Raw genomic sequence first — 72,089 nt, 5'->3', positions numbered from 1 at the left:
TTGCTTTCAAACTCATCAAATACACAATCCAACAACTCCAAAACACTCTGGTGGACAAGTTGTGACCTGCACATTCACCACGCTATGAGATAATAATGGAACAGAGTTGTTTCCGAGGAAAATGCAGAGCCTGCTTGCCAAAAAAACAGCCCCAGACAGGAAAAACGCATCAGCAGTTTTGCATGAATTTACCTCAAAAACAACTCCGCCGATGGGCTAATTTGCCAAAATGTTGAACTATCCCTTTAACTTCACAGTTTACTTGAGTATTCCCAGTTTGTGCTACTTCATCGTTCCACGTCATTTACATTTAATTCCACTACATTTCAGAAATAAATATTGTACTTTCTACTCCACTGCAGCTTCCATGCAAGATACTGTAAAGTCTGTAACACTTCACTGAAGCACACACTCGCACTGTGCTGGCTTCTCTTTCGTCTCCAAAAGCCAGCTCCCCTCTCCGTTGTGATTGTATAATTTGCCAACGGTGATGCAGTATACATCATTGCTGCTTTGTTGAGCTGCATTCTTGTCACATTACACCTTATAGTCTATTCGTGTGATGCTGTCAACTAATCGAGGGAGATACGGCAAAGATATGCAGATTGTCTTGACCCATTTTCTTTCCTCACAACCAGATATTTTCATTTGACAACAGAAGAGCATCGGTTCAAACTGAACTTTTCTAAACCAGGATCCTCAGCGAGTCAAGTAGATCCAGACGGAGAAAGTTATTCTGTAAACGGCTCAATGGAAATCAGGATGAGTGTTCTACAAGGGAAAGATGAGACTTGTGCAGCTGCCAGTAGGCCTACTTAATTAGACTCTAATGCACTGTAGCCACTGGAGCTGTTGCATTCCTCACAGTGTGTGGTTACAGCAAAACTGCCTGAGCTACACGCTGAGGATGAAAGTTCCTCCCTCATTCGGTAGCGCAGTGATAAGTGACGAGTTTGATTAATTACATCATGACAATATAGACCCAACCTTCCACTGCACCACATCAAGGAAGGATGAGAAGGCGCCAATGTGTGTGCTCGTTGCTATCTAATCACCGTCATCCTGTAGCTTACCCCTCCATGACAGCAGAGGAAATGGGGACAAGGGGAGGCCCACAGCTTAATGAAAACATTTAGTCTGTCTCGAACTGATAGCTGCTGTTGTTTATATGGAGGAGTGCAGCCAGCTTCAACAGAAAGACGCTGAGTGAGACTGTTTACCTTTGGGGAATCTCGGAAATTGTCCAAGCGGACAAAGCAGGATTTTAAAGAATGTTGCCTGAGTACGAAGCAGATTAGAGTCGGGGAACCAAGCCTAATTGTTACTACATGGATTGGGGCTTTTATCAGGATCATCTTGTTCTTTACATGTTTACGTGGACGTTCAGGGGAAGGTCAGAGAAAGTTGTGCAATTTAAGGAATATGAATTTGTTTTTCAATACATTTACAGGTCGAATTGATATTTGTTCCCCTGCTTCGTTTTACAGACCAACACTTTAGTCAGCTCTTACCTAACAATACACGTTTATTTCCTCCACAAAGGAGGCTACATTTTCATGACTGAGTTAGTTAGTAAGTAAATTAAAACAACAAAATGTGCACAGAATTGGCAAAGATAAGCACTATACAAATGTCATGCACATTAAGTCACATTTTCACTTCTCTAGTGTTTTGTAGATTCAGCATTAATCCACACTTTGACAATGCAGTGAAATATTTTAGATTCCTGTTTTCTGTTTCCTTCCCCATTCAGCCTTCCCCACGTTCATTCATTCATGCAGAGTTTCAAATCACTGATCCTGGTCGGGTTCATGGTGGCAACAGACCAGCAGAGCAGTGCAAACCTCTGTTTCCCTGCCAGCTTCATTCCGGTCCTTCAAAGACCTGACAATAGGAAATATAAGGATAGCACTGCCCTACAAAGGCAAAGTGCAGTATCTGCATATTTTCTTTTTTCTTTTTCTTTTTTCGACCAATCAAAAGTGTGGCATATTCTCTTCAATCTGGTAGAATTTGATATTGGTACTGCTAAAATGTACAGTTATTGGGCTTTTTATTTTGCTGTCCATCCAAAAAAGCACTGTGAAACCAAGGCAAATTGCAGAATCTGCAAAGAGTACTGTACTCCCTACATTCTATCATTTACTCTATCATTCCATTGGAGTAAAGCAAAGTGCAGTATCTGCACCAAAACCAAGGCAAAGTGCAGTATCTGCCATAAAACGGTCAAAATTGGTCAGAAAGACAAACTACTAAATACATTTAATTCAGTCCACCTTTATCTGATCAATTATAGACTTGGTAGTTATTCATAATTTAATGCTTAAACTTGACAATGAAAAACACAAAAAGCTGTTTTTCTCAGTTTGGCACTTTTACAGATACTGCACTTTGCCTTTGTACGGCAGAATAGGGATAAAACAATAAATGAGTGAATTCCACCTGTTGTTCCCACCTGCACCTCATCTGTAATTAAACCAGCAGATATGTCAGACCTTTCCAGCACTCAGACCGATCCCCCGGTTCTGCCTCGGCTTGCCCTAGACCACTTCTCCTCATCTCTGCCCCGGCAAACCCAACAGCCTTCTTTCCCTGACCCTCAAGTTTCATCTGTCTTCCTGGTTGGTGAGCCCTTGTTTCTGCGACATTGAGAGCCCAGTGCCTAAAACACCTCATCACTGTGAGTGCTCCTGGAAGCTATCCTATACTCTGCTAGTTCGATCCCCCGGTCTGTCCACAACCTTCCAACTGCCTGCTCTGTTTTGGTCAGCAACAATTAGTCAAAACCTTAGCCTTGGTGGTAATAAATCTGAGATATAAGTGTTTATTTGATGCATTCAAAGTCAGCATGACTTTTTTTTGTTATCAACCTGAAAACTAACATGGAGCCAATAGGGATATAAGCACTGGAGTGATGTGATTGAATCTCATGGGAGTGTTTCCTATTGGTATGGAAAGGTAGCATTATCCTTCATGTTGAGTCCCTTTGAGGACATAACATGACCTGTTGTTTATGAGATTGGGGCATGGGCTCACCTCTACTTGTGCTTGTGTATTAAAAAATACTACCCACAAAAAGTTAGAGATGTTTGGCTTTTGGATTAAATTTCAGAATGCACCTAAAATGCACTATAACCTTTACAGGTGAACAAAATTTAACCTTCTCTAAACTTTTGAATGTACATGTCCAATTGTTCAGTGTTTCAATACTGAATAACATGCTGTTCTCTAACAAGGTGATTAACCACAAAAATCACAAGCACCATCTGATTTAGTGGTTCAGTTGTCACTGAACCACTAAATGTTCTGGTTCAATGACAATTTGTATACAGTCCTCTTCTCTCTACATCATGTTCACATTTTGACATCATGAGACTAAGACAACAATTTGATCAAATTAAAATTATAAAGAAATGACCATTGCATCCTATTACTTAAAAGGCCTGCTTTCATGATAGAATATCACTGTAGCATGAACTTTTTATAGGGATATTCGGTAACCCTTTCTTTTACAGTCCCCTAATTACTGTGTATTTACTGTGTAATTACAAGGTAAAAGAAAGAAATTACAAGGTAACTAACACTGGTAAAATGATGGTAACTACAGAGTAAATACTAACTAATTGCCTTGAAATATCTCAACTATTACTAAAGAACAACACTGCATTAATGGGTAATTACTACTGTCATTATGAAGGTAACTACAGTAAAATAAAAACGCAATTACAATGTAAAAGGAGAGAAATTACATCCCATTTACCTGGTAGTATAATCCAATATCTCACCTGTCCATCGTGTTACTAAGTTATTGAGCTGTTTTGGCTGGTAATAACTTTGCTCAATCATTTATCATGCCTGATTTTATTTAGTACTTACCTGGCAAATATGCCATCAGAGTCGTCTTGTTAATTAAACCTTCTGTAGTGTTACCAGGTAAAACCTGTATATTTACCAAGCAAATAAGATGAAAGTGTGCTGTAAAAGAAAGCGTGGCTTCTTTCCACAGTATTACCAGTTTATTACTATGTAATTAAGCCAAGACTGTTCAGTTTTACACATTTTCGTTTCTCAACATTACATGTATTTTCTGTAGCATTACTAGGTAAAAACACATCTATTTACCAAGTAAAATAAGATGAAAGTGTGTGCTGTTTAAGAAAGCGTGGCTTCTTACCAGTTTATTACTATGTAATTAAACCAAGACTGTTCAGTTTTACACATTTTCGTTTCACAACATTACCATGTATTTTCTATAGTGTTACCAGGTAAAACACATCTATTTTACCAAGCAAATAAGATGAAAGTGTGCTGTAAAAGAAAGCGTGGCTTCTTTCAACAGTATTACCAGTTTATTACTATGTAATTAAACAAGACTGTTCAGTTTTACGTATTTTCGTTTCTCAACATTACCATGTATTTTTCTGTAGCATTACTAGGTAAAACACATCTATTTACCAAGTAAATAAGATGAAAGTGTGCTGTAAAAGAAAGCGTGGCTTCTTACCAGTTTATTACTATGTAATTAAACCAAGACTGTTCAGTTTTACATATTTTCGTTTCTCAACTTTACCATGTATTTTCTGTAGCATTATTACTAGGTGAAAACACATCTATTTACCAAGTAAATAAGATTGAAACTGTGCTGTAAAAGAAAGCGTGGCTTCTTTCCACAGTATTACCAGTTTATTACTATGTAATTAAACCAAGACTGTTCAGTTTTACACATTTTCGTTTCTCAACATTACCATGTATTTTCTGTAGTATTACTAGGAAAAACACATCTATTTACCAAGTAAATAAGATGAAAGTGTGCTGTAAAAGAAAGCGTGGCTTCTTTCCACAGTATTACCAGTTTATTACTATGTAATTAAACCAAGACTGTTCAGTTTTACACATTTTCGTTTCTCAACATTACCATGTCAGTTCGGATCATTTTCGGTACAGTAAGAGAACCAAATGCAAAACATAAATTTGATTGTTTATTAGGAATTTTTCTAAACCAAATGTACATGTTTTAGTCAAATGTAATTATTTTACTCACCTACTAATGTTATGTTGTACATTGTCCCTGAAAACAAATAAACTTATTAAACAAAACTAAACCATTATACAAAATATTAAAGAAGAGAGAAAAGAATAGGCCTAGGCCTACTGTTCTAAAGTGCTGCCTAATAAGTTAAATAAATTATTCTCAAATTAACAAAATACGGTATATAAAATAAGCCTTACAATGAATTAAATATTCACAATATAAACAAAATATATATAAAACATGATTTAAAAAAAAAACTTCTCACACAACTTTTGACGGACCCGACCATAGGGCAATGTGGGCAAAATGCCACAACGGCTGCCTGACGATGCTCTTGGCACATTTGCAGCAGATCCACAGGTGCTGGAGCCCGTGCGCAACACGGCCAGAGAGAGTGAGAGAGGAAAGAGAGAGAGACGGACAGACAGAGGGACAGGCAGACAGACAAACACAGAGAGAGGAGCCACCGCCCCCGCCCCTTCTACAAGCAGGAAGGCATGCTGGTGTAGACTACTCTGAGGAGAAAATAAAAGGACAACATTGCTTTAGATAAAATAAAAAACAGATTTATTATTGACTGAGACGGTTCCTATCATTGTAATGGCAAGAACACATGCTTGAGCTTTACACATGTCCTAAGATTTTCAGCCAACTATGATTATAGAAATATTATTAGCCTACCTTTTGCAGCAGGTAACGCGCACGCACACACACACACACAACACACACACACAACACACACACACACACACACACACACACACACACACACACACACACACACACACACCTGTTGCTGTGCTGTCTCATAGACTGTAAAAAGAATGGACGTAGCGTCCGTGACGTCACCCATTGGTTTTGGGGAGTCGTTTTTGTGACTCAAATATGGCGGCCTGGACAGCGCCATGTTGGATTGGCCGGCCGAGAACCCGCCCACTGGCCTCGAAGCAGCCTGTCTCCGGAGCTGCTCGGACCTGTCACTCAACGTTTCCGCGCCCTAATTGGTCAGAGTTTTAACCTTATAACAGTAAAACGGTAGAGTTAAAAAAAAATTCACCCCCCTCAGAGTGTGTGTGCGGGGGTAGAAACTATCGATTGAGACGAAAAAAACGTTCTGACACCAGGCTTTTAACATGTTTACTGAGGATGTAAAGTCGGCGATTTTAACATGGGGCTCTATGGGGAATGCTCCCTTCTGACACCAGCCCCCAGAGGAATTCGAGGGGATTGCAGTTTTTTGAACGCGGAAGTGAGCTTCACTTCTCAGACCGACAACTGCCCCCTTGTGCTGTCTCTGTTCCTCTGTTTTTGTACTCTGCTGCCTGGTTGTTCTTTTGGGCTCAAGCGAACATGGACGGCCGTCACGGCCCAATCCGACCAGACGCGCTGGTTCGTGCCGAGGGAAAAAGACCTATAATACATCCTTGAAAAAAACCCGCCTGATGTCGTCGCTACAATTCAAATAGTTACCTTGGTTACCTGGCTGTTAGCCAATAAAACACGGAGGAGGAGTCTCCGCTTCCACAACACTTCTCTCTGATTGGTCGTGGCGTCGTGCCTGTGTTGCATTCACTGTGACTGGGAAATTACAGAACTACCATCTCACTTCTGTTTAACTCCGTCTGAGAAAACATCCGGGGCTGAATAAGAAATGTTCGGGGCTAGAGCCAGGAATGCCCAGGCCAGGCGACGCCACTACATGTATTTGTATTGAACCGTTTCGGTACGGGGCGTTCGGTTCGGTACAACGCTGAGCACGGGTGAGAAGTTGTGTGTGTTTACAGTCCGACTGCAGCTACATGTGCAGCCCGTTTGCGTCGTGGCTAATGCTACCGCTAGCAAGAAAACAGAGGCTTGAGGACCCCCCTGCTTGTAGGCACAGTCTGCCTGTCCCTTTGTCTGTCTGTCCGTCTCTCTCTCTCTCTCTCTCTCTCTCTCTGGCTGTGTTGCAAAAGTTGTGTGAGAATTTTTTTTTTAATCATGTTTTATATATTTTGTTTATTTGTGAATATTTTATTCATTGTAAGGCTTAAATTATTACCGTATTTTGTTAATTTGAGAATAATTTATTTGACTTATTAGGCAGCACTTTAGGCCTATTCTTTTCTCTTTTTTTATATTTTGTATAATGGTTTAATAAGTTTATTTGTATCAGGGACAATGTACAACATAACATTAGTCGGTGAGTAAAATAATTACATTTGACCAAAACCTGTACATTTGGTTGAGGAAAAATTCCTAATAAACAACAATCAAATTTGCATTTGGTTATCTTACTGTACCGAAAATTAACCGAACCGAGACCTCAAAACCGAGGTACGTATTGAACTGTGATTTTTGTGTATTGTTACTGAAAAGTCTTGGTTTAATTTACACAGTAAGAAACTGGTTAATACTATGGAAAGAAGCCACACTTTCTCTCTTACAGCACAGTTTCATCTTATTTACTTGGAAAATAGTCATGTTTTACCTGGTAAACACTATAGAAAATACATGGTAATGTTGAGGATGGAAAATGTGTAAAACTGAAGAGTCTTGGTTCAATTACACAGTAAGAAACTGGTAATACTGTGGAAAGAGGCCACACTTTCTTTTACAGCACACTTTCATCTTAATTACTTGGAAAATAGTCATGTTTTTACCTGGTAACACTACAGAAAATACATGGTAATGTTGAGAATGGAAAATATGTAAAACTGAACAGTACTGGTTTAATTACATAGTAAGAAACTGGTAATACTGTGGAAAGAGGCCACACTTTCTTTTACAGCACAGTTTCATCTTATTTACTTGGTAAATAGATGTGTTTTTACCTAGTAATGCTACAGAAAATACATGGTAAAGTTGAGAAAAAAAAATATGTAAAACTGAACAGTCTTGGTTTAATTACATAGTAATAAACTGGTAAGAAGCCACGCTTTCTTTTACAGCACACTTTCATCTTATTTACTTGGTAAATAGATGTGTTTTACCTAGTAATGCCACAGAAAATACATTGGTAATGTTGAGAAACGAAAATATGTAAAACTGAACAGTCTTGGTTTAATTACATAGTAATAAACTGGTAATACTGTGGAAAGAAAGCCACGCTTTCTTTTACAGCACAGTTTTCATCTTATTTGCTTGGTAAATAGATGTGTTTTTACCTGGTAACACTATAGAAAATACCATGGTAATGTTGTGAAACGAAAATTTGTAAAAACTGAACAGTCTTGGTTTAATTACATAGTAATAAACTGGTTAAGAAGCCACGCTTTCTTTTACAGCACACTTTCATCTTATTTATTTGGTAAATAGATGTGTTTTTACCTAGTAATGCTACAGAAAATACATGGTAATGTTGAGAAACGAAAATGTGTAAAACTGAACAGTCTTGGCTTAATTACATAGTAATAAACTGGTAATACTGTGGAAAGAAGCACGCTTTCTTTTACAGCACACTTTCATCTTATTTGCTTGGTTAAATAGATGTGTTATTAACCTGGTAACACTATAGAAAATACATGGTAATGTTGTGAAACGAAAATGTGTTAAAACTGAACAGTCTTGGTTTAATTACATAGTAATAAACTGGTAAGAAGCCACGCTTTCTTTTACAGCCACACTTTCATCTTATTTTACTTGGTAAATAGATGTGTTTTACCTAGTAATGCTACAGAAAATTACCTGGTAATGTTGAGAAACGAAAATGTGTAAAACTGAACAGTCTTGGCTTAATTACATAGTAATAAACTGGTAATACTGTGGAAAGAAGCCACGCTTTTCTTTTACAGCACACTTTCATCTTATTTGCTTGGTAAATATACAGGTTTTACCTGGTAACACTACAGTAAGGTTTAATTAACAAGACGACTCTGATGGCATATTTGCCAGGTAAGTACTAATAAAATCAGGCTTGATGATAAATGATTGAGCAAAGTTATTACCAGCCAAAACAGCTCAATAACTTAGTAACACGATGGACAGGTGAGATATTGGATTATACTACCAGGTAAATGGGATGTAATTTCTCTCCTTTTACATTGTAATTGCGTTTTTATTTTACTGTAGTTACCTTCATAATGACGGTAGTAATTACCCATTAATGCAGTGTTGTTCTTTAGTAATAGTTGAGATATTTCAAGGCAATTAGTTAGTATTTACTCTGTAGTTACCATCATTTTTACCAGTGTTAGTTACCTTGTAATTTCTTTCTATTACCTTGTAATTACACAGTAAATACACAGTAATTAGGGGACTGTAAAAGAAAGGGTTACCGGATATGGTATTCTTGTCAAAAAACCCTAACGTTTTGTGAGTAGTGTATATTTAATTGCTAGTTTCCCATCTCTTTATAGCTTTTCTTTTGCAAACTAGGAGTGAACTGCAGACTCTTTCTTGGCGCTTTAAGATCTCTGTTGGATCAGTTTGTGCTACTTCAGTTCATCTGGGTCTGTGACGCAACTGGCTGGCTGTGATCACCGCCATTTAACATTAATTGTACCTTGTCCCAATGTTTATGAAACACGTCACTACAATCAAGCAACACTTATGACCTAATGTCCAAACCCAAAGTATCTGCGTAATCTGCTGGTGGATTCCCACTGGTTAAAGCACTAGTGAGGATTTGCACATGGGAACATTTGCTCTGGGTTATGTCAGTGCTTTGGTCATTTTATGGAAATGATGCTCTTGCCTAAACCAAAAAATGTTTATCCCACTGAACCAAAAAACAAACAAACAAACACGCTTCAATCCAAAGCAGCTAGTGTTCACCACAGTAAAGACAAGTAAAGTAAACAAAAAAAAGAGGCTGTCTCATTACCAGAGCAGCATGACGTAACAGGGAATTTTGCCTGACTGTCTGACCTCTTCCCAGCACTCTTTCTCTGCTTCCTCTTTATCTCATCATTTTCTGACCCCCCAAATCATTTTCTGACCCCCTCCCACAAACTCCTCTTTATACCCTGTGACTTCCCAGCAGGGGCCTCCTTAGGGATGACAGCGTGGACAGGTGCAGATATCTGAGAATCGAGCTGTGGCTTCTCCCCCTGGCTCGTCGTCCTATTGCTTGCATGGCTGTATGCAAAGCTTTTGTAAATACCTGGGGAAACACCCAGGGGACTTCTGTTTATGAGACGTGAAACTTTAATGTGGGGTGTTTTTTTTGTTTGTTTGTTGTTTGTCGTACTTTAACCCTTGATTGTTGACACTTATTTAAAATTGAATGTGAGACAAAGTTGTGGAAATATAGATAGTTATGTCTAATTCACTGAGAAATACCTGTTAAGTCAGGAAGTCAGGGCACAGAGTCACAGTAAAGTTGTGGAGTGGAAAAAGCTTGGTCTCCTCAGGTCTAATGGCTGCTGCAGGTCAGAGTGAGCTAATGTGACCCTGTATATAGAGAAGACCAGTAAGGAAAGAAGAGGACATGTTACTGAGAGGTGTTTGGTCGGTAAGAAGTAATTTGACCCGGATTCTTTTGTCAGAGGAGGATTGGTTGACTGAGAGGGACAGTAGGTGATCAAACATGCAGCAGAGGGCTTATTATTTTTTAGGAGGATGGTGTTGGTACAGTAGTGGAGCCTCATGCACAGGGCCGTTGTATAGGGGAGAAAGGTGATGATAATTCTAGGGGCCCAGCGCCCAGTAGTCTAATCTTTGTATGACTGAATTATTAGACCCTGACTAATACTTATAGTAATGCTGCAGTAGCATCAAAACAGAGTAGGCTAAATAAAAAAGTATAATACATAGTCTAAGAAAAAAAGTGGAAAAGTCAGGGGCCCACTTTAGTATTCTTTCAGGGGGCCCAGAATTCCTAGCAACGGCCCTGCTCGTGCATACAGTACAGTGATCAGTAAAAGATAAACTGTATTCTAAGTGCTGGTTCACCAAATATTAAAAAAGGGAAGTAGAAATATTACACTAATGAACCTGCTGATAAACTTACTGATAAAATAGAAGTGAGAAAACAAGATATTGCCTTGCCTATGCACACAATCATTGTACTATACTTTCATCTGAACATGCATCCATGCTTTTTTTTTTTTTTTTAATCTGTCAACTGGCAGCTTTATACTGTGTCTGTGAATCTATATCCAGCTTGAAGTGCTTCCACGAAACAGCTAATGCCCATCAGCCAGAATGTGTTTGGCAGCTGACGCTGGAGAGTTTGATGACAGGTGTGTTGTAACAGGGGCACAGACACCGCTGAGAGTGAGAATAGAATGATAAGCCGTGACAGGGCTTTTTTTTACGTATGTGTGTACTTTTGTGTATGTGTGTGATGCTAAATATTTTGTATGAATGCAGTGTTGTGGGTGCATGTTGTGAAGAGTGTGTAGCCTATAGTGCAACCCACACTGAAAAGGGTCTGACGTGTTTCACTCCTACAGATCCACATGCTGTGTGATTTTTGCAATCAATGCGTGTTGTGTGTTTGTGTCCATGGAAACATGCATACACCCACTGTGTGCTATAACAGTCATACTTCCTGTGCCCTTGGATTTGACACCAGAGGTTTGGGGATTTAACTCTTTGCTAAATATGTCTCCTGGAAGCCGGAAGAGGTCAGCAGCTCAACTGACACCAACTGTATCAGCAGCAGTTCCACTGTAAGAGGCAAAATCACCTGCAAACCTGCTGTTTGTGCCCAATCAGGAGTATTTAAACATGTCCAAAAAATGTCACTCACAAATGTAATTGTTGGTTTGCTATAGACGGGTTTCTATGCAACGTCCGCACAGATATGCGCGTACAGCCAGGGGACAGAAAGCGGGACACTTCTCATTGTTTACAAGTGGAGTCAAGCAGCAAAGGAGTTGTTGTGCTGTTAACTACACAAACCAGCAAAAGGATGGATGGAAATTATCCCGAGGGATCTCATCCGTTTGCCAAAAGAAGATTATGACTCCAGGCCATTAAAAGGGCAGACTGGGGTCCCGAAGGACCTAAAGGGGGCGAGAGTCTGTGCAGCACCCGTGTCATTAATCTGAAAATAATATAAATAAAAGTTTTCCACATAAATAAATACTATGCACATTAAGTGGCCTTTGTGTACACACTGGGCTTCTCTATGAGATAACTGTAAATGTCAGGCCATTTGGACAAATCTGAAATCCATTCATCACTGGGAATGGGTCTGGTAATTTAATAACGGGGGACCGTGCATTTGCTGTTGCAGCTCCAAAACTATGGAATGATCTCCCTCAAAACATTAGACTGGCCTCTTCTCTTCCTAAAACCCACCTCTTCTCCTTGGCCTTTGTTCCCTAGTATGACGTTGGCTTGATTGACTTGATTTGATTAGATTTTATAGATTAGATATTGTAGACATCCAAAACAACCATCACAACCTACTAAGTTGAGTGAAATTCATGGACATTTCAGCAAGTATTTTTCTGATTTGTGATGCAATGAAAGACAAAGAGGTTTTTCGATGAAATGACATTTTCTTTTGCAATTGAGTCAGGGAGAATTTACAACCAATACGGCATCTACACTGATATCAGTTCACTCCGAAGCAGTCTTTTGCCCCCTGGTTGTATTGTTTGGACACAAGAAACCTGTCTATATACTGACATGAAATTGTGTAACATTCCCAGAGGATGCTTTTGTGACTTTATCTATCAACATCCATTTGATAAACTGGCACAATCTCAGTCCAGGTTAATGATTCCAGAAGAATGTATCCTAATAGATTTGGTGCTCTACCCCTCTCTGCCAGGTGAATAGGGCCACCAGCAGGTTGGCATAGTACGTATTTGATTGAATTTCAATACTCTTGATAACCTGCAGACTATGTAGCAACACCAATCTACCAAATAGCTGCATCCTTTAGAGAATACAGTCTATGGCTGTGGTCTGTGGGAGTCAAAAGGCTAAACCCAAATGAGACAAATCTTAACCAATTAAAGATCTGCCAACAAGCAATACAGGGTGGTTTGTCTGTTTTTTTTGTGTGTGTGTTTTTATGTTTTGTTTTGTTTTTTTCGCCCAAAACTGTATAGGTTTTAAGACCCTTTTTATTGTTTTTACCAGTTGTATGATTTGCTCTCCATTAACCCAGTGCTTCCATTTAAAAGTGTAGGTGTAATGTTTTCTGGTTCTCTGACAACATCGTTTGCTTTAATTACCAAACATGCAATTTATCTTGGGAGAAAACATATCCACATTTAATGTTTTTATTTTAAGAGTCTCCAAAACAGACAGCCAGAGTCACTGTTGTGCAGGCTCCTCAATTGGATACAGCCCTAGAATTGGTTGATATTATGCATAATGTGTTTGCTGCAACAAAAACCTTTACAATGGAGTTGATGAAACCAATGTGATGTGTGTATCTCCATTCATTAGTGGAAAATCACTGTATGCATATTCTACTGAGGGCATCACTTAGAATGAACTGTCCATAATTTGTTTTTCAGCTATTTCTTTGTCTTGGGTCAAGAAGACAAAACATGTTTCCCCCCCAGTGAAGTTTGTCATTCAGCAAGTGCTGCTGGAATGTTCAACACACTTCTGTTAATTGGAGAAAAGGGAAAGAGTTGGCTTGTTTGTGGAGCCGACTGCTCAGGACATTTGCTAACAAGACGGACTGCGGAGTGGAGCTCTGCTATCACATGAGGAAATGTCTGCTCAGGTTGTTCACCACTGAGAGGGGCAGAGCACTAAGGAGTCTTCCTGCGATTGTGAGAAACCACTGACTTGAAGTGTGTATGCTTTTCTTTGCGTGTAGTGGCAAAGATGGATGTGTTTCTCCACCCAAATGTCACCCATACCATGGTAAAGGGTGTAGTCCACTGGCAGCTTCAGGAAAAACAACACATTAAGAAAAGCAAAACATACAAGTTTTTTGTTCAAATGTTTCTGCAGTCTGGTTTCCTCACTGTCACAGTAGATGTCCTGATTGACCTGTCAACAGCACTACACAGTATTAGAGGGGACAATATCACTTTCTGAAGCCTCTTTAACATGGCCTATATTTGGCTGTAATTTGCAGGCTCTTGAGGTTGAAATCCATGTAGTTTTACGAGTTATTCCCTCAGTTGTCATACAACAATGTCATTAGTTTTCAAATTTGCATAATAGGTCTACCTGTGAGTAGTGGCCGTTACAGGGGACCGGGCAGGGTGAGCATTGGCCGTTTGCATGTAAAGGGACAGGGACTGAAACCAGCCGTTCTGAACAGGGCTATTTTGAGCGGATGAAAAGAGCTGTGATGTTTGATCGTTAGGGTATTTTGACCTTTTGTCTTTAAGACACCTGGGAACTATTTAAATCTGTGGAAAGGGGGCATAATATGTATCCTTTATGCAGTTGCCTCTTCAGTCAGAAAAACTTTATTGACTAGCCTATATATTAAATTGCAGTTGTTGTCTTGAAACTCTATAGCCTACCCACCACAGAGCCATATGGCAAAAATAATTGAAGGAAATAGCTCTCAGTAAATTATCAGCTGATTGGAAATGGCATGATCAATTTGTTCCATCCTGGTTGTTATCTTCAGTTAGTCATATGAGTCATGCTGATGAATGCTGAAGCTCTGCACTAAACTAGAAGATAGGCCTACACAAGTACAGGGGGCAGTATTTGAGTGGAGTTCTTATGTGTTAAGAGATGTTATTTGTTAAGAGCAAAGCATAAGCAGCAAGTATTAAGAGTAAAGAATACATTGGGTGTCATTAAGATACTCATTACAACTCTACAAAGTAGGAGCTCAAAGCCGATATTTTTCACAGCTCATACCAATCTGATTGCAAGTTGCGTGCTCTATTCCAGTGGTTCCCAAACGGTGTGCCGCGGCACACTGGTGTGCCGTGAGGCAAGTCCAGGTGTGCCGTGGGATTTTGTGACAACCATACATTATTATTGCAATATACAACTAAACAAAAAATAATTATTTTTAATTTACTATCAGTACTTTGTATGCGCTCATTTCATAATACAGAGGCAAACTCTATACCTAAATACAATTCTTTAAAAAAAATCCTCAAAGAGAACCCCATATTTCGCACAATATGTTTCAATGCTGATCAATCTGTAGGACCATGGACGGTTATTGTGACCTGTCTGGTTTAAATGGTTGTATTGCTGCTTTGATGAAGCCTAATTTGATAAAGTTTCAAATTAATCTTTGAAATATTTCGTTAATAAATATGATTTTGTGAGTAATGTAGACTAGTTGTCTTTGTCACATTTTATTTGGCATTATTAAATAATTATGCACATTTACAGATATTTTACATGATATAAGTGATAACACGTGTTATGAAGGCTATTTTGAACAATAGGTGTGCCTTGAGATTTTTACTTGTCCTTTGGTGTGCCTTGGCCACAAAAGGTTTGGGAACCACTGCTCTATTCAATACTATTAACAACCTGGTTAATCCTCCACAAACAACTGTAGCTGCTTCATCTCCAGCTGACTGAAAAATTCCTTACTTTTTTCATCAATAAAATGAATACTAAACCAACTTTTATAGGATAGCGTATTTTTAACTATTTCCCGATCTTGTTTAATTAGCCTATCTTAACATTTTATGTGCCCCGCATGAGCATTTGTATTTATTTATAAATTCATTTGTATTTTACCTTTGTATAGCCTATGAATTCTTTTGTAGCCTAGGCCTGTGCATATTCTCATTTGTCCAGGTCATAGTATTTCAAAAGGGTTAAATCGAAAGCAACTGGACAAATAACTAAGTCCAGTTGCTTTGAAATGTTTGTAGCCTACTTTTACTGTCTTTGTGGGCACAGTGCCACTGACTGGATTTTTTGAAAGATTGTGGGTTGTGACCTTAGAGGGAGGGGGGTTTGCATGGGGTTTTTCCTTCCTCTTTTGTTCTCTTTTCTTTGGTGTTGTATCTGTAAAGCACTTTGTGCATTTGCTTGAAAAGTGCTATATAAATAAAATGATGATTATTATTATTAAAGGCAAGATATCCTACATCATGCACAGCTGGATATGTGTATAAGATGAAGACCAGGAACTTTCAATCTTGTTTTAACTGGGCATATAAGATGCATGCAGTAGGCCTAGCTACTAGTGCTCAAATTTCTGTGAAGCAACAAGGCAGATGCAGTTGTAGGTTACCAATCACCTAAGACAACATAGCTTTCTAGATGAAAGTCAACCCAGTAAGACCCACAGTTGCAGAAATACAACTTTGTTTTCTCCGTTTGTTCAACCCCATTAACATAACCATTAGGTCCTATTGTTCAGTCTCTGAATGCTATTGGATCGTAGCCTATTTGTGTATGGGCCCATAGGAGGCCCACCCTCAAGTCAAGAAGTCACACAACCTCCAAATCTTTGGTCAAGCAACATCACTCTGATTTACTGGACTGGATTCATCAGATTGAAGTAAGTAAAATGCCTTGATTATTTTTTTGTGTGTGATTATGGCAGTGTGTAATGTGTAGGCTAGTCATTGTGATAGACATCCACCAAATTGTATTTAGAGTTTGTTTTATAATTGTTGTACTGTTACAGCATTGGCTGAGTAGGCTATGGTAGTCAAAATAGCCATGTTGGAATCTTTGTTATTCAATGGAAATTTAAAAGACAAGTAGGCCTAACAGATAGGCTAAGTAGGCAAACAACAGCCACACTAGCCTATTAAGTTGAACAGTTGCACTGGGGACAAAGGATCTCTGAAACGCGTGGGCCCCCTTGGCATTCCCATAAAACAGGTCGAGTGTCTTATTTTCCCTCATCCACACACTGAACAAAACCAGTCAGGTGAGAGGAAAGGGTAATATTGTTAAAATCCTCCGCAATGAAAGCGTTGGGTGCTGGGTCTGGTCTGTATCCTAGCGACAGCGTCATGGATGACGCCACTTCCGCTGCTGCCCGCGGTGGGGTGTAAACAATAATGGCGACGATGTGCGAGAACTTTCGTGGGACTGCCAGAAGTTCAGTATCCTGACAGCAGATCTCCTTCACCGTAATATGCCCAGGACGACACAATCTATTGTTTACGAACAGGATAGATAGAATAATCCTCTACCTCTGCTCTTACCCGGTCGCGTTGGCTTCCCTGTCCGCACGAGCAATGGAGGAGTTGGGTAAGTTCACACATGAGTCAGGCACGGTGTCATTCAGCCACGTCTCGGTGAAGCAAATGAAACTACACTCCCTGTAGGGTCTCTGGTTCCTCGTCAGTGTCAGCAGCTCGTCACACTTGTTGAGTAGCGAGCGAGTTTACGTTTCCAATAAGGATTGTAGGCAGGAAAGGCTTATACCTCCACCTCCTAGCCGTTAGCTTAACGTATCTGCCTGCTCTGCAGCCTCGGGGCGGCTTCCTCAGCTCAGCACATAAAAACATAAAAGCACGAAAGTGATTTAACGGCAACGAAATGTCGTTGCTACAGCCTCCGGACAACACAGAAATAAATAAGCAGTATTAAATAGATCTATATAAAAGTACAAAAATAAATACATCTGTGTAGTATGCTCAAACAAACAAACAAAAGTTACAAACAAGAGCGAGCGGCGGCTCATTTTCTCATCAATTCAAAGTCAAAGCATTTCTTGGGGTTGCTAGGAGAATGCATTGTTCTGGAACAGGTGTGAATGTTCATAGGTAGGGGGCTGCATGCATTCCTTTCAGGATGGTAATTAAAGCGGTCAACAGGTTGACCAGACAGTATTGTGTGACTAGTGAAATATGTGTGAATAGGCTATTTTAGTGGAATGTAAACACTTTCTATTGGAATTGGTTTTCTTCTTTTTGTGCAGGTTAACTAGAATCTAATGAGCTTTTGTGCTTTGTATACATTTGTTTTAATTGTTTTTTTGTTTTTTTTTCCATTTCAGAAATGTCACCAGCAAGGAGAGATCCTCGATACGATGTGCAGGATGTGATTGCTTTTGTCCACGATGGAGAGAGCGATGTGGACTTAGATGACACTGATGCAAGTGATGAAGAGTCAGATGATGCCTGTGGACAAGAAAATCAACAACTCACTTATTGCCCGACCAGTGTGGACATGGCCCTGCAAACAGCGAAGTCCGAACTAATGGAACACACCATGCTCCATGACAGGTATCGATGGGAAAAAAAAGATTTTATCAGTCCAAACACTGATTTTCATGGTCCAGCTCTCACAGAAGAATTAATTTCCCCCCGCACACCACTGGAATACTTCCGGAAGTTTGTGTCCAAAGAAATGATTCAAGCTCTGACAACAAACACAAATGAGTACAGCATTCAAAGACATGGGACATCTGTAAACACTAATCCAAAGGAAATTGAGAAAATTCTGGGCATGTACCTGAAGATGGGCCTCGTACAAATGCCTGGAACCGCTATGTATTGGGAGACGGACACACGGCACCCCCCTGTTGCTGATGTGATGTCACGCAACAGATTCCAGGCTCTGTCCAGGACATTACATTTTGTAAACAACTTGACTGTGTCGGAGACTGAAAAGAAGGACAAACTCTGGAAACTCAGACCATGGCTTGATTCATTCAGAGAGAAATGCCTGCAGGTGGTACCAGAAGAGCACAACTCTGTGGATGAGATCCTGATTCCTTTCAAGGGGAGACTCAGCGGAATCAAGCAATATATGCATGGCAAGCCACGCCCATGGGGGTTCAAAATATGGGTGAGAACTGGAATCTCTGGCATGATGTTTGACTTTGATGTGTCTCAAGGGAGCAACAAAAGAAAACCAGTCAAATCTGAGCTTGGATTTGCAGGGGATGTTGTGATGAAGCTTGCCTCCACACTTCCAGAAGGTCTGAACTACAAGATCTATGCAGATGACTACTTCACCTCCGTTCCATTGGTAGAGAAGCTTCTTGACCGTGGAATCTATTATGTGGGAACAGCCAGGCAGAAACATCTACCCAACTGTGGCCTTGAAGGGGAGGCAAGCTTCAAGAAGAAGGGTTTAGGATGCCTTGACTACAGAGTGGAGGGGAACCACAACATCTGTGCTGTCAGATTGTATGGCAAGAGTGTGGTCACACTTGTGTCATCCTTCGCTGGACCAGAAACCGTGGAGGTGGTTGAACACTGGGATAAAGCCACCAGAACCATTACAGTTGAAAAGCCTTACATTCTGGATATCTACAACAAACACATAGGAGGTGCAGCTTTGTTGGACTCGCTTACAGCCAAATACAAGATGCCCCTGAAATCCTACCGCTGGTACATGCACGTCTTCTGGCACACCATCACCCTCGCCGTGGTCAACGCCTGGCTCCTCTACAAGCGGGATTGCCAAGCTCTCAAAATGTCAAAGGAGGAGATACTGAACCTGAGACAGTTCCAGGCACGGCTAGCGTCCTCTCTCATTTTGGTAAGAATTTACTTCTGCTATTTGCCATTTGTCATTTTTTTAACCTTTTAAATGTTTGTAATATCTCTGAATTGTATCCTAATGTATTTTTGACATGGATATGAATTAATATATTGATTCTCTTCTGATCAGGTGGGCACAGCATCTTTCCCCAGCCCAGTGACAGCAGGTCCTTTGACTGCTCAGAAGAGACCATCCTCAGGTGACGGGAGTGGAAACGGTGCCCCGCCCAAGAGAGCACGTGTACACCCCCCAGTGGATGTATGCAAGGACCAAATTGGACATTTCCCAAAGAAGACAAAGAGAGGACGTTGCAGACATTGCAGTAAAGGGTACACCAACACACAATGCAGCAAGTGTGATATTCGCCTTTGCTTTTCAGAAGACAAGAACTGTTTCTGGGACTATCACTGCAACTGAACGTCAAAGTTAAAGTTAAAGTTACAGGGTTAAGGGCAATGACAATCCTTTCATGTCTTCAATTAACATTCCAGTAAAGCAAGGAATTAGTGATATAAGCATTGTATCTAAAAGTAACAAAAAAGCCCACCTTTTCTAGAGATGTATGTAGTTTTTTTTAAATTTATGTTAGTTACAGTGCACATGTCTGTGAGCTCCAAGCACTTGAACCAGACAGTAATGTCAACAGTTGTGACCGAGAAGACCTCTGCAGCATTTCACAAGAAATTAAAGCCAGGATTAAGGAAGACCAGAAATTATAAACAAACATTGGCTTCCTCCTGCTCCTTTTCGAGCATTCTTTGTTTATGACTTAAATACGGGACTTGTTTTTTAGGACAGAATAATGTATACTTATTTTTATATGACTTTAATGTTCGAAATAAAGACTAATCAATCAGACACTATCCACTGCTGCCGTTATGTTTTGTCTTCCTCTGTTATTTATCATCCTGTGACCCACTGTCTGACCCACCGCTTGGAAACCATTGTCATAATATGAGAAGCTTGTATTATACCATGGTCTGGGTGAATACTCGATTCTGATTGGCTGCGGGGTGTCCATTAAAAAGTGATAATGGACACCCATAAAGATGTTCCGGTCAAATTGCCTGATTACGTTCTAAATATTACTGCACTGGCTCAAACGCTTGTTGGTAACCACGGCAACGGACACGCGGACCAAAACAACTTTTTTTCCAGCGCGTAACATTTAAAGGGATAGTTCAACATTTTGGCAAATTGGCCCATTGCCATAATTGCTATAGTCATAGCAGTAGGTTCGTTACCTTTAATTGTAGGTGTAAGCTATTTTTAGTACAGCGGAGCGCAGCAGCAGGCTGCTCAGAGCTACGCTATGGAGGCTAAGGGAATTTCTTGGTTTCCCTCATTAAACTCATCAAATACAAAATCCCAAAACTCCACAGCGCTTTTGTAGACAAGTTGTGACCTGCACAACCACCACGCTATGAGATAATGACGGAACGATACGAAACGGAGCCGTTTTCGAGGTAAATTCATACAAAACCGCTGATGCGCGTTGCGTTCAGGGACAGTTTTTCAGCAAGCAGTCTCCGTATTTACCCTGTATTTACCTCGAAAACGGCTCTGTTTCGTATCGTTCCGTCATTATCTCATAGCGTGGTGGTTGTGCAGGTCACAACTTGTCTACAAAAGCGCTGTGGAGTTTTGGGATGTTGAATTTGATGAGTTTAATGAGGGAAACCAAGAAATTCCCTTAGCCTCCATAGCGTAGCTCTGAGCAGCCAGCTGCTGCGCTCCGCCGTACTGAAAATAGCTTACACCTACAATTAAAGGTAATGAACCTACTGCTATGACTATAGCGATTATGGCAATGGGCCAATTTGCCAAAATGTTGAACTATCCCTTTAAGCCGTCACCTCACTCTTCACTGATCAACTACCAAGCTGTGGCAGAGGCAACACGCTGCGGTCACAGCGGGTCCCTCTTTTTTTTTTCTTTTATCGCAGATGAGAGTTATTAAATAGTCTGCTCAGCCGCTTAAAGACGTATGATTTTAACGGTAAAAAACAACATTAAAGTACAAGTAATTGATTTAATATGTATTTATCTCATAAGTGACCATGGTATAAGCGGGATAATGCCCTTTGAGGTGTCCGATTATCAGAGATTAATGGACTTCGCGGAAGCCTCTGCGTCGTCCATTAATTTCTGATAATGGACACCTCGTTGGGCATTATCCCTTACTTATATCATTGTAGTCAAGAAACAATAAAATAAATGAAGAAAAATAATGTTTACCCCTGACCTCATGATTGTTTTAAAACCCAGGTTTTACATCATTGGTGTGCGGTGACTTTCACAGAGAAAGACCTCCACCCCACAACCAGAAAATCACTAGTTCAATGTGTGATTAAGTTGTTTGATAAACCATCCACACTAAAAGACACAATTTCATTGTGTGCTTCCTGTCTTTCCTCCTAAGCCCAGAGTCTCTCTCCTACATCTTGCTTTCCTCTGCCTGGACATCTTCAGGATAATTTTCTGGTTGAATAAAAACTACATGAAATTGATTGCATACTTTCATATTGCCATTATTGGTAACCGTCTTATTCGCGTTGGGCTGAAGAATGACTCTTAGCCGTGGTATAATGAGAATATACCACAGCCTGTCGTGATATATTGCTTAAATATTTAAACTGAATGAATTAAGTCTTAACACACCAGACTAATATCAGGACTTGTAAGAGTCAACTCAAACCCTGACCCAGAAGAAGGCGTTACTTGCTGCTCCACAGTTCACCTTAACTGAGACTGGCCACATGTATGTTGACTTCTATGGCCAGTCTAGATGAAAAATGATCCATTGGTTCCGTTACTTGTTTTTGCTTTGTTTTCGTTTACTGAGCTAACGCACCACTATCTGAGAAAGGACCATTGTTGAAGTAAGCACAGTTTCCACACATCTGCACATGTGCAGTAATGCATGCATATCTTAACTGACCTGAGAACAGTTATTCTATGCTGACCACAACTAGAACGAGCACACTCGTCTGTAGCTACGGTAACCAGCTGTAGGCCATCACCCGCCAGAAACCCAAATACTGACTGGGGTGCCATTTAGCTCAGTGGCCCTCTCTCTGCCTCCTCATTTCCTGTCTCGCTCAACAGGCCTTTCAATTAAAGGCAAAAAAGCACCCAAAATATACTTTAAAAAAGAGAGAAAGAAATCGCAGGACTGTCAGACAGAGAGTAGCACACTCCGGTCAACAGGGGCAGGACTGGGGCGGTGCGTGGCGCAGCGGTTAAAGCGGCCGCCCCATGTAGAGGCTACAGTCCTCAACGCAGGCGTCCCCGGTTCGAATCCCGCGTCGGGCAGACCTTTCCTGCATGTCATTCTCCCTCTCTCTGCCTCCCCCTTTCCTGTCTATCTCACTATGTGCTGTCAAATAAAGGCAAAAAGGCCAAAAAAGGGGCGGTGCGTGGCGCAGTGGGTAGAGCGGCCGCCCCATGTAGAGGCTACAGTCCTCGCCGCAGGCGTCCCCGGTTCGAATCCCGCGTCGGGCAGACCTTTCCTGCGTGTCATTCCCCCTCTCTCTGCCTCCCCATTTCCTGTCTATCTCTACTGTCATCACTATCAAATAAAGGCAAAAAGCCGAAAAATATACTTAAAAAAAAAAAAAAAAGGCCAAAAAAATATACTTTAAAAAAAAAAAAAAAAAAACAGGGGCAGCACTCACAAGCAGCAATATGAGATCCTGTACGAGACAGATGGCTGTGTAAATCAGATGTAAGGAGAGATATTGCCGTACGCCACTAGCTTATATGTCATTGACGGACGTGACAACTTATTTAGTGTGTTGAATTGCCTTTTCCTTCTCCTACATCTAGACTACATCTTCCTTTGGTTTAATCTCCTGCACACCCCCAGATAAGACTTCTCTGTAAACACAGGATGGACTGTTTACAAAAACTCCTCTCCCTCGTTTGCCCTTTGCCCATAATTGAATGCAATTAAGGAAGTGATATTGAATTCATGCTGACTTCAGCAAAAGACAAAATAAAATAATTTCAGTGTTGCTTAATACCTCAGACAAGAAGTTGGACCGAGGCGCTTTGGAAACAAACTTATATTATGCTTACCATCTGTGACTAAAAGCGTCGACAAACAATGATCCATTTTTTATCTGTTAATGACCAGAACTGTGGAGTTACAAGAAAAAAATGTATCTAGCGCCAATTTTGTTGTAAACTTTTAAAAATAGACAAATATCACAGAAAATAGACGTTCAGTTGTCAACGACTCAAGATAACCTATTATATCCCTGTGTTGACTTTTGAAGTGCATTGTGGACTCTTTTTTTTTTTTTTACTTTATAAAGCCCTATAATACTTCTTACTGCCAAAGCAGCTTTGATCCTAAGTCAGTTTGAAACATTTAATTTAGTTTAGGAATAAATGTAATTATGAGAACACATCTGTATGAGTCTGAGGTTGACAAATGTACAAACTATGACATAAGCAATACTGGTTATTAGATTACAACAAGTATAAGGCTTGTCATACATTGAAATTCATTTCTGTTCCTGGAGTTGATGGTTTGACACAGCAACCCCAACACCACACTAATCAGTGGACAGAGGCCCGCTGAAATGATCCCGATGGTCCAACAGATGAAACTACAACATCTGAATCTCAGCAGTTACAGCTCCATGGCAACTCTACAGTATACCATGAAGACTATGTAGATTGCAAGCTCAAAAAAAGGTAATGGTAACATTTACCTTTGGATTTTCCTTTCAACGTTTGTCAGATATGGAATATCAGCCCAATGAAAGCATTGCACTGACTGTATCTTTTCGAGCCTCTGAATGTTAGACGACATCAAAACTTGATACTGTTGGCAGAAATAAAACTCTGTATCTGACGCAGAGTTCTTGTCCCGTTTGTTCCAGCACTGCAGCATGAATGACTCATCAGGATGACTAACGCGACCTGTGAGCCCACTTCAAGTGACAGTCAACTCATAGAAAAATAGAATTTGCTCTCACACTTCTACATTATGGAAAAAAGGCAACAGCAAACACCCACGATTTCAAGTGCTCAACACACAGGTTTTGATGGGTTTCAGGAATAGTCCAGCCACCTCCACTCGCTGCTCATGCACATTGAATGCCCATGTGCATAAAGAGAGTCAGACCACTTGATTTTTGGTCTTTGACATGAGCAATCAACATGGCATGATTGGTAAACATTGACTTGTGTTGATTTTAATGCTTGGTAGCAGTTGACGTGTCTCTCGCTCCAAGCATCGGTATCCAAGACATGATGCATATTAGACCATTAATATTTTGACAAGAGGGATAATGAGCTGGATGTCATTATCATGGAACAGTTCAACTGTTTTGATACCGCTCCCTTCTGAAACATTGCTTCTCCAGTGGCTTACTAATGCTGTGTTTTATGAATATTTTCATACATTTGCAACTTATAATCACAGACTTAGTCATCATAATTGTCTCCACTTTCATAGCATTTTACAAAACAGACAGTGGTCTTCACAAACAGTAGAAAATTAAACACACTAAAGCAATAAGGACAAGGTTGAGGGAAAAAAAACTAAATTAGAAAGGATATGACAAAGCACAGGCCATAAAACTAAAATCTAATAAGTCAAGGGCACGGTAACAAATTTAGCCTGACTGAACCTCTCATGCAAGTTGTTTTAAGATTGACGAGCCCTAATGGGAAAGGCCAGATCATTTGTCTTTAATCTCCATCCAGAAAACTAATAAAAACTCTGCCAGAGGACCTGAGGCTACAGTCAGGCTCATCTGGAGTTTAACCATCTGCCTCCTCATATTACACTGCTGTTTAACTTAAAAAGGAAGTTCTTTGACTACATAGCTGGCCCAGGGCACTGAGGAATTAAGCAGCTGCTTTGAGCTTCTTTGCCATCAGGGGGCACCAAAAGAGGCCGACGTTTAGTGTATTTAAAGGGGAACTATGCAGTCAGTTGCTTTTTCGCTGTTTTGGTCGCTTCTCTTCTCTATGGAGCGCCCCCTACAGTTTCGGAGTGCATATTTTCACTGATGTAAAAACTCATTGCTAATCTTCCTCCATTTTTTTCCCGGCCATGTGCATTTGTTTTTAGTGAAGCCGGCGAGGAGTCAAGCGATGTCTACTGAGGTGGGTAACATTACCAAGAGATTACATATTACCAGGTGAGTTTGTGTCATAGTGCCGTAAAGCAGTCCATGTGTCTCATGAGACGAGATCTGGGACACCGGGTCACCGGCTGATCATGCAACGTTGGTTTTTTCAGCCAAGAGACACTAAGTGCAAGGCAGAGAGCCTCCATTCTCCCCCTAACAAGTCATTTAACCATCACAATTACTCAGAATCTTAAATTAAGGTGCAGTTATTGCATAGTGCCTCTTTAATGTTTCCATATTTTGATTTGGAAAAACATTCATTTGTTATAGTAGCAGTCCTCTAGCTGAAGTTAAACTACCACACAAATCACAACATTCCCATGCTATCTTCTGGTAAAAGTCGTCTGTAGGCTGTATGAAGCTAATCCCAACATAAATCGTGCACAAGGTCTTTCCTCACTATTGTTTCATTGTGTTGACTCAAACATATTTTAATTGTTTCTGACCTCTTGTGTGAAGCTAGTAGAAGCTATAAACACACAAATTCATGATTGGCACATTCAGTAGATGGAGGAATAGCAGAATTCATCTAGATCACTTTTTTAGAGCATTTATTTTCTGTAATGACAACAAAATAATTTTTTTTATACATCTTGGCTTATTATTATTAAAATTATTTTATTTTTCTTTACTGTAACATACAGTCACCCATGTCCGTGGAGCAGCAAGACAAACCAAAGGAGGAAACAAAGGACTGAAAAATGCTAGACTGCTCCCTAATAGTTGGGTGATAATTCTTGTTATAGGCCACCTCTTTTTCATCCACACATTCAAATATAGCTAATAAGAAAAATATTTACGATAGTAGGTTAATGTTGACAAATGCAAATCAGACAATGCTAATACAAATCGAGGTCAAGGCAACAGAATGGGACACAAAACAAAGAGCCTATTCATGCCTTTTTCTGTCACAAATGATGCTAATGATAAGATTTCTAGTCAGCTTCATTGTTTGTGTCACAATCTGTTTCCTGCGTCTGTGATTATGATATAGTGGTACTCTTGATTTGACGGCCACAATATTTAATCTGAAAAATGATGTGCTCGATGTGGGTCTCCCACTCGCACATCATGCAGTCTCATGGTTATTTATATAGATTGTTGTAGATACTTAGGTTAATTTGGGTTATAGTGTATTTGTCTGCATGAAAACACCTTAATGCTGTTTTTATTTTCTTAATTTATGCATGAGTTTTAATTTGACCAAAGTTTGGGTGTGCTATGTATCACCATGATGTCAGTAAATAGATATTACACAGTACAACTGCCTTTGATCCATCCTTGTGTAGTATATTTGTCAGTGTGTGGCCCCATTTAGCAGGATTTCATGTTGCCCCTGTTCTACAAGTCATTTTAATCACCACCTGGTGCACTGCCTATTTTACCCATACTATGTCACCCAGTCTGCATGTGCCCAGCTGGCGTGTTCTAAATTTAAGTTACACGAGAAAACAAAAATGATAATCAGGAATGAGAACAGCACCGAGGACCCACTGCTATTTGAAGCTCTGTCACAGTTTTACAGTAGAACAGTGGAAACAAAAGAATGGATAAATCTGGCTTTCAGAAAAAGTTTCACATAATTAATTGATGTCCGTTCTCTTCCAGCACTCCATAAATCCGAAATGATGGCCTTTCTCCCCGCGCCCTCTCAAGGTCCTGTGTCAGAGGAAATCAAAGAATTATGAGCTGAACTAGAAATCAAACACAAACTTTCTGGCTCTCTTCTGAAATATTTATTGATCATGAGTTTTTACTCTGTCCAGCTGCCATCAAGTACATGGTCTGAGTGTGATCATTTCCATCAATACAAGCTGCCTCATATATCTATATATCTATATATCTTCCATTCAGATGACTGGATACAACCTTGTATCCCTAGCATCACCAGGAAGGTGTGGATCAGCAGGTCTCATCACATTATCTTCAAGGGGACATTTTTTTTTTTACAATCTGGACCTTATTTCTATACGATAATTTACTCACCCAGATAATTTTGGTGTCATTACAAGTCGTTCCGACCAAATTAGCTCTAGCCGAGAGCCGTGTATATCCATATAATGCGAGTCTAAGGACAGCGGAATGCAGCCTCTAAATAACACTTTATCTGCCGCGAAACTCACCAGTATTTTGTTATGATATACGCTAGTGCTGCTCATGTTGTTCAGAAACACGCAGAAACGAACCATAGCATTAGCAGTAGCAACTTTCAGGTAAACAAGCTGCGCGCGCAGCGGTCAGAGATGACATCATCCAGGTCAGAGGTCAGTAGGTCAACCTAGAGACCTCGGATGTTGATAACAGCTAACCCCGGACTCAGAGGGGAATAGCACTAGCGTATCATAACAAAATATTGGTGAAATGAACGAGTTTTGCAGCAGATGTGTTATTGCATTCTGCTGCCCTGTAGACTTTATATGGATATACGCGGCTCTCGGCTGGATCTAATTTCGTCAGAATGACTTGTAATGACACCAAAGTTATCTGGGTGAGTAAATTATCATATTTTATGATAGAAATAAGGTCCAGATTATAAAAAAAAACGGCAATTCCCCTTTAAAATTAAAAATATTTATGTGATCTTTTGCTCTTGAATTCTACAGTTCTATTCACTGAAGAATTTTCACAGGACCAGATTAAGTCCTCTGTGGTTTTGAATAGTGAGATTAATGTGTGATAGGGAAATAAATCTTTTAATTCATCTACAACATCTAAACAGATCCACTGTAAGCACCAGATACAAAAGACATACCTGTAGACAAAGGAGATCATTATGTCTGAAGAATTATTTATCTGAAATATTTATGACCGTGTCCTTGAATAACATTATGTCCATGGGCGTTGTCTCTGTCTTCAGTATCTGTTTGCCTCGTCTGCACCTCTCCTTCATCGGTGCCGACAAAAAAAAAAAAAAAAAAAAGGTCCCAGAGGTCCGTCTTAGACTGAATTCACAGTCAAAGGTGAAGTCACTGTCTCTTTATGAATCCTCTTTTGGTTTTTCCCTCCAGTTGCTCATTGTTCTCTGGCATGAGGTGGAGTTTATATGGAAGTGTTGTGATGCTGCCCATGTACTTGATCAAGGCCAGACAGACTGAAACATTATAAACAATAAAGAAATCAGTATGCAAGATAGTGTGCAGGCGTCTCACTGGCTTCAAGTTACTTATTCAGGTGTCTACTATTGAAAATCTGAACTATACAAAAGCTCTTGAAATATGAAAACACTTTGGCTGTGAAATGTGGGTGCGGTGAGTGAAGATGAGAACATTATGTGTCCTGAAGGTGCTTGGTAGGACGAGCAGGAAGGATAAGGTGGAGCTACATCAAACCAAGAGATACAGAGAGAAGGGAATGTTTCACTGAGGTCAAGATTAGTCAGAGCCAAAACCTCTGCTGGTTGTGTCACATAGAAAACAGTCAAGCTATTGTAAAAATCTAAATTGTCTAAACCATGTAGCATTTATTGCATCGGCAAAAAACAAAAAACAACAAAAAAAACCCCAGATCCCTTCTGATATCAACTGTCATGGGGTTAATCCATGTTTTTTCTAAGTGGGCTTCCTGTTCCAGTGAAACCACAAGTGGTACAAGCCGGAGGGGGCTGGAGTGTACTGTGTGGGCCAGCACATAGTGATGGTGCTGGTGGTGATTCATAAATACTCTTTTAGGCTCCTGAATGGTTTGCATGTTCTTGCTCTTCGTTCTCCAGCTTCCTCCCACAGTCCTAACACAATGCACACCAAGGTTGACCTGTGATTCTAAATGGCCCATATTAAGTAATGTGATTTATCTCTATATGTCGACCCTGTGATAGACTGGCGACCTGCGTACCCTGCCATTAGCCTATATGTCAGCTGGGATCGGCTCCAGCCCCCTGCAACCATGCACAGATAATAAGCAGTTGGATGGATTAATGGAAAACTGAGAATAGCACAGTGCTATATATATATATATATATATATATATATATTTTTTTTTTTTTTTTTTTTTTTCTTGTCAAGCATAATTATATTACCTAATAACTATGAAGTATTGTAACTGGGAATATTATAAGACTTTAACTCATACTATTATTCTTTAAACATTAATATTCACTCAAACTATTATTATTATTATTATTATTATTATTATCATTATTATTATTATTATTATCATTTTACATTAAATCTAAACCTGCCTTGTTGATTAGGTGTGTTTGTGTTAAAATTCCCCTGAAATGTGTTATACCAGGGAAAGTGGGTCAGTGTTAATCCGGCTAATGCTGTGGATGTGTGTAACAGCACACAGATGTGGGAAATGCATCCGTGCCACAGCTGCAACATGCACCAAAGTTATGTGTTCATGTAAAAAAAAAAAAAAAAAAGAAGAGACGGTGGAGAAAATCGCTGACAGAGGGATAGCAGGCCATTTGTTAGGGTCATCTTTCTCGTACAGGAATTCCCACTCGACGGGACATTAAGCGTCTTCCTGTGAGAGAGGTATTGCATAACGTACAGTCTGTGTCCAGACTCCAGACCAGCTCTGAGCGTCTGTATTCACTCAACAACTTTCTGCATCTTTCCATTTTACCTTGAAACCAGTCCATAAAAAAAAAGAATTAGTCACCAGTCAAAGATGTAGGCTGCTCATCGCGGTTAATGGTTCTCACATTTCTCATCCCGTGTCTCGCAGCTCTCATTTTTATTTTCTGGCGAAGCATAAAAGCAGTGACAGAGTGGTAGTGACTTAGACTCTAATGATTTCCCCTAATCTTCTGTCTCGAGACTCGCAATGTCAACACACTCACCATTTCTACATCTGCCCCGTCTATGATGTAAGGACTAATGACAACCAGTGAAGAACAAAATGTGTTGTGGATTAAGGCTGATTAAATACATGGTGTTAGTTCAAATACTTAAAGTTTCAACTGAATATATGTTGTGACACCCAGTATCAAAATTCAGCGTCAAGGACAACATCCAGTGCCAATGTCGATTTGTTGTAGAACACATGACGACAGCTGACGTTGATATTTTGTTGATCTCGCCTTGTTGTGTTGTTAAGTAACCAAAATCCAACATCTGCCAAGCATCCTGTGCCAACAACATCTTAACACATAACGCACTGACCTTCTAGTCATGAGCAAAAAGCCCCGCGCCTGCTGAACAACCACAACGCTAATGAGGGCTGGGTTTTAACATCAACTCCATTTTCATTTCCAACCAGAATTGAACAATGACAGAGCCTAGCGTCTTTCTGATGTCACGCTGACGTCTGCTGTCTGCTGGGTGTGTACCCACAGCGTGAACTCCCTCATCCATTGCCTGACCCATTCCCCCCCCCCACCCCCGTCTATCTTGTCTGAACCACGACTGTCAGACGACCCGTCTTCCTTTTCGGTTGTTTTGATCACGATCTGGATTCCCCCTCAGTTGTTACTGTGACCTTTGCACCGCTGCCATCAATGCTCGTTTAGTGTAAGCAGTGTCTGAATGAAAACTGATGCCTTAAGTATAAGCTACAAATTTGTGTTTGTCTCTTGGGTAATAAAGACACAGTTTGACACTGGTTGTGCAACATACTTTCTGCAGCTGCGACCCATTGCTTATCAGTCTCGTGTCTGCAGCTTGTGCAAAATACTTTGAGGCTGAAACCACGAGAGGCTCAATCATCCTCACTTGCAATCTTTGCAGCCCTTCACCAATGGTCTGGGAGTTTCAGGATTCAGTATTTTAGTTCTCATTTCTACTTATTCTGTGGAATCTCTGGCATTGAAGTACATTTTCTTTCCCCTTTTTTCAGAGTAACCGGAAAATTTCAGGTCGGTTGAAAATGTATGTCCACCAACTTGCAGGGACTGTCTGGCCCCAAAATCTTTACTGTCAGAGCCCCTCATTTTAATAACTTTCTTTTTGCTGTGCTTTTGAAAAATACTGTGCAGATCTCCATGGAATTGTATTGTATTTTGTTGTTTTTTTTGTTTGTTTTTTGTCTTTGTAACAAAAAGGACTTCGGAGGTTGGAGGAATATGGCACCATGCACTTTAACCAGGATACATGCACTTTAATAATTGTACAGGCATTTTTATGAAGCAGTTGCACTTTATTGGATTTGCACAGTTTGCACATTGCATATTTGCACATTTGATATACATATAGTTTAATATTTATTGATGGTTTCTATATTTATTGTCCTTTTTGCCTTTATTTGATAGCACATAGTGAGATAGACAGGAAAGGGGGAGACAGAGAGAGGGGAAATGACATGCAGGAAAGGTCTGCCCGACGCAGGATTCGAACCGGGGATGCCTGCGTTGAGGACTGTAGCCTCTACATGGGGCGGCCGCTTTAACCACTGCTCCATGCACCGCCCCTATTTATTGTCCTTTTATCTGTGCTGGTAGGTGCTGTGATGGCCACATGGTTCCACCTGCAAAAGAGGGACATGAGATTTAATGTGTAATTGAACGCTAAATTGACATAATGTGACAATTGAATATATGTTGTGCAATAGTGTGTGTTAGTATATTGGGAATGGTAAAGTGTGTGTGCGTACTTACCAGTCTCTTTGTCTCGGGCAAAAGGCTTCCCCAGGAAACAGGCAACCATATTTATAGTTCCAGGGGCACCCAAGTGGTAGGCTAATTAGTGGGGGTGTTGGAAGATGGTGTATTTTATTATTGTAATGTGCTGGAATTGGGGATGAGGTTGTGTTTGTAAATAAATGTACGTGTATATAGCAGGAAGATTATGTGGATAACGAGAAATAAGAAGTGTTTGTCAGAAGAAGGAGAGCATGTCAGCATGGTGAATGGGTTCTCCCTCATTAGCGAGACACCCTATAGAAGGCGCCATTTTGTGATCATCGGGTTGTTGTTGCTACATGATGTGTGGTGGTATTCTTCTGCTGTACTGTCCAGCCGTAATCGTGGTCTTCCTAACAGTCTTTTAGGCCTTTTTATTGACAGGACATCTGTAGAGAGACAGGAAATGGGGAGACAAAGAGAGGGAGAATGACATGCAGCAAATGGCCTATGGCATATGGGGGCGCCTCATACCCACCGAGCTAAATGACGCCCCCTACACCCACATCTTTAATCTATTGTATCTTCTTTGTGGTCTTGAGACAGCTGTACTCCACACAGCTTTGTGCTGGGCTGTAGACTCTGTGACCTCTGACCCCAGAGCTGTGAGGCCCCCAGATGTTTGTGCTTGGCTCATCGCACTTCTCATGCAGCAGTGACCTCTCATAGTGATTTAAGACACGTGTCAAAACTGTACTATGAAGAGCTCCGGCTATTCTTACAGCTGTTACTGGTTTGTTGAGCCATCACAACTAATTTGAACATCTGAAATAATGAATGGGTTCTTTTTTAAGATGAGTGATGTTGCATCACGTTGTTCTGACTCAGTTTACATCAGCTTTAAATTAAAACTGACAATGCACACAGAAGTACACAGAAATCACATTTCACTTAATGGAATATGAATATGTCAATAATTAAAATGAAATAGTGCAGGATATTCATTCATATATAGTGCAAAGTGCATGCATAATTCTGATGCAGAAGTTATTTGCTTGGCGTGAGAAAGTAGCCTATATTTTGGTCAATATAATAATCATAGAGATAGGAAATTACATTTTACCTTTGGAGCACAGTAACTGAGAAAAATTGTTGTACTAGAGATCAGACTTAAAAATGATCAAATGAAATGGAGCATAATGAGTGCACTTTTCACAGTGCTGCGGCTTCCATTTGTCCATCCTCATTTATCTCACAAAGCCAAACTGGCACTTCTCTCACTCAGCCTGCTCTGATTTCATTATGTTTTGATGACACCAGTCGTCAAAAATAGACAGCGTTTTTTTTTTTTTTTTTTCCCAGAGGAAGAGTCTTCCAGGGTTTTAGGAAACATCGAAGAGGAAGCCACTGTCTCTCTCGTTATACGTGTTATCACCCTCTGTTCATATCCGCAGCTTCCTCAGATTCACACTGGACACCAACAGGTGCGTTCGCTTCTCGCTAAAAAACACAGATGTTAATGGGAATATTTGGGAACAGAGAACGGAAAACCTAAAATATAACTTTTCAGCTCTGGAGGGAAAACATAGACACTTACTTTGGCCATGCTCGGAAGAAACCTGTTTCCACTGGTCGGCCGAGTACGCAGGAAGCTTTAACTGCCAAAAATATCCATGTGGGATTATGAAACATTATGTTTAGACACTCATTGGTAAAATACAATATCATAATAACTTTGACGGCCTAAACAGGGAAGATCGGTCGGCTCTCATTATACGCTGTCGTGGCGATGCGGGGAGAGACCAAACTACTGCTTTACAGCAGCAATTAAAACGAAAATCATTCTTTTAAGCCTAAAATATTAGGAAACTATGGCCCCAGGTTGAATTTGTCCTTTAAAGGGGAATTGCCATTTTTTACAATCTGGACCTTATTTCTAGAGTAGAATTTTTCATTACAAGTCGTTCCAACGAAATTAGATCCAGCCGAGAGCCGCATATATCCATATAATGCGAGTCTAAGGACAGCGGAATGCAGCCTCTAAATAACACATGATCTGCCGCTAAACTCATTCATTTCACCAATATATGATGCGCTAGTGCTATTCCCCTCTGAGTCCGGGGTTAGCTGTTATCAACATCCGGCGTCTGTAGGTTGACCTACTAACCTCTGACCTGGATGATGTCATCTCTGAACGCCACGTAGCTTGTTGCTACCGCTAATGCTATGGTTAGTTTCTGCGTGTTTCCGACTTGTCAGAACAAAATGAGCAGCTGGACGAATTTCAGCTTCCACAGGCTTCCTCTCTGCAACCTGGACTCACTCCAGCTAGTTGCGCTAGAAATGGACCCGAATGCCGAATGACTATTATCAGAATGAGCCGGGAAGCGGTCGGAGATGACATCATCCAGGTCAGAGGTTAGCAGGTCAACCTACAGACCCCGGATGTTGATAACAGCTAACCCCGGACTCATAACAAAATACTGGTGAAATGAACGAGTTTCGCAGCAGATATTGTGTTACTTAGAGGCTGCATTGCGCTGCCCTGTAGACTCGCATTATATGGATATACGCGGCTCTCGGCTGGATCTAATTTCATCAGAACAACTTGTAATGACACCAAAGTTATCTGGGTGAGTAAATTTTATGCTAGAAATAAGGTCCAGATTGTAAAAAAAATGGCAATTCCCCTTTAATTGCAAAAATAGTCTTTCCTAGATTTACTAACCCATTTAAATGCATCTGTTCTTTCTGCTTATTCTAAAGACAGAGCAGACAGAGGTACTGAGTTCTCAAGGTGCAGCTTGCATTATGAATAAACCAGTCTGTCTCTGACCAGGCAAAAGAGAAAACAAGACAGAACAATAGAAATAGAAAGTGTGGAAGGTAAAGTCCTTCCTGTTCTGTTTTTATCCTCTCCTTCAGCAAAAGTGTGTGTGTGGGAGTCAGAGAGAGAGAGAGACTTAAAATCGGAAATGGGGTTGGAGGCACTGAAGACCCACACTCAGTGCTTTCGAGAACACAGGAAATGGGGGGAAAGAAGGAAATGGTCAAAGGTTTTTTTTTTTTTTTCTTTCTGGGGATGCCAGTAAGACCGTGTCAGCTCCCCAGACTGAACTCCAGAATGCTTTCACTTTGAAGATGGCTAATCAAAACCACACTGTGGACATACGTTGCAGACGCCATCAGTCTGGCTGAAGAAAGGGAAGATAGTCGATAGAGGAAGGAAGTCTTAGTCTGCTGGCTGACTGGCAAGGCAATATTTTCTCAAACAGGCTGGAGAACAGACATATGTGGTTTTTCTTCAGTTACATGAATTATTAAGCAGATTAGCTCATTAGGGGAGAGTGGGGTAATTTGTGCCATGGGGCAAGTAGTTCCACCCCTGTTATCTAGAAAACCATAGAAGAAGTTGGTCATGTGACCACATATTTTTGAAGGGACATCCATTTCACTCATCCTATCAAGAAGGGAGACACATGGCTTGAGAGGAAAGCACATTTATGTTCAAAAAACAAGTTTTTGCCCTCCAAAGTAAAATTTCTATGATCAAGGTTTTTTGATTGCTGTGTTTGAACAATTATAGATAACTTTGAAAACAGTTCACACATGTTTTAGTGCTTTATTAAGCTACACCATGAGTCTATACAGTTAGCATGATGCCAGCTCAAAACAGCTGGGGAATCCTTTTTTTTCAAAATGCTGGGCTTGGGGTAATTTGTGCCAAAGGGCCTGGGTTAAGTTGTGCCAGTGGCAGTGCTGTCTGTGTATAGGAGAAACATGGCAGTGGGCACGGATTTGCTTGAAACTTAACATGTGTGATGAGGGACTGCCCCTGAACACACCTGCCCAGTCTGGTTGTGCTCGTAGCCTGGTGGATGAACAAAACATGACGTTTCTTTGCGCCACAGCCCCCAGCGTGGCTCAGGCCCCCGCGACTGCATGGGGACAAGCGAGGGCCCGATCATCACTGCTTCCGGCTTTAATTTTGTATTGAACGTCTTGCTTTTATATAGCATTAACATTTGTGAGATTAAAATGATCTGTTTTACTTCAATTATCAATGGCACAATTTACCCCAGTGTATTCTCTCTAATGGCACAACTTACCCCGCACCGGGGGCAAGTTGTGCCAGATTTTTTTTTTTTTTTCTGAAGCTATATTTCTGAAACAGTTGATTTAAGATTCAAAGTGATTGTTCCCAGGGATGCACAACATCCTAAACTATATGTACATATATTAGTTGGGGGCATTATTATAAGCCCCTTGCTTTAAAGGCAATTTAAGTAAAAATTGGCACTACTTACCCCGCTCTCCCCTACTGCTCGACAGCACATCCCTCATAATGATTCAATCTTATACTTAAATTCCTAAAAGCATTTAAAGTCAAATTAAACTTTAGATCAATATTAGTTAATGAGCCATATTTCCTAGGACTTTGTGTTGCCATTAAATGCAATAAGAAATTATAATGGTTAAAGAACCTTCCTGAGAGTGAACAAAAGAGTTTGCCAACTAACATGGCTGTTAGTTAGCATCCTGGATATACTCTGACACATATCCTTTTGTAAAATAGCTACTTTTTTTTGGTGTGATTTAACAAAATATAAAGTGCAGATGGAGATAAGCTTTAGAAATGCAGAAGTGCTGGTTTATTGTCCTTTGGGTGGAGCTTTAATAGCTGTTCCCATTTGTTTCAAGGTTTTGTGCTAAGCTAAGCTATTGGCTTCTGGTTCCAGAAGCCAATAGCCACAATTCCCACACCATCTCATAGCAACCAGACAGTTCTATCTTTTACAATGTGATCTTTCTCATGAGAATTATCCCTCATCTACATGTATACAGAAAAGGGAATCTGGACCTGTCTTGGAAACTCCAGAAAACGAATGCCAGATGTTATCCCAGAAAATTCTCACAGATGGGGAAAAAAAGTATGCATTACATGGGTAAAAAACAAAGCCATATAGGAAAATACCATAACTAGTGCATATGCAGCTGGCTGAAACATCAGAAGCCATTAGCGTTATGAGAAGATGTGACATGACATTCTTACATTCTTTTCATTTTCTCTTTTCTTTCTTTTTTCCAGAGAAAGCTCCTGCACTGAGTCTAAAGCAGGATAACATTATTATTGCAAGTGCTGATATATCAGGTTTTACATCATTCTCACTCATTTTCTGAAAATGGAAAACAAATAAACAGAATGAAAAGTAAATGTCAACGCGTGGAGCCTCGACAGCCTGGAGCACAGGTGGACTCCAGGACAACTGATGACCTGCTCACATGTGTTGCCTGAACCTTTGTCCTGCTGCTTCCTGTGAGGCCTTTGGTTTTTATTTTGGAGGGTGGTTGAGGAGGGAATCTATTACACTACAGGCTCTGAGTGGCCTGCACAATATTAAGGGCAAAGGGTACCGCTTCGCATTAAAGACGGTTACTAACTGCTTACATGAGGGGATATGAATACCATATTTCACAATACTTATAAACGGAAAGCTTTTTTTTTTTTTTTTTTTTTTTTTACATGTGGAACAAACAGAAATCAAAAAAGACTGTCAGATGAAAGTATGTAAACCACAACGACACTGTTTATTTGTGCTGCTCTGAGGAGTTGCTAATGAGTTGTACTAATGTATTGTGGTGGTCTCTTAGGGGAATTGTGTGTTTTTGGGGTTTCTTTTAAACACGAGACAAAAACTCAAACTAAAACTTTTGGCCAAACTGTACCTGAGGAGATTAGCTGCTCAGACATGCATTCTTACACTTCATATCAGTGATCAGCACATGGTCTAACTAACCATAAATCAACCATAGCCTACAACCAACAAACCACTTTGAATTCTATTGGAGGGATGAACACATCCCCTAATTTTATGTTTTTTATAAAGTTTTGAATATTGGTGCTCAACACTTCCAAAATCTCCCACAGGTGATAAACTAGGATGATATCTGATGACTGAGAGGATGATATGACATCATTTACATCCACATCAAACCATCAGCGACCCCTCATGCCCTGTGGATGGTACATTGTCACCCAGTTTATTTATTACTTCACCATCTCCATCTGCCTGCAGCATCTAACTACTTACACATAGAGACTTTTACTGTGACGTTGTGTCTGGACTTTGTGTTTTTTTCCTGTTTCATGTGTTAAATGTTTTTTGTACTTGTCACGGCCATGGGGTCCTTTAATGATGTTTCAGCTCGAAACTGTGAGGAATTAAAAAAGTCAGAAAAAAAATTATGTTGTGATTTGTTGTTTCCCGATATACAAACAACGTTAAAGAAAAGAAAAAGAGTTCTTTATCTTTTCAGGGGGCCATTTGGTTCCTCCTCTGCAGCCAGGTATGGCTCCTCCCACTTTGCCTGATATTTACCCAGAAGTAACAATCAATAGTACATATATTTAAAAAAAAAATCCAGACTTAATTGGCCTTTATAAATTAATTCACAAAGTCATATTTCCATCAATTGCAGGCAGCGTTTTCCTCCTGATACATCTTAATTTCAAGTAAGAAAAAAAAAACAAAAAAAAAACAGGAATACCGGTCACATGACACACTGGCACAAAAAAAAGAAAAAAGAAAACACGCGAGATTTTCGGTGTTTGGCCGGACGCTCAGACAACTGGAATACAGGTGAGTGAACATCAGTTTCAATGTTTGCATAAATGAAAGTCGGGCTACCAGGTGTGCAGCCTTGGCCGCGCGTGGGAGGGAAAAGCGGTTTGTTGGCGAGATTCATTATCAGTGTAGAATGAAAATAGAAGAGAGTGTGGCGTGTGTGTTTGTGTGTTTGCGTGTGTCTCTCCACGCTGTGCGCTGTCCGTGACGGAGCCGCCCCATCACACCTGCCTTTGTATTTCTAGCCAATTTTCAGTCTAGTTTGTTACCTGTCAGTCTTGTGTGTGTATAACCTAGTCCTTCCCCGGTTTGGTTTCAAGGTTGTATTTGCACTTCTAGTTAGTCAATGGCTCCAGCTGTTCAACTGTGCTCCTGTGTATTGTCTGCTATGCTGCCTGGCATCCTGTCTCTGACCTCTGACTTTCACATTTTATAGGCTAATCCCTGATTTTGGTTTGATTATGTTCATTTTGTCTTCTTGTATATTAGTTTTTTTTCCTGTGTCCAGACAATGAAATCAAGAACGATGTTACCCTGATTTTGGTTTGAAAATGTTACATGTACTTATACATCTACTGTTTGTTTTTTCATGTGGCTTCTTTTGAAAGTACAGAAAAGTTGATATTCTAAATGACAAATGTGCCCTCATGCACTGAATATCCTCATTCACTCAGAACCTCACTCAAAGCTATGTATCTATGTCATTAACTTATCATTATTTTGTGAATGGTGGCTATTATTCCTGAAACATAAAGATCTGAACAGAACAAAGGCTCAGAGCCTCTCTCTGATTGGCTGACACTGTCCTGTTACTGTAATAGAGCTCCAGAGATCCATTGTGATGATTTTTTGGCTCTCAAAACCACTCATTTATTTATGGAAAATATAGGAAAGGTCCAAAATATCGGGCAACATAAAGATCTTCAAATCCAATAACCGCAGAGATCTTCCATGATGTCATATAGAGCTTGTGGATTATACTGACGACTGTCATGAAGACACAGTGCTGCAGTAGCAGTTGCACACTGAGGGATGGCCTTGGAGAATCCAGGTCAGAACAAATGATGTAAAATGATCTTAAAATCACCATTAGTGGATTCTCATCAGTCGGAACATTAAGTGTGGAAGACAGCTGACGCAAATCCAACAATTACAATATCACATCTGAGTCATTTGTGTGGAGCTTGAATGTCTGCAAGTGGCAGTTGTGTTGATGAATGTGTGAACATGGCAGATTAACAGCGTGCGGCACACATGGGACAGAAAGAGGTTTCAGCTCTGGTATTTTCTGCTTTATTTAATTCAGACGGCCTTTTGTGACAAAGCTGAACATCTCTTCATCGTGCTGATTGCTGCATTATGTCTCGCATCCACGGGGGCTCCTGCAAGACAGTGGTGGCTATTCCAAAAGAAAAATTGGCTTTGGCAGGGAAACAAAAAGAGCCAAGGGGCAGTAAAACATGCTCAACTTGAGCTTTGCTCATACTCAGAGTGTATCTCCTTTTTTTTTCTTCCTCTCAAACAACCCCCTGCTGCCTAGAGATAACAGTGGTACAGTTCAGTCTGGGAGATGGCATTGTCACAGGCAGGGGGGAGGGGGGAGGTGACAGAGACAGAGGCGAGAGGAGAAAATCTGAGGTTGCAAAATTTCCTACTGTGTAGTCAGCATATCAGTGCCTATTCACTGCCTCACCTAATGCTGTTTCTGTATATTTTCCATTTGAAATGGTCTGCAATTTCACCAAAGTTGTTGTTTTGCAAAAGAGGACAGTTACTGGCTGTATTGATTTAGTATTGAGGGCAGGGCTGGGAGCACCAGCTTTGGACTGCAGAGATTCAACCTACAGACTTGGGGTCAGTTTAACACTTCATGGGTTTTTGTGAGGGCCCACTGTGTGCCCGATGGTCAGTCTGACCCTGAGCGGGGCTGAATGAGATCACTGGGAGGCTGACATGCTTTATGAACATGCACCATTGGCTAACATTAGACTTACATAAGAGCAACCATTTCTACACCAAGTGTTTCAGTGATGATACCAGACAGGAGTGGGGGGGAGTCAGATTGTGAAATGAGAACTGCAGCCAGGCCAACAGTGCACATCACCTCTTGTCTTTGGGGAGCTAAATGTTTGGGAAGGGGAATATTACAAAGTACACACTTCTTTTTCTTCTTCTTTTACCCACCTCATTCAGCTCCCTTAAGGGATCATGTCAAGTGTTGTTATTTTCTCCATCCTAGTAAGTTAAATTCACTTATTCTGCTTGTGCTCTTTATTCAAGATGAGGCCTCTGCTTTTTCTTTAGACAGGCGTGTCATCTCCAATCCATCCTCCATCTATCTATCTATCTATCTATCTATCTATCTATCTATCTATCTATCTATCTATCTATCTATCTATCTATCTATCTATCTATCTATCTATCTATCTATCTATCTATCTATCTATCTATCTATCTATCTATCTATCTATCTATCTATCTAATAATATGAGTAATACATAGCCCCCCCACCCCACAAACATTTTAAGATCAGTCAGGTCACATGTTGATTAGGTTTTGCTGCCAGATGCTGCTTTGTGGGCCAATGTTGCTTTTTTGTGTGTTCTTTAAAATGGATGTTAGCTGTCAACAGTCTTTCCGGTTCTCAGGCATCATCCTTAGATCATAACTAAAATAAAAAGATGATGCAGGGGTCATCATCTTGATTGGATGTGCTCAGCAGAGTAAACATACAGACAGAGTGCATACAGATGATGAATTGAGCAGTAAAACAACTTGAGGAGAACAGCTGTGCAGTCTAATTATCACCTGCATTACAGTAAACTGTGAGAATCTGAAACAGCACATCATCTCATTAAGTAGTTTTGTGTTCTTCTGGTCCAAACTATCTAGTTGTTGTTGCCCCTTATTATTTTTGATTCCAATTTTTTTTTTTAAATGCCACCCTGTAATATTTCTTGTCTCTGTTCCGTGTCAGGAATGCACAAGGGATGCAGCTATTGAAACATCCTGTTGGCCTTCTAGCCTGTTGATCTGTCAGCACTCTCTGTTTAATGTCTCAGATGGGAACCAGAGTAATGTTTTCCTTTAACTGGAAAATGAAATATTCATTTACTGTTATTTGTGTAATAAAAGTTGTGCAGTCCTCTACCTATTCGTTTACCGTTTACCGTTTACCGTTTACCGTTCCTGCCGGCCTCTCTCAGGTACTTAGGGATTACCCATAAACGGTGTCCTCAAAAGAAAGAGGCCTTGGAATATCTGTCAGAATAACCTGGGTCAGTTCAGGAAATTAAGAATACAACATAAATTATAGCTGCTGCGCAGCAATGGGTCGGGTCCGGGCTAATTTTGGCTAATTTTGGCAAATTTAGGCAAATTCTGAGCAACAAAAAGGAGAATAGGAAGACAGGACAGTTTACCTTATAATGTTCAATTTGCACCAGTTGAGGATTGAACCCACAACCTCAGGAACCAAAGACTATTGTCTATCGCACTGAGCTAATTGGCAAGTGGCAGCTCAACAGTGGCTTCACAAATTGACTAAGCCATTCACTGTCGTGCAGGCAGATTTGAAACCACAGTAAAAAGAAAAATCAGTTTTTGAGGTAAAATTCTGATATGTATTTGTCAAACATATACTATGAGTCTAAGATGTTAGGAGCCTTCGCACATGGTCCAGTCCAAGCTATTTGGATTTTTAAATTTAGAGGCTTGCTGTGATGTCACCATCAGTACAACTATCTTGTGTTTCACGTTGAGGACATCTGACATTTTGATCTGTCATCATCATCATCACCCTTGCTGGGTCTTGAACTCACAATCTCTGACACCAAGAACCAGCTCCTAACTCGCTGAGCTAATTAGCTGGTAGTGAGACCTGCTGTGTAGCTTCATTTATCCACTCATGGAGTCAATGCCCGGGCAGCTGTTGTGATGAAATGGTCAAAATGTCAGAAATTCAGTTATCTAAACAAAAATCTGATAATACATAAATTGCATCTTGACAGCATGGAAATGTTTGGTCATTTGTTTTTAATGATACGTGTTTTGCTTCATAAGAGAAAATCTGATGTTTAAAAATTCCACTCTCACATTGACCGCAGTTGTTCCCATGAGAGCAGAATTCAAAATGTTCTCAAAAATTCAGTTTTTGAGATAAAATTCTGATATTTGCTAAACTTCATCAACCATGACTCCAGAATATTCTCATTTTTTTTCAGGAAGATTGAAAATGTATTTATCAAGAATTTGATGGTATATGTTTACAGTACTGTTTACAGTCAAACGTTTTCATGCACTGTAGACTCAATTTTTGCTTAATCAAAAATCCGAGAAACAAGTTTTGTGGAGAACAGTCTGGAGATGCTCTGTAGCAAGTTTGGTGTCAATTAAGCAAAAATTGTGGGAGGAGATACATTTGAAAAGTTTTACAGTTATTGAAAAAAAACAGAGTGATGGACTTCATAATTTGTAATGAGTTTAAGTGGACAAAAGTTTCAGCAGTATTGAGGCGACATTGTGGTGAAGTTTCAAAACTTTAGAATCTACCGTTGGTTTGGTAGGAATTTTTAAAGTTTTTAAATTTAAACGCTTATTATGTCCTTGGAGTTGAGTTAATCTGGCATGGGTTTAGATGTTTCTGTGAAGTTTGGTGAGTTTTCACCCATGGGAAGTATGACTTCCTTGGAGGAAGAAGAAGAAGAAGAAGAAGAAGAAGAAGAAGAAGAAGAAGAAGAAGAAGAAGAAGAAGAAGAAGAAGAAGAAGAAGAAGAAGAAGAAGAAGAAGAAGAAGAAGAAGAAGAAGAAGAAGAAGAAGAAGAAGAAGTCGTCCTAGGAATACAATAGGTTCCTAATAATCACGAGGTTCACAAGCTGGGATCGTTTGACATGTTTTTTTTTAGTGACTGGAGACCTACGTGACTGTATGAGTCAACAATCTGCACACAGTACCTCATGGTTTATCAGAGAGTGGTCTAAATGATGAGAAACAAGCATGCACATATTCCTCTGATGGGAGTTATAGTTATTAAAAACATTCATGCCTTGCAGGGCCCTTAAACAGTGCTTCAAAGAGGGGACACTCTACTGTACAAAGGGGTAAAGCGAGGTTACCAAAGGATTTACCCTTATCATATCTTCCAGATGGCCATACTGCTATAGATAGCCTCATCTCCCTGACCTCTCAGTGTAACCCCTAACTACATTATATGGCTCAATTGAACTGACATTTGAAACTTTGCCTCAGTCTCACATTATCCCATTTTGAGCCACAGCTGCACGTACACACAATCATCTGTGTGCAGCCACCAATTTACAATTCAGCCCTATCGCTGTAGCTTGGAGGAATGATTTATTTCATTATTTTCAAAGTCAAACGCTGCCTGGCTGCTTATTGTTCTGCAGATAAAACCAAGAGCTGGCTCGCCTTGAAAAGACTGTTAAACATTCAAGCAATTGTATTTAAGCTTTCATCATAGGTGCCACATCATTTCCCTCTATCATTAAAAAAAAAAAGAATCACAAAGAGATATTCACATCCAGGAACCAGGCAGCGTTCCTATGATGAAACTGCTTTTCTGACCCTTATCTCACTCCATACAGGTGTCGGACCACAAACATACGGCAACTCAAACACATTAGGCCAGCATGGAGCCTGCTTCTTTTTATTTGTACAGCTGAAGCACCATTCGCCTTGGTTGAAAGGCATTGATGATGCACTTGGATTAGTGAACAGATGAGAGACCTTTGTAGTCAGATGAGAAAACCAGTAAAACAAACTTGTGTGTCCCCAGCTTGACCAGTTGTGTTTTCACTCATTAACTGTTGTCATATCTTTTACAAAAGTGCTTCGGGCTGTTTGATTTTCAGACTCAGCCAATGATGTTCACACATCTTAAGTATTTTCCCAGGACTTGAAATTCACCTCTGACACAGTAAGGAGACAGTTTTTTTTCTTTTTTCCCCTTTAATCAACTAGGCAACAGAAAAGAATTATGTCAAAAAAGAAATCTGTCACATTAGACCTTGAAAAAACAAAAGGGAACGTCGCCATTTCAGCATCACAGAATTGTTTATTCACCAAGAGCTGTCTTTTCTTCTACTGAAGTCAGTATGCTAACCAGCTAGCCCCCACCCATCTTGTCACCTTCCAGTAATATCCTCCATCCTGCCCTGAAGACATAACGCTGCTTGTATTGTACTGTAAATTCAGCTCTGACGGAATACAGTGGTAATCACCATCACATCCACGCATTGTCTACACATGGACACCATTAGCATCCATTTGGAGTCATGATTTCTGGTGAATAATCCCTTTTTGTTTTAGAGTTCCAGTAACTTTTGAGGGACATGTGTGATTAATAGCTAGTTGCTAGCATTGTCTACTATTTTGTGCTGGATATATAGTGTGTTTGCCAGGGTTAGCTGTGAGAGTGAACCAATTAAAAGTCAGTGATGCTAAAGGCTGAAACCAGAAGATGCTAAACCATTAGCCTACACAGGACTGAGAAGGGAATTATGTAGGCCTCTTTAATCTAAAATAAAATCAGAATCTTCCATTGATATCAAATACTATCAAGTACAAGCACACACCACCTACAAACACAAAAACAGCAACCCTCTGTCAGATGTGTGACTGAAATGAAGCAGAACATGAAAAACAAGTCAGTGTCAGGAAACATCCAGATCTTCAAAGCTAATCTCACATAACCAAAGGTCTGTGAAGCATTTAACCACAACAGACCACAGACAGAGTGAAACCCAGTATCCTCACCAAGCACTTCTTGTGACATACATAGGACCCAGAACAGCATGAGAAACAGCTGCTCCGCATTTGCACCCCAAACCAAATAAATAATGAAAACTGTTTCGGCTAAACTTTATAAGGTACACTGGCGTTCTATCCATGCGAGGGCGAATGTTTGTATGTTATTCAGGCGGCTATAAAAGGCTGAAACAGCAAATCCACCATCATAAATCAATTTGGCAGTTTTTGGGGCTTTAAAACGATCAAACAGCCATCTTTGATCCACCCAATCTGGGGAGCACATGTCCTATTTTCTATTGTTCACAGCAGAACAATCAGAATCCCTTTGTCTTTTGAAATTGGCACAAATGGAAGTCGGGGCTGTGGAGTCCATTGTTGTTTCATTAATATGGATGTTCTGTCATGTTGTACAAGGCTTTAAGCCACAGTGACTGTTTTTGGGTGGAAGTTTTAACTGGTCATTCAGTCCACCACATTGGTTCAGACTGAAATGTTGTAACAACTCTTTGATGGACTGCCATGAAATGTGGTACAGATGTTTAGGAATCACTTAGCATCACTAAGAGCGATCTCCTTAACTTTACACTGTCCACTGCAGGTTGAAGTTTTTAGTAGCTGTTTCAGATGATTCATTACAACAAAGCTGCAAGTTACAATACACTTTATATAAAACATATTGCATCCTATTGGATAATTCCATCAGTCGATAATCAGGCATGTATCACTTGTGTTTTGGCCTGCCTTCACTCTTTTACCAAAACAGCAGCATGTCAGAATAAAAGCATTTTAAGTAAGTGGTACTCCCACACACTTTAATAGAACAAAGACATTCTCTCATTATTAAAATGTAGTAAAAGTGTAAAACGTAGTGTAGATTATAAGTGTGAACTCAGGGCACCTGTGAAGATGATGAAAATGAGAAGCCACGTGCCTGGCACTTTCATAGGTACATACTGTATCCATGTGCAACACAAACAAAACGTAGGAAGTGAGGTGACACTTGAGACTGAACAATCTCTCAGGGTATCCATGTCTACCTCTTTTCAACTTGAGGCTATTTTTGAACCCATTTACGGCAACTGGTGCTATTTTTGAGTTGACGGGGGCTGGTGTGCACGCAGGGCAAGGGGGAATGGGTCACAAATATCTGAATGAATTTACACTGTGGAAAGGCAAGTAACTCTCAGCATATGGCCGGTCATTCTTGAATCAAAAATAAATGAACAATTGTTACCTGAGTAGTTGGAGTTAAAGTCCTATTTGATTCATATTGAGCGTTGCAGTGTAAACAGTAGCAGTAAGCATTTGCATCACCAGTAGCAAACAATTAGCTTGGGTCTGAGTGTCTAGGGCAGAATAGGGAAGTTGGTTAATTCTAGGATGAATTTTCCAAGTGTGAAAATTACATAGAAGACAGAAGACATCACTTTTTTTCCATATGCATATTTCTACATTTTTGAAATTGCACATATATTTTTGTCATGGAATTTCATTTCATAATGTTTTGTAAAAGAGCAGTTCATTAACTATTAATATCTTATTAAAACAAAGGGAAAAGTTTAGAGGTCTCATTAATTATATGTTATTATTTAACTGGTCCGGCCCACTTGAGATCAAATTGCGCTGTATGAGGCCCCTGAACTAAACTGAGTTTGACACCCCTTAGTTAGATGGTAATACTCTGATGTGCTGTGATAATGAATCAGGACCAGTACATGAGCAAATGTTGTGTTGCTAACTTCCAGGCCGGAAAACCATTAATGCAAATATAGAATGTAGAAACAAACTGATTCTTTGATGTTATCTTTTGTTATAAAAATTTGCATGTGCGTCAGTTTCATTGTGGGAAGCATGTGTTCACTCTCTCATGGGGCTGGTCGTAGAGGGTTTACCATTAACCTTAGCTTGTGGTTAAAGTTTGGATTGAGCATTAGTCACAACAAGCTGTAAACACAACACTGATATTTTATGTGAGGGTTACCCCCCACCCTCCTTTAAACAAACCTAAACCAAAAATATTTGGTATTAGATAGTATACTAGTGTTACTTATGAACACAAACGCAACATCCCCATCTACTTTTTTTCTGTGCAGCTTGTATACTATCATCTTGATGCTGTACAATCTGAATAAAATGAAAGTCCACACCTCTCTGTCTCTATCAACTGAGGAGGACTTTTGACATGACTGGAAACCCTTGTAAAATACACAAGACAAGCATGCCTGCTAATAGCCTGCTGTTAAAACAAATACCGATGAGCTGGCCCCTTGCCTGTGTAATAGATACCCCCTTTTCACCACCAAGTTGCATTCGCTGTCTGGCGTGGTGGGGGTTCACGTTTCGAAAAGTTTGGCAGTGCAGTGGCATGTGAAAAATGTCCCCTGTGTTAGGACGGCAGGAGAAAAGTGGAACAATGGCGCATGCAAATGTAGTCTGATGTTTGGTGCCATCATGTTTCATGAGCGTCAGGCCTTAGCAGCCAAGAAGAAAATGTCAGTGTGACCGCCTGCAAGTATGAGTTATTTCTACTCGTAGTTCAAGTGATGCTGTTTTGCAAGGATTTGCTTGCAAGAAAAATCAATAACACACAGAAGCCACAAATATCAGAATGCAATTAGAAATTCAAATATTATTATTATCATTATCTCCAGCTAATCAGCAGGATGCCATCATAAAGTCCATGCGATGATAATCTCCTGGGAGGGTCTGGGAACACAACTTGAAATGATATGTTACAACAAATGTTAAAAAAAAGGCAACAAATCTTACAGACAACTATGGGAAGCGTTAGCCCACTCCCACATACTGCCCCAAAGCGGAATGTACAGTACACTAAAATAACTAAAAACAACATAGAAAAAAAACTTACAAGCCAAATCTCAAGAGACACGCTCTATGAAAATGATAGTGATATATGGTAGAGAGAGGCAAGTGCCCAGTTCACATGAGGTGTTGGAGTGTTTGTCATTCACTGTCCCCCATAGACCGGTGCTAATCCTGCTGCTGTTTTATGATCTACCAAGTGCGTCAGACTGTTTCCATTCCAAACGGATTCTCCAGCCACCTTCCTTCTACGCTCTCACTCCGCACATCCAGAGATCACTGGGCCTGAGCCAGGTGACACGGGCCAGAGAGACACTCCACGGTATGTCTTTGTACCAACGCAGCAGAGGGAGGCAGCTGGATGCGATCTTGTCTATGTCTGTTCATTGTATTGGGCGGTTGAGTACTCTGGCAGGATAATACCCTACCTACACACCCTGATCTGGGATCAGTTAAAGGTGGTGGCAACTTTTTTTGCCCACCAATTTTTTTTTTTTTTTTTTTGAAATTCATGGGAAAAAAGCACTGAGAGCAAACATGATGGTGTAACCAGTGCAGCATTGTTTGTGTTGTGCTATGATGAAGCCCACACAATGGAGTCGACCGTTGTTTATTTCTGATAGTAAGAGGTAAATGACAAAATCTTACTACAACTCAAGCAACCTCCCCATGGAGTATAGCACAGCACATTAAAACACAGCACAACTTTAAAAATTGTACAACAGCAAAAGAGAATAAACAGGAGTCTCAAATGTTCTTCATATTGACCTTTGGGGCGAAAGCCTGCATTAACTTTTATGTGTGGTCAGGGAGAAAAAATGTTTCATACACACTCACATTTCTGTCTTCTGTCAAAATGTCAGTTTTCTCTAAATAAAGCTTGAAAACGGTGCTGCTAATGGGATCCATAACTACACTGCAGGTTTTATTACCAAACTCAAAAAAAACAAAACTTGCATTATTGCGACCTCTGGTGGTGTGGTACATTATCTGCAACAACCTGATTTTGGACTTCACAAATGTGTGGTGTTCATTTAGTAAAATTCACCATTCATTGTTAGATAGGCTATGATCCATCAGTGAACAGCTATTTCTCAGTAAATACATGTGCTGCAAAACAAGCGTAAGATACCGGAATTCAACATTCCCTACCATTTGTTTGTCAACTCCTGAAGCTGTGGATACGTACGAAGAATATCTGGCATTTTCAGAACTTCAATGAAACGAGAGCAGATGTTTTGACCTTTGCCAATGACTAGATCGATCAGTTTGGTGACAGTTTCTTCAGGCGTTGTGGAATGCTTGAGTTCGTTATACTGTCGGTCTGTGATGATGTCACTAGGTTGCATGTGCTGCAGAATGAAGGAGTGATCGGTCGTCAGGCAGCCGATGAGTTCCACCTTGTGCACTCTGATAATTGTCACAGCAGGGCCCTCCTATATGAAAGACAACAGGTTTTGTTAATCACACGTGAATAAATGACTTTTCTCTCTGTATTATTTGATTTGCCTCACTTCCTGGTTGATTACCTTACTCATTAGCTCTTGTTTTTACCCTATCACCCCCATTTTACCTGATTAATTTCATATGGAACATATGGAAATATCACTTTAACAATCATAACAATCATTATCAATTTAACCCATATTTGGGTGTTTAACTTGCCTTCTGGCCCCCAAAATGTGAGAATTGACAAAATAAATCTGTAATTTGTAGGCTCCCTAGGTTGAAATCCATGTTGTTTTAAGAGCTGTTCCCTTATAGTTGTCATTCAGTGACATCATTAGTTCTTCAATTTTCATAATGCACAAATCTACCTGTGGCAAAAAGTGATTGCACACCAAAAACGGATTTCCGTCCACGGGAACGTGCACAGTCTATTAAAGCTGAAAAGCATAGTTTACATGGCTCTACAGCTGTTTTCATTTGGATCGAACAACAACAGTACGAACAAATACACTGTTTGTGTAATAGTAATAAGCTGGTATGATTTGAGTCAATAACGCACATTCTAACAGACTTCACGGCCATACTTGTTGGCTATTTATAATGTAATCAATCATTATATTAATGCGATCATTGTCAATAATGTTAGTTTTATGTCTCTACTTTTTACTACTTAAAAATAAATAAAGGGCCATTGCAACACATAATTTGGAGTCTTACACCTGCCAAAAATTGATTCCAGATCCTGGATGTTACAGTAAAAGCGGTTTTCTGCCTCAAAATGACTTTGTCACTCATTTATATTTAGAAGATTTAACCTTAACCATTCTTTTTTTTACCACTTGGAAAATTAGTAAAGGGCTATTGAAATGTATATATATTGTAGTCTTACACCTGCCAAAATTGATTCCAGCTCCTGTTGTTGCAACCTCAGAAATTACAATCTTTATGTTTCAAAACACAGTTCACACAGGTATGCCTGTGTAGTGTCCTCATTTACCCGGGCCAGTGGCTGTCTTATCTCTCATACATGCCAGTGTTAGGTCAGAAAAATTATACCACTGTCATTTCAGAACCAGGTGACAGGTATCTTAGCTTTGCACATCACAGCATAAAGAACAAAGAACTAGCCTGGTTCTATCCAGAGATGAAATAATAAATCTCCACCTCCAAAGCTCATTTATTAATATACAAAAACTGAGGTCATAAAAAATAACATGTTGTGATTTCACAGTGAGACACCAGCCAGGGCAAGGACTATAAAGTCCTTTTATATCACTGGGCTGGTATTTATGTTCAGACTAGAGACGTCCTTCACTTTGTCCCAGCCTGGATAATTATTGAAAATCCCTAAAACCAAATTAACATTGTGCATTCTACTGTCAAAGAGTTTCTATTACTGCTGTACCTGAGAGGAGGACAGAGTCTGATCTGCTGCACCTGAGAAGAAAAGCAATGTCATTTTTCAGAAATGTTTCTGTTACTGCTTTGATGTAAGAATGAGACACTGACAGAGACACACATTATTATGTATAATGTATAGTTTTGTATGTTTTTGTTTATGTACAAACATTTTACAGATCATTAGTAAGACGTTGGCACATCTTACCTGCATGCACTTGTGATCTTTTTGTTGTCACTGACAAATCTATATCACCATCTATGGTGACATCAGTTATTTTATCACCACATATTACACTGCCGTTAGATGCAGTGTATTGTGCTTGAGGAGCCCCTCCAACAGCAATCTCTGAACAGGAAAACAAAAAAAATGTTCAAAACAGATATCAAAATTATCGGTAACACTTTATTTTAAGGGGTCCTTGTTCCTGTGTATCTACCTAATTAATTACAGTGTAATTACCTATGTAACCGTATGTAATAACATGTATTACATTGTAAATACATAGTGTATTTTGGTGTACTTACAGGTCCTTGTTACACTTGTAATAAGAAATGCTTGTGCAAAGAGAGAGGCCACTTTGGCATTTCTTATTACAAGTGTAACAAGGACCTGTAAGTACACCAAAATACACTATGTATTTACAATGTAAGTACATGTCATTACATACGGTTACATACGTAATTACACTGTAATTAATAAGGTAGATACACAGGAACAAGGACCCCTTAAAATAAAGTGTTACCAAATTATCTTTTCAAGACGCTCAAACCAAACAAATCCATAATTGGTTTAAGATTTCTTTATAGACTTCAATTTCTCTGATTCAATTATCTATATCACATTGTAACACGGCACCAGATGAATGGCACAACAATTAACCTCCACTCACTTTATACATGTGTTAATGTACTGTATTATGTGTAATGCATTAATGTCACAGCAACACTCACACCAAGCAAATGAACAGGAAATGTGTTGCTTCTGCCTTTGTGAGCCTACATTAGTATGCAAATATGGTTTGCGCTCTGAGTGTCCATTGTACACTATCTTCTTACACCCATGAAAATGGGTTGAAATGGGAATGAAGTCAAAAATGTTGCACGTTTATGAAGATACACTGTACAGAGAATATCTGAGAAGTAATAATGCTTACCAGAGGTACTACATCCTGGGTTATACTCTGTTTCAACCTTCATTGAAAGATTCTTGGCTTTAATATTACTTATTTCTCTGTGAGTAACGACACTTGAACCATCAGCAACCACTGTTGGAGTGTGTGACCCTGAAAAGATAAAGATATAGATCAGAGTTCCTGTGGTGCTGCTTGACAGACTTCAAGATTTCACAGATTGGTCTTTACCTTGAACATCAGGGCTGAATAGTTGTTTTAGTTCCTTGTAATGTTCTTGTTGCTTCTCCAGGATGTCGAAGAAGCTCTGGCTGGTGTCGCTTCCCTTTTTAATTATTATTTGCACAAGGACTCTCATCTTCTCTAGTGGATCCTTTTGCTTTTCTATGTCACGTGAATCCTTCAATGACAAGATTTCTTCACACTGTGAAATGATGTGGTCAGGGTCAACTGAGAGCCACATACACAGTCTCCCCTCTTCTGACTTCAGCTTGTCCATGGCCTGGAATCATAGAGACAGTATTCTACATCAAAGTAAGACACTTTGACAGAGCAGAGCAGAAAGAATTGTCCAATGATGATTATGTTGTTTCCTTCCTGTGAAACATTCAGCCAGTGCTATGTGTAAAGTTTTGTGTATGTTTCAACTACATGATAACATTGAATTAGCACCTCTGAGTCATCAGTTGCTGGCTAGAACTCTTGTTTATTTGCAGAAAAGTTTTACAGGATACTGCAAATACAGTATAATTGACAACAACAACACATAAAGATCATTAGGAAACTACACCACAGACTAGAGTATTGTTATGATAGAATAAACCAACCTTTATCTGGTCCGACTTGAGGGAAAAAAGTTCCAGCGTCTTATCAAACAAAAAGCAAAAGGACTCGGCCTCTGTTCAGTCAGCAAAGTTGAGGGGAAAATGATTAAATAACTTCCTGTGGGCGTGGTGACAGGAACCGGTTTGGCAACCGCAAGTACTCCTTGCTCTGAAACACAGCAGTAGCACTATATATGAATAGACCACAGGCTCCGGTTAATATACGACATGTTGCTCTGCAGTAGCCCACCAGTAACTTCTCAGTCAAGAGGAGCATGTCTGCCTTTGATGGTCAGTAAAGTCATGTCAATTTGAACTCTGAACACAGATATAAAATGTTTACATATAGCTACAGATACAGTACATTTACTTAAGGCAGTGATAGACTCTAATTCCCACTCCACATGGGAGTCAACAAAATCAGGATTCATTTTTAACATGTTAGAAAATATTAAAGGATAGAATCATCATCATCATAATATTAATATCAATAACAATCATGACAAAAAATAGGATTTAAAAGTGTAATGGATTTTTTAAATGATGTTTCCAAGTGTTGTATAATCATGGTTGTAATTGAACTTCTTTTCACCTTGTGATATGTGGTAATCCCTTTTATGACAGCGGTGTGAGATACAGCAGAGAGTCCACTCAGGACAGGTTAAAGGTTAGGAGCCAGAGAGGTCCTGGTTCACAGCTACACTCAGACGGCTCAGGTCAGAGAAGGAGGCCGCATTCAAAAGTGGGGACAAAGACAAATACAAGGAGGCCAAGTATAGATTTAGCAAGGAGGTGAGAAGAGCCAAATCAGTGCATGGAGAGAGAATGGAACAACAATTCTCAGCCAACGACTCTGCCTCTGTCGGGAAAGGGCTTAAGGGGAGACACTACAGGTGAATAGGGTAAAAAAAACAACAACAAAAAACAGATATCACCATGAAACTTCCCAAGTTTATCACTCACATTAAGACAAATATTTTTTGTATTACAAGTTTTGTCAAATTTTATGTTTAAATATGTAAATTAGGCAACATCTAATGAAATATGCGCTAATTTGCATACATTTCCAGAACCAAAATCTGAATAATCGATAAAGCCCCTTTCAAAATTCTTGTTTTATTTTTGTTGACATATTAGAGTGAGAAGTTTTTACAGAGGGGGTTTTGGATATCTCTTTTTATCACTTTGTAAATGAGAAAATACTGTCACCAGCCCTAAAAAATCCAATTTCGCCATGTTTTTAGGGATAAAATGTTGTATAAATCAGGCTTTGAATGATATATCAACAATCCCCTCTATAAAAACCTACAGAATATAGACAGGAATAAAACTGGAAGGTTTGGTGTCTGTAAGTGCTGCTGAAGTGGAGATTTTGGGTTCAGAGTCTGAGGAAAAACTAACTGAGAAAACGGCCTTTAAAGACTTGTACTGTAAAATTCCATAGATTGTTAATGTAAATCATACTTTTACGATTGGTTACGGACATGGAGGAGATGACAATTTTTGGAGCCTACATAATTGTTCAGGAGAGAGAGAGCTTTACAATAATACCTGACATGACATGGGTCAGACAACAGGCACAGCACAGTATGTCATAGTAACATACTAACTTTTGGTGAATTTAGGAGAAATCTACTGATGAAAGAGACAAAATGAAGTAAAATAACCACCTTAATGTGGATTTTCTACCATTTCTTTTGACTTTTCTGAAAGAATACATGTTAAGGAAGAAAAATAGCCCAAAATCTCAAAATTGATCTGTGCATGAAAAAACAGTGTTTTTGCCTGTAGTGTCTGGCGATCACCAACAAACCTAGAGCCCCTCCCTCTGTTAATGACCTACAGCTGGCCAACAGCCTGAATGAGTTCTACTGCCGCTTTGAAAGACAATGGGACAAACCTGATATCTGAAAACTTCTGACTCTAATATGTCAACAAAGTAAAACAAGAATTTTGAAAGGGGCTTTATCCATCGTTCAAATTTCGGTTCTGGAAATTAGCGCATATTTCATTAGATATTGCCTCATTTACATATTTAAACATAAAATTTGACAAAACTTGTAGAAAATAAATACTTGTCTTAAAGCAGAAGTAAGTGATATATTTGTGTTAATATAAGTCTTAAATAGTTATATCTTCCGACAGCAATCACTTAAATAGAGTGTTTGGACTGAAACACGGGTCTCTCAGTCCCTCTGCTCTGCTCTGAGCCGAAGAGAAAACATATATCGTATCCTACAGTTTTTATCCAATGAGGAGAGAGAACGGCATGCAGGGCTGTGTGTGCAGCCAAGGAACGCCATGAATGTGGCGACGTAGGGACGAGGACTGTTATGGTGCGTTCAAGGAAACTCGTATTTTTCCGACCGTGAAGTGGTACCATTTCGATCTGGTACGAGTTCACCGGTCGGAAGTTACGAGTGGCCGTTATAGTGACTTTCACCGGTAAAACAGGTCGGAAAAACACGAGTGGGTTGCCTGAAACGCTACAAAGTCGTAAGTTGTGACTTGAAGCTGTAATTTACGATTTCAAAAGCCTGCCTGGAACGCAGCATTAGCGAAAACGACCGGACCACTTACTTCTGCTTTAATGTAAGTGATAAACTTAACTGAAGTTTCATGGTGATATCTGTTAGTTGAAATTTTTACTTAAAAATACATTTAAAAACCCATAGGCAGAGGTGGACATTTTTGGATGTTGTTAAAAATGCATTACCGGTCCAAGAAAATGGACTATCATTCTGAAATTTGGGACATCCAGAGTTTACCCAAAGATACCAAAAATGCCATAAATCAGGCCCCAGTGATCTTTCATTTGACTGTGGGGAGTTGGGCTGTGTGAAAGGTGGACAAAAATGTCCAGGGGTCCCTAATGTGCCTGACTCCATGTGCAGGTGGATTACGGACTTCCTGACAGACAGACGGCAGTTCGTGAGGCTGGGGGGAGCATGTGTCTGACACCCGGACCATCAGCATTGGATCCCCCCAAGGCTGAATCTTTTCTCCTCTGCTGTTCTCCCTGTACACCAACAGCTGCACATCTGGACACCAGTCTGTCAAGCTCCTGAAATGTGCGGACGACACCACCCTCATCGGCCTCATATCTGATGGGGACGAGTCGGTCTACAGGAGCGAGATGGACCTGATCTGGTGTCATGGTGCAGCATGAACAACCTGGAGCTGAACGCTCTGAAGACAGTGGAGATGATAGTGGACTTCAGAAAGGACCCTCCCCCCATCACCCTCTGTGACTCTACAGTGACCCTGGTTGAGTTCTTCTGCTTCCTGGGCACCAACATCTCCAAGGAGCTCAAATGGGAGCAGAACATCAGCTCCCTCACCAAGAAGCCTCAGCAGAGGATAGGCTATACTTCCTGCTGCAGCTGAAGAAGTTTCACCTCCCTGTGAAGATGCTGGTGAACTTCTACACTGCCACCATCGAATCCATCCTCACATCCTCCATGACAGTCTGGTGTGCTGCAGCTACGGCCAGAGACAAGGCCAAACTGCAGCGTGTCATTCACTCTGCCCAGAGGGTGATCGGCTGCAGCCTCCCATCTCTACAGGAGCTGTACATCTCCAGGACCCGGAGACGTGCAGCCGGAATAGCTGCTGACCCCTCTCACCCTGGACACAAACTCTTCCAGTCTCTCCCCATCTGGACCAGGACCTCACGCCACAAGAACAGAATTCTTCCCCTCTGCAGTCAGCCTAATGAACAATGGCCCAGTTCCCTAAATAACCCTAAACATATGGACAGTCACTCTGCACTACTACAACAATTTGCACAATAACTTATTTAGTAGTATTGTATATATCTATATTCTGTTCTTTTATATAGTGTGTTTATAGTATATGCGTATCTTTTGCACTAGAATATTTTGATTAATTCTATTTTATTTTACTTTATTTAAATTCTTAATTCTATTTTTATCCCTCCCTTTAGATTATTTTTGGTACCTTTATGTTTGCACCTGACACCAAGAAAAGTTCATTGTGCTGTAAACTGACCTTTACTACTCTTGGCAATAAAAACAGTTCTGATTCTGAGCCTGTAGTCTATTAATTTATAGTGCTGCTGTGTTTTAGAGCAAGGTGGTTGCCAAACCGGTTCCTGTTACCACACCCACAAGTTACAAGAAGTTATTTAATCAATTTCGCCTCAACTTTGCTGACTGTACAGAGGCTGAGAATTCCTTTTGCTTTTTGTTTGATAAGACACTGGAACTTTTTTTTCCCTCAAGTCAGACCAGATAAATTGTTGTGTCCTGGTGGTGAGGCCAGGCAGAACCACTGCAGAACCACTGCAGGTACCGTATTCTATTCGTATATCTATTGGTGTGTGTTTGGGAACTATAAAGATAGTCTGAGAACATCTTCAGTTCACTCACCCACTGACTGTGCTGTTCAGTTGTATGTGTGACTCCATTAATGAATGTTTATTAAACCTCAAGAAAAGACAGCCGACGTGTGAAACCTTTCTTTTTAATTCTTTACTGAACAAAGAGAACTCATTTTTGCCACCACAAAAGTTAAATTCTTTATTCATTTATTTGTATTAAAATATAATGAAATGATTCATTTCATGGCAGTGTACACCAAAACATGCACAAACACACTTTAAGTATATATCAAACATATTATTAATCTTACATAAGCATTCAGAAATTGTAAAGTTAAGACATCCATTGTCCATTAATCTTGAGGGAATAGAGTTTGATATACAGTATATATGAGGCAGAGGGTAATGGATGGTCTGTTAAAAGGAATGGGCCAATGGGACATTTAAAGTTCAACATTACAGAATCCACTGTTACTGTGCAATATGATTCACATTATCACTTCTGCATGTGCAGTAGTTGGAGGGAAATGAAGCCCTACACATAAATTATGATGTAAATATTTCATCAGTATGGTGAAGAAGTCATTTGTCATCAACGGAGCTGCAGGCCTGGACCATTACAAGTTTTTTTCACTGTGGAGGTGTATGTTTGCTGCCGGATGTGCTTTTGAGGAATGTAACGTTGCGCTCCAGCGTCACAGCCCTCCGTCCCGACGCCTGGTTCAGTTCGCTCATGTCCACCCCTGAATCTAAACTGGTGTCCCGACTCTCTACTGGTCTTCGTCTCCTCTGCTGGTCAGAAACAGAGTAATGGATCTCAGCTGCAGGTTTTCCCTCCAGAGACACAAACCAGGCCCGGGGAGGCTGGGGTGAGGGCATTTTAGAAAATTCTCCCAAGGCGTGTACCGAGTGCCTGCTGTCCCTGATTTTATTTAATGTTCCCGGGACTGACACGGACTCTGGCAGGCTGAAGGGACCCCTGGGTGTGCTGGTGGAGGTTCCCGCCTGAGAGCCCTCAAGAGCTCCAAGCTGGTCTTCACTTTCTACCGCCTGGCTCTGTGTGGCGGACTGACCTTTTTGCAGCGTCTGGGTGAAGCTTTCTTTGCTCTGTGGCTCGCCGGCGGCGCTGTTTGAACCCCCCGCACGGGGCAGGGTAGCCGACTTGCTCCACTGCGGCTGCTCGTCTTGTTCCTCCAAATGGAAGAAGGCTGGTGCGTGAAGGATGGCGACAGGCTGATTGTAGAAAAACAAATTCTCAGTCAGAGATCCCGGAACTAGGTTAGATTCGGTGTTCAGGTCCAGTTCAGCACACTCTAAAGCAATGGCCACAGCATTGGGATTGGTAATTATACCATGCATTAAATCGGCAGAGGAACTGCGCTGATTATTCCCCTTTTCTGTGAATGACTGGTTCAGCCCATCCTGTGGATGAGAGGCATCCATTGAATATACTTCAAAGTCTTCATCATCGCATGTGGATGTGGTTTGGTCTTTTCTCATCACTGGTAAGATTGCCTTGGCTTCAGTTTCACCGAGGGGACGTCTGCAGACAAGAAAGAACATTGTTTTTTAACCACAGTCAAAGAAATGGAACCATTTGTCTAAGAAGTCATCCTGCATGGAAAGACCGCTTATTCAGTAGATATTATACAGACATCCAGTTCCGCAAATCACTAATGAATTGTTATGTGTAACAACTCAGTGTTTTACTGGCAGTGAAGTCTTTTTTTAAAGGAGCATTGACGTGAACATAATAAAACAATCGTGGATTGAAAAGTGGCTCCAGTCCCCAACAGCTGTGATGCATTTCAATGTCCTTCAGGGTCATGGCAGGAAAAAATGTGTCATACCACATTTTCAATCACTCCTACAGGACTTTGCCAATAATTATAAACACACCACTTGTGCTTGAACTTCTGTGCTATGAGGAGCTTTCACTGTTAGTACAGATGTAGTATAATTAGCCATGTGGTGGGTCAGTGTTTGGAGCAAATATCAGCAGCAGAGAAGGTGCAAAGTTCTACCTTACATCAGTGTTAACATATAATGTAGTTCTAATCACTGCTAAATATGAACTAAATTCTCCAGCCCCATAAGACAAAGTATATATTCTAACCCCAACCTAAAGATGTATAGAAAAGCTGAGAAAGCACAGAGGGATTTCTGTGCCACAAAATCAGCATGAGCATATTTACTTTACACTCGGCAATCAGCATCATCAGAACTTCTCGGATGTATAAAATAGTGGGACATAGGAGCCTTTGTTACCTGTGATAACACAATAATCCAGCCAGAAGACAGATGATAACAACAAGCAGTCCTCCCAGCAGAACCATCAGGAAAGATGAATGGTGTAAGAGGAGGTCGATGGGAATGTCAAGTCCAAAGATACCTGAAGAAAAAATTTTGACATGTAATAAATCCATTTTTATCCACAAACCAAGGCCGGCTCCTGGTCTCTTTCAATAGATTAGAGTCACAGATGTCTTTCCATTAACTCCCACAGTTAGAAGAATTCAACTGCCACAATAAGAACTGCCCTCTTATCCATTAGATTTCACATCCATCTAAAAAAAAAAGTCCTGGTTCACACACGGCTTAGAATCAAATAAACAGAGAGAAAAAAACAGACCACAGTATTCTGTACTGTATTTATTTACACATCATCATATTAAGCACTTACCACTGGTATCTGACAGAGGTGCTGCAACCCAGTAGCCCAGATGAGGAGCTGTGAATTTCCACGTGAGTTTTCCGTCGACTGAGACCACCTTGCCTAGTCCTTTTCTCATCCAACCACCTCAAAGTCAAACAAACAATAACAAAACAATGTGACAAAAGTTTCTGACTTTTAAAACAACTCTTGTACTGGAGTTTTTATTATTTTTCAGATGTAAAATAACCCAAACTCTGAAATTGGAATGATGTTTTGGGGTCAAAAGTGATGCCTGAAGTCCATCACTCTCAAAGTGGCAGAATGTGTTTAAACATGTTTTTCTTTTTCTTTTCTTTTTTACACATAATAAAGAACAATTACATAAATGGAGGAAACTGTGCCAAAGTAAAGTACTGGACTTAACATTCTCTATGCACTAAGAAATAGAACAGGGTTCTACCACATCTGACAAACAGCTACTGCATTATTTGTCTAAAGGCAACAGTTTTTACTTCAAATAGTAAGACTATGTATTTAGTAAGAAAACGCTGCTTGTCATATTAACACAGAATCACAGAATTAATAAGAGAGCATGGTCTTGGCAGGACAAGAAGCCTCCATAATTTTACTGCATTAATATTCATCTCTGCTGATATAAGTCTCTGGATGTACAGAAAGAATTAGATATGAACCATTAGAGTAAAGGTCTGAGTCATCCTAAGGACTGAAAGTTTCAGTCTTTTTATTGATGTTATGAAATTACTGTATAATTATATAAGCCCCTTTACATGCTGTTCAGTTAATGAGTGGCTACATTTAAGGATTGGTTTTCCACAGTGCTAACACAGCCTTCTTCATCAGTCTTCTTTGAAAATTCATTCATTCGTGCTTGTATCATCACAACTTCTACTCACCAGTGGTCTGGTTAAAGAACCATGCTGGAACCACATTTGAAATGTGAAGTCCACAGCTGTCAGGGATGCTGAGGCTGATCTGTATGGGCCCACTCACATGTAACTCCGAGTCTGCCGAGAAAAGGCGCACACTGACAGCCGCCACCGGGCTCAACTCCACGCTCACATACCCTTGAAAAGAAATGAGACAATGCTTAAGGGGGAGCTGGATAAAAATGTGCCACTGGCTACATTCACTTTACTCGCTTTTATCTTTTCCACCATGGAATTCATGTAAAAGCACTTTGACTAAGTGGTGCCAGTTCAACTGAGACACTTTGATTGACACTATCGACTGCTGCTAGTGACAAAGTGACTAGACTCCTGCTAAAGGAGTGACATTGATTTCACCTCTCTCAAGACAGACTGAGAGAAGACGCAACAAAAGAATCCGACAACTATACACTACAAAAAACTAAGAAATAAAATTGAACAAAAACATTCAAAATATGGGTATGGTTTTTCTTACTTTTTTGGAAAATTGTGTCTTTTTTATATTATTACCACGACCAGATGTCAGCACAGACATATTATAATTCCCAAATAAGGTTAAAACATACTTTAAAGCCCCAGTATGTAACTTATTTGGCTTTTTATTAGCAAAAATCGAATATTGCTTTCATAAATACGTATTTCACTGAAGTCGAATCACACCCTCATACAAATGAAAGCTTTCTCGTACCTTAGAATGAGTTGTTACAAGTCGTTACAAATACATAAGTGGGCGACACACCAAACCGAGGCGGCCATGTTGCATCACCATTTTTTACGTTCAGTGGCAGCGTGACCGTAGGTAACCACGGAAACTCACCGGAGCTGTCGGCTCGGGGAGAAAGTTTTCCAGGTAGCGCCTGTTAAAACTGTCACCACTGTGTAGTGTGAGGAAGGACGGAGGCACTGATGTTGCATTCAGGTGCAGTCAGGCAGACGGCCGTCGGCAAACCAACCGATGTCATTTTACTCGATGAGAGAAAGATGGTAAAACGTGGGTCAGGTAAACAATACGACATCACCATGACAACATATTGTCAGGCCTGTATTGTTTTGCCTCGTGCTGGCGGACCACTTGTTTACATAGATGCTTGTTTATCCTGTTACATGCAGCGTCTGTTGTCTGTCTGACGTCTGCCCGATTTCACGTGAATGCAACATCAAGAATACGTTCCGATATGCAACTGCACCGCTAGATGGGGGTAATTGCTACATATTATACCTTTAATCAATTGTACTTATACCCTTATAAGAACTGCACTTTACCCAATTTGAAGGCAGACACACACCCACACTTAAACACACCTGATTTACTGCTCATGATGCCCAGGGTGTTGAGAAGGCTGTCATCCTCTGATGACAGCCTGGGGATGGTCAGGTAAGCTCTGACAGAGGTGACATTAGTGCTGTCTGTCAGATTCAGCAGAGTCTTGGGAAACTGGACAACAGGCTGTGACGAAGCATCTAGAAATTAGAGAAATATATTTACACTTACATAGACTTTTTGTAACATATTAACCAAATATTGTGTATGTATCTTCCTTTTATTACCACCATCTCTGCCTGATATAATGTGAAACTGTAAATGAATGATTGTACTGTCGAGCCAAGAGACAGTGAGAATAAGCAGAAGTTCCTTGATACAGTACCAGATGTTTTGCCAGTGATGAGGACAGAATCTTCAAAGAGCCAGATGTTTCCTTGATTGAAACTAAGTAGTGCCATAGTCACTGATGAAAATACTGCACCAGAGAGAGGAAATGCAAAAAACAAATCAGCAATTTCACCACTAGATGGCAGCTTGACAACATGTTATATAAAGTCACGTATTGCACCTTACACAGAGGCAAAGGGGGGAAGCATTCACTTCAAAGACAATTGCTCAAATTTCAAGATTCTGGTTTTTGTATCACAGCTCTTCAGATGACAAATGAGCAGCAGAGACAGAGGAACACAGACACTCCACATGGACTATAGAAAGCTCCCAAATGGATTTTTCTTGGGTGCTGTCCACTGCTGCTCTTCAATTAAATGTCAAGTGCAGTGGTGTGGAGCAAAAATTTGGCCTGACCAGGACAACAGGAGATTTCTTTAAATTACTTCTTTTATATGATATTTAAAGTGCCCCAAGCAGGAAAAAAAAACACAGTGCTATCTGTCCCTCCTCTGCAGACTGTGGGCGATTCACTAACAAAGTACACACAACCACACAGTATGTAGCAAATATAGAAAAAATGAAGAGTCTTAATGACCTCACTGATCATGCGATTTAGTATATAAAAACAAAACTGTAACATTTACACATTTGATGAAGGTCTTTAAAGGGATAGTTCAACATTTTGGTAAATTGGCCCATTGCCATAATCTCTATAGACAGAACGTTACGAGAGGGAGTTGTTTTTGAGGCAAATGCAGAGACTGCTTGCCAAAAAACTGCCCCCAACAGGAACGCGCATCAGTGTTTTTTCTTCATTAATTTACCTTGAAAACAACTCTGTCTCGTAATGTTCCATTATTATCTCATAGCGTGGTGAATGTGCAGGTCACAACTTGTCCACCAGAGCGTTTTTGAGTTGTTGGATTGTGTATTTGATAAGTTTGATGAGGGAAACCAAGAAATCCCATTAGCCTCCGTAGCGTAGCTCTGAGCAGCTCGCGGCTCTGCTCCGCCATTCTAAAAATAGCTTGCACCGACAATTAAAGGTAACAAACCTACTGCTACTGTATGACTATAGGGATTATGGCAATGGGCCAATTTGCCAAAATGTTGAACTATCCCTTTAACTGTTGTGATGTAGCAAATCAACTTCTACATACAGACATCAGTACATCTTACTTGGCATTCTGCTGGTTGTACACGGTAGCAGTGTGCTAATATAGCCGTCCTTGCTGACCACGATTGTGATGGGCAGCCCCGTTTGGTAAGGTACGTCAAGTAAAACACCACCGTCCTCCCCGGTAAGAGCGCTGTTGGCCCTGGTGTAGTTGACGTAAACGTCCACCACGGCCTGGCCCAGTGGCTGACGACTCAGCACGTCGCTGACCTGGACCTTCAGATTAAAGGAAGAACCTGCGGAGAAAAGAAAGAAACTGGTACTATTGTTGCTTCAACATTTTACAGCTTCACAGGTGGTCAAAGCTTCCAGTAAAATGAAAACGCCATAAATTGCAGTCTCAGAATTACACCTCTGTGGATTGCCTGACGTAAGACACTTATACATGTTCCTATTATTTTGTCCAGCACATTTTATGCAGTACAACAATCCCCCACTTAGTGCTTTAATAGATTGGAGTTGGCTGCAGTTCCAATTAACCTAGCAGGCTAGCCAGGCTCACTGACAACACTACAGGAAAACTAATTTACTAACTCTCTCGAGGATATCAATCAATTAATCCCTGCAGATTTTAAAAGAGGTGGACACACATACAAATTGTAAAATCAGGCAACAAGAACAACAGAGTAAGCCTTTAAGACAACATTATGCTACATCAGCAAAGCAGGCAGCTAAGTACAGTACATATTTCCAATAAAGTTATTCTCATGAGAGAGCTCTAATCATTACATGTTGTCAAGTACCTCCCAGAGAATCTCATTCAGGGCCCACATAGTGTGACACATTATCCTCAAACCCAATTAGCCTTTTTTCACACTGCGCACCAACATCCAATACAAATTTCATGACGACAAGACTTTATTTCTGAGCAGTACAGTGTTGAATAACAATGAAGAGACGCTCACCAATACATCACTTCTTGCCCACTCAGTATGACTAAATGCTAGTCATGCAGATAAGCAGATGCTGCCTGGAATCAATGCCTGAGGGACACGCGATACATTCAAGCTGCGCTAGTCAATATTTGTGTATGACCAAAGGATTGGATGAATATGTGTAAAGTTAGAGTAGGTGCCACTCAAAGTGATAAAGTCACAGGGAATTATCAAAACCTCTGCATTTTTACTCAGCTCTGGGAAGTTTAGCATCTTTAACCTTCGTCTTGTGTTAGCTTTCTACCATCTCTGGTGTTAGGGTCAGTTTTGACCCGTGTTTTAAATCAGCTGTAAAGTACACTAAAACTTTTGTTTTTTCATCAAATTTGTTTTTTTTATTCTCTTGGTTACATTGTTAGGCTTTCTTATCCATGAAAATATTGGTTTTAACATTTTTTTGGTGTGGGCCCCTGGGCCTTTTTTGTCAGTATACCCATTGTCTTCCTTCTTCTTGTCAACTTTCTGCTACCATCTCTTGTGTTAGGGTCAGTTTTGACCTGAGTTTTAAATCAGCTATAGCATCTCTTGGTTACGTTGTTAGGCTTCCTTATCCATGAAAAGGTTGGGTTTGCACTTATGATTTTATCGTTTTTATTATTGTTATAATCCGGGTGACCCTAGCACCACAAATGGAGCGAAGCCTGCGAGCTAGTTCAGGCAGCCAACACTATTTAAGATGGATGGCTTACCCATCGTCCTCTTTGTTCGTCTATGACACAGTAGCATCTCACAGTGCTACCCTATTTTCTGCCCCACCACCACCCCAGCATCCACTTGTAGGCTCCGGGTTAAGATAGTCTCTCATCACTCCCATATACTTTAATGAAATCCTATTGTCAGGGAGTGATGAAGTCAGAGCCTTGACGCCAAACTCAAATGTATAATGAAGCAGCAATAAACATTTTTAATCGTTAATTGTCTGACTGAAATGTCATAATTTTAACCAGAGCATTTTAGAATTTTGTGGGGAAAAAAAGTTTTATTTTGTTTAAATAGGGATTCCAAAGCCTTGATGCTATAAACAAATTCATGTGGTACTTTTATGCATTTGGTCATTTTTTGTAGTATTAATGTAAAATTCTGTGAGTTTTTTTCAAATGAGGTTTAGGATTGTAAAACGCGTTTGCTGTGGGACTGTGGAAGTATCACAGCAAAAGTTTAGAGAAAGAGATTTAAAAAGGTATTGAAAACGACAAGAAAGCTCTGAGCACAATGTCCCCATGAACACTGAACAATGCTTTTAAGAAACTCAGTGCCAACAGCTGCAAACCTCCGTGAGCACTGGGCAGCGTCAAGGTAGCCTTCCTTCACCTTCTGCCCTGCTATAAATTTTCTCTCCAGAATCTGGCCTGGAGAGTAAGTTTTGGGAGACATAAATCTCAGCAGTTGTCTCATCATCAGCCCTCCACAGATTCAGTATATCGTCGTTATTTGGTGCTAGGAACCCATAAAAAGCTCCTTCTTGGATTTTTTTTTTTTTTTTTATCAGTACCTACTTGCTGCTGCTCTGCTATAGCAGCAATCTCCCCAGCCATGATGTCATTCCTCTCTAATGGTTACAACTCAACACTGACAGTAGCTACTGGTTTGATTGCATATAATCCTGCTGCTAAACGATCTGCCAAAGCCCTGCTGAACACTCATGAACCAATGCCTCGTGCTATCAGCTTTCACACTATTTCAGCGAGTGCCAATGCCGGATAACCAGATCAATCCATATCCTAACCCCCTAACAATTCCCTTTGATCGTATAGGCAGACAAACGACTGGCACTGCCAGGGGTGCCGCCATTTTCCTGCCCCAGTATGAAACAAATATCTACATTTGGCTGCGTTAAGAGTTAAACCCACTGAGAGGCAGACTGTATGCCAGTGCAGATGGACAAGAGGATGCTTGTTTTGGGAGAGGCAGCCTCCTCTTTCTGTGTCCTCTGCTTTGGTGGCCAAACAGAACAGAAGGGAGTCACTAAATCTGAAGTGGAGGTGTGCCGTGCCAGATTACTGTAATCTCCCCATTTGGCCAACTGAACCACACCGCAAAGAGGGTTATGAAGTATATTGAAATGGGCTGTCTGAGGCCACAGAGCAAGATGAGAAATAGATCCCCCATGGTGTGTGACATGGCTGAGACTTTAATACATGAGAGTGCTGGAGCCCAATAGAAAGAATATACAGAATCTCTACTTTGATGAAATGATTTCAGTTTCAATGTGTGTGTATATTACAATATAATAATATTAATTAATTAAACAATACACATTAGAACATTGTGCCTGTTGCCAAATGCAGTTACCCTACATTAGCAGTTGCTTACACAACATCCATCATTCTTTCACCACCACATACTCAGATTAAAACCATGAGGAAGGAACAAAAACATGTTGACTGGTCATTTTCTGTGAGACCACCAGGCCGGGTAAACAGATGGTCCAACGGGGACTTATCCCTGGTGGCCCCCCTTGTCCCTCCCCACCCTGCCCACAAACATGCTTGTTTGTGTCTGTGTGTTGGAAGTAGGCCAGACATTCCACTGCTAGAAAAAAGTGCATCCTTTAATAAGTAGGCCAAATCAGCTCTAAGCACAAGTCAGCAAAAAAAAAAAACAGTAGCAAATGACCTGAGATCTGAGACAAAAGGTGATTAGGATGGAGAGGATGGTGAGGGGTGGATGCTCTAACACACACACCAGGCCTGTTATTCTGATCAGTATCAGAATCCTCCCTGGGGGAAAAATGATTAGATCTTTGCATCTGTTGCTCTGCCAATTCTAACGGGAACAATGGAGATGTTAATCTCAGCGTGAGGAGAAGTGCCCATCTGGCTCAAGAGAGAAGGTGCTTGTTGTACATTTGTATTTCTTTTTCCTTTAAAAAAAAAATCATTTAATAGAACAAACAAGTGGGCAGTCATTCCCCTGCAAGTAGAGTCTGTGCTGATGGGTTGGCAGGACATGCAAGTCAGCAGGAGGCGGGCCGGGGCAGGAGGGGGGGAGAGGAGAGGAGACACAACAGAATTCCAAGTGTTACATGGCGAACACAGGGATCATGTGATGATGGATGGTAATGTACTCCTACAGGAACATGAATTAGTCATGAATCAGTTGATAAGTGAACAGGGTCACTGCATTCAGATCCTCTGCTCTGCTGTAAACAAGAAGATGGTTGTACAGTGTGTCTCAGAATAAACCGGGATGAGAGAAATGAAGGAGGCCCGCTTTGCTGTGGCTTAGTGCCAGTTCTATTGTTTTGGAACCTCACATAGCCTATGTTTTAACACACTCTTGGCCAGCTCTCCAGTCACTTAAAAGTGTTGGCATTTTTGCTAGAATATTGTAAATGATACAGACATAACGTGATAAACGAGAGGCTCGTTGGCGGGTGATGCAGTGAAGAGAGACAGATGGAGAAAGCGTTACTCATGAGGTGACAGCAGCGAGCCCCCTCATCACTCATCACTCATGAATAGATCAGCAGATTTGTGAACAAATCCTCATACAGATGGTCCAGCACGACTAAATCTGCACATCTTAGTCTATAATCTGGTACAAAAAGCCATTTAGTACCACGGTTGCTAGAAATGACAAGAAATGTCAACATGAGCATGTAATCTCTGGTTTATTTTAGCCTACAATTTACAACCTCTATATACACACAGCAATAAAAAATAATTTAAAATCATCGCTAGTTTTACTGAGTTTTGAGTGTCCCTGTGGCACAGCGGATCTAGACAAACCTGGCATGGGATCCAGCACTTGCTGGTGGTACTGAATGGGCTCTTGTCTCATGTGATCCCGGTTTGAAAAGTTCCCGTCATCGATATGCAGAGAGTGTCCCGCAGCCGGAGTGAACTCTGCGGCCGCTCCGCCGCTCTCCAACAAACTCAGCGCAGATATCAGGCTGATCAACAGGCGCATGACTCTGGAGGAGATGCTGATCGATCACACGTCTCATCTACAACTTCTACGAGAGCGGAGCCGCTCCATCCACCGCCATCCGAACTATACTTTTCCTGTCAGCCGCTCTTCAAACAGCGCAACTAGTAACTCCTCCCCTTTAAGCCGCTTCGTGAGGCCCGACTATCTATCTATCTATCTATCTATCTATCTATCTATCTATCTATCTATCTATCTATCTATCTATCTATCTATCTATCTATCTATCTATCTATCTATCTATCTATCTCTATTTATTTTCCATTTTTTTCATGTTTTAAATAGAATTAAATGGACAAAGCCACTGTCATATTCTGTAGTCCTCAGTAAACAATGCCTCAGGACTGTGCTAAGATAAGGTAACTCCCAAATGTATATTTCTACTGAACAACACTAGTCAGCTGATTCTTTTATAGCAGGGCTGACGCATGTATAACCTTATACGCTCAATAGAGTTTATTATGCAAACAGACTTGCATCAGCTTATTTTTACCACTAGATGGGGATAATATAATATAATATAATATAATATAATATGTATTAGTAATAATACCAGCAACATTGAGCTTCAGTCAGCCATTATTAATCCTGTCTCTGTGTTCACATAACTGATTTGATTTATATAATAATAGTCTGCCCCTGGGGAATTTGACATAACCTGTAATTGTCTGACATAGATGGTGATGAAGATGTCAGGAGTTGGAGCTGTGGTAGTGATAGTATAGTATAGTGATAGATGGGAGGGTATAGTTACACTAATTGTGACACTGATAACACAGCAGCAGTGTTAGTGACAGCAGTAATGGTATTAAGTAATGACGTGGCAGTTACTTAAAGTTATTTTTATATTTAGAGAAAAGGCCAAGGCACTCATCTTGTATCAAAAGTTTAAAATGCCTTTTTGTGTTAAGGGCCAAACATAGTTAAAGCAGATAACAGCGGCACGGCCGTTTCGGCTAATGCTGTGTTCAAGGCAGGCTTTTGAAACCGTAAGTTACAGCTTCAAGTCACAACTACGACTTGGTAGCGTTCCAGGTAACCCGTAGCTCGTGTTTTTACCGTCCTGTTGTCTGTGAAAGTTCCCTATAACGGCCACTCGTAACTTCCGACCCGTGAACTCGTACCAGATCGAACTGGTATGACTTCACAGGAAGGAAAAACACAAAGTACGAGTTTCCTTGAACGCACCATGAGTTAGCAGCCCCCGCCCTTGTCAGGCATCAATTGGTCCTCGTGCTACGTCACCACATTCACGCGCATCCCTTGGCTGCACACACAGCCCTTCATGCCGTTCTCTCCCCTCATTGGATAACACTTGTATCCCACAAGGAAAATTTTCTCCTCGGGTTACAGCAGAGCAGAGTGACGGAGAGACTCGTGTTTAGGCTGAAATACTTCATGTAAGTGATTGCTGACGGAAAATAGGACTATTTAGGACTTATATTAACAAAAACATTCCACTGATATCTGCTTTAAAACAGGACGCTTCGACGCGTTTCGGCTGAGAGAGTCTGACACCAAGACAGGCACAATTAAAAGTCTGGTCACAGGTGATATTCTATATATTTCTATATTTGTGGGACTTTCCAAGTCTAATAAATGCATCCATGAAACATTAATTCTACCTCAGGCCTCTCCTCATACTGTACATTAACTTTGTTGGGAATGTATTTTCTTAGTCAGGACTTTTTAGTTCTCTCTGTGGTGAGCTAAATAATTAAGAAATAAAAGAACAGAACAGAGGATGGCACATTGCCAGTGAATGTCTTCTTGTGTTACTGGCAGAACTCTCCTGGACTTTCTGTGTCTTCTCTACTTCTTTTTTTTTTTTCTTTTTTACCCCAAATTTTCTTCCCTTTTGTTATAATGTGACCTTCAATATTCATAGGAGCTCAAAAATAAACATCCTTGAACCACCTTCCTCTACACCCTGGTGATGATCATTAACCAAACTGCCGGAGGGATGCACAACATTCTTCCAACAAGTATTCTCGCATGCTGCTGGAGAGCGCTGCACCGTCCATCATTCCTGCAACATACCCATCAAACTGTTGACCAGTGACCCTTCATCTGGTGTCTGCATTCATCAGCTTTTTTCCATTAATACATTCAAGTTTTTCCTTTAATTTATTCAGGATTTTCCTATAACTTGTTACCTGATAGTATAAACACATTGATTATTTTTGCATCAGACTGTAAAAGTGTAAAACTGTGTTATGCACTTACATCATCAGATAGATAACCTGGTGGATGACCTCTTCATCCCTGGTGACACATTGATCAGATACTGCAAATATCATTGACCTGTTTGGTTTGGCATGACTCTCATTCAGAATAACAAATTACAAAATGTGTAGGGAGAGTTGGATCTGCTCAACTATGTATGTAGAGTAGTTAGTGCCCCCTACTGATAAAAACAAGCTCTACTTATCTTTATTAGAACTGAGACATTACCTCTCGGACAATAATTTTATCTGAAAAATGAAACACGGACATTTTACATGGATAGGTGTTATACACTGTTTCACTTTATTATATCTCTGAAGTCGCGCCTGAGGGTTGGTCCCCTCTGTGACATTTGCCCGCGGTGCTTTTCTGTCACCAAAATCTTGAGTGAATCCTTGCTGGCTTCTTCACCATCATAGCTCTTCAGTGACAGGGGCCTCAGAGAGGCAGTGAGCTGACACATTTGTCCTCCCAGCTCTATTCCCCTCTGACAAAGCATAAATCGGAGTCTAAACACACAAGCAGCAGGATTGATGACAGCCCGAGCAAGGCCGGATTATAATTGGGGCACACTGGGCACGTGCCCAGGGGCCCATGGCAACCAAGGGCCCATGGCAACCAAGCCCTTGGTTGCCAGGGCCCAGCCCCTGCCGAGCGAGAGGTGAGAGTGTGTGAGCGGGAGGTCAGTAGTAGAGCGTGAGTAAGAGAAAGCAAGATTATGGATAAAAAAGTTTTTGAGCGGTGGAAAGAGGAAAAGAAGAGAGGAAAAGCAAGAGAGAGAAGCGGCGGTGATGAAAGATGTCCCGCGAATCACATCATTTTACAAAAAATACAAACTGGAGGATGAAATAGACCCGGAGTTATGCCAGTACTAGCACCAGCAGTACCACCCCATCCGCTGCCCGGCCTCGACCAACATCTCCGCGGTGATGAGAGCAGGTGAGCCGTCGGAGGACCCCGCTTTATGGGGTGTGTTACGTGAGAGCCATCCTGAATATACTATAGCGCGCACACACGCACGCACGCACGCGCGCACACACGCGCACACACACGCACACACACACACACACACACACACACACACACACACACACACACACACACACACACACACACACACACACACACCAGCTCGTTCAGCCACTTGCGCTCATAGATATATCTATGACTTGCGCTGAGCCAATGGTGCGTTCAGTGACCTGGGCAGTGTGGGAATTCA

General features: G+C 40.5%; 2 protein-coding genes across 2 annotated transcripts; both read right to left on the bottom strand.

The window, feature by feature from the left end:
• Positions 1-48,852: 48,852 nt before the first annotated feature.
• Positions 48,853-53,079, bottom strand: LOC146964515 (uncharacterized). The gene is made up of 6 exons (XM_085765402.1): positions 53,007-53,079; positions 52,411-52,681; positions 52,204-52,332; positions 51,255-51,395; positions 51,054-51,085; positions 48,853-49,632 (listed from the first exon to the last, which is right to left on the bottom strand). Exons 2-6 carry the CDS (start codon positions 52,676-52,678, stop codon positions 49,348-49,350), a joined length of 855 nt encoding a protein of 284 aa, XP_085621528.1. The 5' UTR covers positions 52,679-52,681; positions 53,007-53,079; the 3' UTR covers positions 48,853-49,347.
• Positions 53,080-57,530: 4,451 nt separating this feature from the next.
• On the bottom strand, positions 57,531-68,847 carry LOC146964514 (protein FAM171B-like). The gene is made up of 8 exons (XM_085765443.1): positions 68,446-68,847; positions 63,782-64,015; positions 62,595-62,687; positions 62,251-62,409; positions 60,916-61,086; positions 60,029-60,145; positions 59,614-59,737; positions 57,531-58,888 (listed from the first exon to the last, which is right to left on the bottom strand). Exons 1-8 carry the CDS (start codon positions 68,624-68,626, stop codon positions 57,976-57,978), a joined length of 1,992 nt encoding a protein of 663 aa, XP_085621569.1. The 5' UTR covers positions 68,627-68,847; the 3' UTR covers positions 57,531-57,975.
• Between the last annotated feature and the right edge of the window lie 3,242 nt (positions 68,848-72,089).

Source organism: Trachurus japonicus, chromosome 21 (assembly GCF_045865225.1).
Source record: "Trachurus japonicus isolate A0001 chromosome 21, Traja_1.0".
In the NCBI taxonomy this organism is placed as follows: domain Eukaryota; kingdom Metazoa; phylum Chordata; class Actinopteri; order Carangiformes; family Carangidae; genus Trachurus; species Trachurus japonicus.
This window is presented reverse-complemented; position numbering and strand designations above follow the sequence as displayed.

Bases quoted from the DNA above. Each gene is read 5' to 3' on its own strand.
- LOC146964515 (XM_085765402.1), bottom strand. From the start codon at position 52,678: ATGGACAAGCTGAAGTCAGAAGAGGGGAGACTGTGTATGTGGCTCTCA. The intron at 52,333-52,410 runs GTAAAGACCAAT...TTATCTTTTCAG, and splicing joins ATTCAGCCCTGATGTTCAAG to GGTCACACACTCCAACAGTG. The intron at 51,086-51,254 runs GTAAGATGTGCC...TTTTCTTCTCAG, and splicing joins AAGATCACAAGTGCATGCAG to GTGCAGCAGATCAGACTCTG.
- LOC146964514 (XM_085765443.1), bottom strand. From the start codon at position 68,626: ATGCGCCTGTTGATCAGCCTGATATCTGCGCTGAGTTTGTTGGAGAGC. The intron at 64,016-68,445 runs GTTTGTCTAGAT...TTTTCTCCGCAG, and splicing joins AGTGCTGGATCCCATGCCAG to GTTCTTCCTTTAATCTGAAG. The intron at 59,738-60,028 runs GTAAGTGCTTAA...TTTTTTCTTCAG, and splicing joins ACCTCTGTCAGATACCAGTG to GTATCTTTGGACTTGACATT.